The 72,089-nt window shown below is 43.6% G+C and overlaps 2 protein-coding genes across 4 annotated transcripts; one reads left to right on the top strand and one right to left on the bottom strand.

Annotated features, from left to right (window-relative positions):
* The first annotated feature begins 17,908 nt into the window (after positions 1-17,908).
* Positions 17,909-20,388, top strand: LOC147627845 (uncharacterized). The gene is made up of 3 exons (XM_086814271.1): positions 17,909-19,356; positions 19,478-19,796; positions 19,882-20,388. Exons 1-3 carry the CDS (start codon positions 17,909-17,911, stop codon positions 20,029-20,031), a joined length of 1,917 nt encoding a protein of 638 aa, XP_086670397.1. The 3' UTR covers positions 20,032-20,388.
* A 12,872-nt stretch (positions 20,389-33,260) lies between these two features.
* LOC147627844 (RNA-binding motif protein 25-like) lies at positions 33,261-66,282 on the bottom strand. 3 transcript variants are annotated; one of them, XM_086814821.1, is made up of 7 exons: positions 65,253-66,282; positions 37,014-37,276; positions 36,775-36,927; positions 35,408-35,667; positions 34,682-35,289; positions 34,039-34,547; positions 33,261-33,957 (listed from the first exon to the last, which is right to left on the bottom strand). In XM_086814821.1, the coding sequence occupies exons 1-7, from the start codon at positions 66,001-66,003 to the stop codon at positions 33,715-33,717; spliced, it is 2,787 nt and encodes a 928-aa protein (XP_086670947.1). In that variant the 5' UTR covers positions 66,004-66,282; the 3' UTR covers positions 33,261-33,714. The 3 variants fall into 3 exon arrangements, with proteins under 3 accessions (XP_086670947.1, XP_086670946.1, XP_086670948.1); XM_086814820.1 differs by having other exon boundaries at positions 37,014-37,297; positions 65,253-66,281; XM_086814822.1 differs by having other exon boundaries at positions 34,682-35,229; positions 37,014-37,297; positions 65,253-66,280.
* Positions 66,283-72,089: the final 5,807 nt, after the last annotated feature.

Below are 72,089 nucleotides of genomic sequence, written 5' to 3'. Positions count from 1 at the left end.
GTCTATGATACAGATATCTATCATATACATGGAAAGGATACCTCCTATAAAGCCTAGAACACTCTAGACACGTTAATTGGGGCTCAGTCAAAGAACTCAAAGATTAATCTTCTCATAAAGTTCTTTGAACTGAAAATGAATCCATGTGATTCTCTTCCAACTCACCTTATGAAGAGTATTCTTACTCAGCTTGCATGTATCAAGAAGAAGATTGAGGAGGATGTTGTCATAGCAATACCCTTGAAGAGTCTACCTTTTAGGAGGAGTTTAATAACAATGTTACTACACTCACTAATTTGCATTCTCCAAAGTTAATGGATGTGGAAGCATCCTTACTTGATGCAAGCAAGAAGGAGAGGCAAGGTGTTACCTAGGGAGCCTTCTTCAAGAAGGGCAGTTTCAAGAAGTTAAAGGCACCCTTCAAAGGTTCACAACAGAAGAAAGAGTTTGCAAACAAGTCTTGCAACTTCTGTGGGAAACTAAATCATAAAAGAGAAGGATTACTTCTATCAAAACAAAGCACCAAAGCAGTATCTTGTAGGTGGAGTATATTCTAGTGAAGAAGAAGAAGTGATGAATGAAGTAAAGGCCTCCACTGAGGCTAGTAGAAGGCCACTGGGCTTTCTAGACCATCTTGAACCAAGCCCTACCTGTTGGTAACCCCTCTATCCTAATTTTTGTTGTAAGCATATCTAGAGCTTAGTATCTGGTATCATAACTGGCATTGTAAACCAACTAGAGTACGAGTTCCTAGAGTAAGACCTATGGACACCAAATTGGTCATCAAACAGCAATATAGCCATCTTGAACCAAGCCCTACCTATCGGTAACCCCTCTATCCTAATTTTTGTTGTAAGCATAACTAGAGCTTAGTATCTGGTATCATAACTGGCATTGTAAACCAACTAGAGTACTCCTAGAGTAAGACCTATGGACACCAAATTGGTCATCAAACAGTAATATAGCCAGTAACTATAGGACTAGCATTGCCATCTTCCAAGCCATGGATATTATTTTGAGGAAGGATATTGAAATTATACACCAAAATATCGTGAACCAAGCCCTACCTACTATCGGCCGGTCACCCCTCTATCCTAATTTCTTGTTGTAAGCATAACTAGAGCTTAGTATCTGGTATCAAAAACTAGCATTGTAAACCAACTAGAGTACTCCTAGAGTAAGACCTATGATCAGTTACAACTATAGGACTAGGATTGCCATCTTCTAAGCCATGGATATTTTTTTAAGGAAGGATATTGAAATTATACACTAAAATACCTTGTATGTGACCTTGGGTACATTGGGAAATACAGTTCTAAGGTCTCTAGCCATGTCAAGCATAGAGTTTTTGGCATGTTCACACCAATAGGATAGACATTAATGGAGGAACTTAGGTTGCACTCAATTTTAGACAATTGGTGCTCTTTTTTATGCTACTTTATTAGGGTGTTAATGAAGTGTGATTACTACCTAATCACATTCTTAATCACTTGTGCTCATACCTATTTATAGGCTGCCATTTAATGCAATATTATGTCTTTTTGTAAGATACATGTGTATCTCAAGAGCCATGGGTGGTAATGGCTAAGGCCCTCATAGAGGAGGTCACAATTGTGCATGGTAATACTAGGATTGATGGTACATGGTGGGATGTAGTGAATGGTTCCCACAACGGGTTTGAGTGGTGGATTCACCTCTCCTCTATCATTTGATGATCTCATGGAAGGAGGTATTGGCACACACTAAATGGAAGCCTTCAGATCAGCGGTTGAATTCTATGATAGGTGAGGTGTTTGCTACTTCACGACTTCTGGAGTGGCATGGCAAACTTGTTGAGTAGCCAAAATTCAATAGAATGGCTCGATTGGGATTAGTGAGAATTTTGGATGCTTTGTTGCCACATAGAGGCCGCTTATTATCTTTTTGTTGCCACATAGAGGCCGCTTATTATCTCTCTCTCTCTCTCTCTCTCTCTCTCTCTCTCTCTCTCTCTCTCTCTCTACATGCACATACACATATGTAGAGTGTGTATGTGCCTCTTTTCCTCCCTCTATCTTCCTCTAACTCACACACACACACACACACACATTCTCTTAACCCCTCTCTCTCTCTCTCTCTCTCTCTCTCTCTCTATATATATATATATATATATATATATATATATATATATATATATATATATATATCTTCCTCTAACTCTCTCTCTCTCACACACACACACACATTCTCTTAGCCTCTCTCTCTCTCTCTCTCTCTCTCTCTCTCTCTCTCTCTCTATATATATATATATATATATATATATATATATATGCATCTACACCACTGGCATGGTTGGTGAGATTATGGGTGATATGCGGCCAGTGGGATGACAAGCTATGTGACAATATATATATATATATATATATATATATATATATATATCCCAATCCTTTCTCTTCCTCCTTTCTCTTTCTTTCTCTCTCTAACTATATCTCCCTTTCTCTCTATCTCTACCTTTATGTTTCCTTTCATCCTCCCTCTATTTCTCAATATCTCTCATTTCATGTCTCATAGATGTACGCATGTACACACCCTCACATGCATGCGTCCCCCTCCCCCCTTCCCTCCACATGCTCTCTCTCTCTCTCTCTAGGAAGCATCCTTACTTGATGCAAGCAAGAAGGAGAGGCAAGGTGTTACCTAGGGAGCCTTCTTCAAGAAGGGCAGTTTCAAGAAGTTAAAGGCACCCTTCAAAGGTTCACAACAGAAGAAAGAGTTTGCAAAGAAGGAGAAGCAAGGTGTTACCTAGGGAGCCTTCTTCAAGAAGGGCAGTTTCAAGAAGTTAAAGGCACCCTTCAAAGGTTCACAACAGAAGAAAGAGTTTGCAAAGAAGTCTTGCAACTTCTGTGGGAAACCAAATCATAAAAGAGAAGGATTACTTCTATCAAAACAAAGCACCAAAGCACTATCTTGTAGGTGGAGTATATTCTAGTGAAGAAGAAGAAGTGATGAATAAAGTAAAGGCCTCCCCACTGAGGCTAATTTAGTAGAAGGCCACTGGGCTTTCATAACTGGCATTGTAAACCAACTAGAGTACTCCTAGAGTAAGACCTATATGGACACCAAATTGGTCATCAAATAGCAATATAGCCAGTAACTATAGGACTAGCATCGCCATCTTCTAAGCCATGGATATTCTTTTGAGGAAGGATATTGAAATTATACACCAAAATACCTTGTATGTGAACCAAGCCCTACCTATCGGTCAAAATACCTTGTATGTGAACCAAGCCCTAACTATCGGTCACCCCTCTATCCTAATTTTTTGTTGTAAGCATAACTAGAGCTTAGTATCTGGTATCATAACTGGCATTGTAAACCAACTAGAGTACTCCTAGAGTAAGACCTATGGACACCAAATTGGTCATCAAATACCATTATAACTAGTAAACTATAGGACTGGCATTGCCATCTTCTAAGCCATGGATATTTTTTTGAGGAAGGATATTGAAATTATACACTAAAATACCTTGTATGTGACCTTGGGTGGTACATTGGGAAATACAGTTCTAAGGTCTCTAGCCATGTCAAGCATAGAGTTTCTGGCATATTCACACCAATAGGATAGACATTAATGGAGGAACTTAGGTTGCACTCAATTTTAGACAATTGGTGCTCTTTTTTATGCTACTTTATTAGGGTGTTAATGAAGTGTGATTACTACCTAATCACATTCTTAATCACTTGTGCTCATACCTATTTATAGGCTGCCATTTAATGCAATATTATAAGTCTTTTCCCACTCTCCACATGTTTATTATGCTGAGTTCTTGCTAAATCATGTGTGCTTAACCCTAATTACCTTTCTTTTCCCACTCTCGATATGTTCATTATGTTGAGTTCTTGCTTAATCATGACATGTGCTAAACCCTAGTCACCTTTCTTTATCAATCATCACCATGCTTAAGCCTCATGTTTAATCTCTTATTTGAGCTACCATGATTGCTAATAATTTTATCATATGAGTTCACCACCATGAGGAGTATTTTGTTTCACAATTTTGGGATAATGTTACAAAAAAAAGTACTTACATAAGGGGTTTTCTTAATGCATTTTACAAAAAAAAAACATGTAAGTTTGTATAGAAAAATGCATTTTAAGAAAAAACATGTAAGTTTGTATAGAAAATGGGGGTTATTAATGACAATGCCACATGGTTGAAGATGTGCCCCACCTTCAAAACTTTTTACATAATGTGTTTTAATAATTTTCTACTAAAGTAAAAGGCCTTGTTTTATGGCTATTAGAGTTTTTTATACAAAAGTCATTTCTCTTAAATGTAATGTTTCAAATAAATTATTTTTGCGAAAATGTGATGATTACAAGCTAGAAGTTGAAATAAAATCTTGAGTAACAAACAAAAATAATATATATTATCCCATGGAATAATAGTTTTATAGTTTTTTTTATTTGCTTTCAAAACATCTTTTTAAGGCACACTGTAGTTATAATACAAACAAAAAACCATTGGAATGTTACCTTCCATCAAACTAAAAACCATTGGATTCATGTTACCTTCCATCAAACAAAAAACCATTAGATTCATGTTACCTTCCATTAAAAAAAATAATTAAAGTGCACCTTCCATCATATAAGATCTATATTTTTACTTACTTTTCCATAAAAGAAGGGTGATTATAAAATTTTAAAGCCGCTTTTAATTATGCATTTTTTGAATTTCTTAATATTGCTAAGAACATGATTTTTATAGACACGTGCTAACTGAGCATGATAACTTAGCACACTCAAGTAAGCTCATGTCTCTTAGAGTAAACTCCCCCTTTGTTTTTATTAAAAAATGTAAATAAGCCTTGAGGCACTTATTTAGCTAAAGTCATGTTTGATCTACATGTAGATTAAATGTCCACCTCCTAACTAGGTCGGGATGGGTCATATGACCTTTAGGTCTTTACATATTTGTCATTGAACCAAATTGTTTGTTAAAATCTAATAGAAATATGAAAGAATCACTAAATTGTTGAGAGATCTCCAGACTCCCATGCCTATTCTCATGGATGAAGTTTCCCCCGTCCATCTCTCCCCCACACTAGATTTATATTCAGAGCACATGTTCTTTTTTTATAAAGACCCTAAAAGTCTATGCAATCAAAAGTATACTAAAACATATCAAATTTTATGTCAGATTATATTGTTAGGTACCCACCATCATGTGTGAACTTTATGTGTGATGTTTCATTAGAAGGCCTCCTTCAATTGAAATTTCTACCCTAAGTAGGGGATATTGGCCCTTAAAGTTGGAAAAATACATGTTTTTAGACTACACAAAGTGGGCCACCCTTATCTTGCAGCCACCCCTAATGTAAATGGCTCTATAATGAAACATAGAAGCCCTGCTTCAATTTACATATTTGTCATGGAACCAAATTTTTTGTTGAAAACTTTTAAGCTAAAATCTCTTTGCCCCCGATCTCCCCTGCCTATTCTCTTGGATGAAGTCTCCCTCATCCATCTCCAATCAGCCATCTCATGGAAACCCTGGATTTATATTGAGAGCCCTTTAAATATGTGCCTTATTTGTAAAGACCCTAATGCAAATGGCTCTATATTGAAACATAGAAGTCCTATTTCAATTATTTATCTAGACTTTCTTCACACAAACCTCAAATTAACCCAAATTTTCATTGTGTAGCTCACATGACTCTCTCTTACTAACATCTTCTCTCTCTCTCTCTCTCTCTCTCTCTCTCTCTCTATGTGTGTGTGTGTGACACACACACACACACAATCCTCTCTTTATCTCTCTCACACTCAAATAATATATCATCTCTCTCTGTCTTTCTTACTTTCTCTCACACTATCATTGGTAGGATATGATACACACATATATTCACTATGTAGTCAAATGATCTAAAATTGACTCTCACCAAAGTCTAGCTTGGCGAACATGTGGGTAGTCATGTTTGCATCATCAAAGTTCCCTCCACCTATACCATGGTGAATGCACTTTCTCATGATACTGTTTTGACTCTTCTTGGTAAAGCATGCCCACTATCAATTCCATGAAGGGGGTGCCTTCCTAATGAGGTATCTAGCTCTATCCTTCTTGATGGGGGGACGGTCAATGGGAAATCCATTGGCCAAGAATGGGTGATTTCTTCACTTTGCTATGGTACATGATCTATGAGGAATAATGAAGCATCAGGAAAATCATCTTCCTACACTGAGGCATCTGGCTCTATCCTTCTTGACATTGGAATGATCAATGGGAAATCCATTGGCCAAGAATTGGGTGATGTCTTCACTCCACTATGGTATGTGACCGATGAGGAACTATGGAGCATCAAGAAGATCATCTTCCACTCCTAGAGGTGGTTCTCTATTTGGAATTTTAGAAAGGTTGTTGGCTAAGCATGCACAGACCCCTTTTGCACTGTGATGGTAAACTCAATGGGGGCTAAAGGCCCACACTTCAACTAGATATAGACACAAGAGCTGCTACATTGCACGGATAGCAACTCAACCACTAGTAGTAGTAGCAAACGTGCTTGACAAGGCTCTTAGCTAGACACAAAAGCTCTTCAAGCCGCGTTGTGAGTACCTTGATGTGTGATACAGGCGGAATCACCTCTTATAGGAATTAACCTCGTTTCAATATATAGACGCCAATTTCCTAATTTCCCCTAATCTAAAATAGAAAAATATCTTTTCATTTAGCGCATGATCCAAATCAGGTTGCCCTAATGAGGCCCTAATTCCACACAGCTGCAATGTTGCCATGGGTATGAAATGAGCTCACAAAGCTTGAGAAGGAATGGTGGATCACACAAGAAATGCTGAGCACAATGAGGGTCGGTGGTCTTGAGTGAGGTGGAAAAAAATGTGGATAAGGTTGAGATTAATGTATGATTAGCACTAATGAGGGTGATTAGTAAGTCAATGGGGTAGTGTGGAAGCCTAGTGGGTACATTGGCTTTGATACCATGTTAAGAAACATGGGCATCATGTGTGTGTGTGTGTGTGTGAAGGTTAAGTTTGATCAACTCATGATTATTAAGAGTGATTAATACTAATGATATGTGATTACGAGGATGATAACAAGAGACTACTAGGCGAGTGTATTCATCAAGAGCGTACTAGACGAGTGTATTCATCAACAACAAGCAAATTCTTCATTATCATCATGCTTATAATATAGACCTTGTGTTACGTTTTAAGTGGCTGATTCATATGCCACATCATCATCCTCGTCTTCCACATAACCATTATCCTTATCTCCTCCATCATAGCACCCATTCACATTGTGCTTTTACATTGGTACATGGGGGCACCACATATTCCAATAACCATTGTATACAAGGCAACCAACCAAATGCATTTGCACAACTGTGTCTTCTGTAAGGTCCTTCAGGCAGCCTAGAAAAGTGAGGCAACCAACCAAATGCATTTGCACAACTGTGTCTTCTGTAAGGTCCTTCAGGCAGCAGCCTAGAAAAGTGAGGCAAGCATGTTTTTTTTGTGGTCCATTCCATCAATTACTAGACCAAGACACTTTTCTAGAGATGATGCAAAGCACTTCCCCCTATGGTCCATTACCTTCCTTCGGTTCATTTTCTTACTCTTCCCTATGAATTCTCAAAGCATATTAGCTTTACACACATAGTGCACACACCCATTCTAACTTTTTGTGGGATAATCACGTTGGCAAAGAAGATTTTCCATAGCCTAGTAAAATAAAAGTAGCTCTTGTATATTGCTCTTCTTTAGTTGTCATAGCATCCCTAGACAATGAGAATACCTCTGACCTCGTAAAATTGTCAGATAAGTAAAACCTTCATGTTGTTGGCATGCATTGTTCATGATACTTACAATAATGATAAATCCATGTTAAATCATTTAGCCCTAATCAACCTATGAATAGTAAAGGATCCAAACGGCCTTGTTCTGCCCCATTTTTTGTTCCTACCCTTCACTCTGTCAAGCTGTACATTTCCAAGACAAATCAACCTTAAAAGTTATCCTAAAAACCAAATCAAAGACAAGTCTATATTCAAATTATCCATGGAAACAATGTACTAAGTAGCCTACTAAGTCTTGCTCATGTCAAAATAGCGTGTCCCATAACACCTTTAACTTCTATTAAACTTTGCTAGATATTTTTGCTTGCAACATTCAGTTTTACCTACATCCTTGTCTATACACAAGAATGCTTCTTGGTTCAACCCATGGTAGGACCTCCATACATTGGAGATGATGTCAATTTCTCAATGGTGGTTTCCAAGACATCATGTCCATCTACCATCATTTATGTTTGTTGTGTGATATGGAGGCTTTACTGGAGAAGCAAAGGAAGGACTCCTTATGCTCATAGATTCATATGTTGTAAAAGATAGGCCCAATGATTGCCCATGGCTTGGAGGGTCTAATTATCCATCTCTATTTCTAGTTTATTTAACCCCAAGAAACAAGAAATAGGATGAGAATGAGAGACCCTTTGAATGTGATATAGTGGTAGGGGGTGAGCTCCCACCCACTTGTGTAGGGGAAATGACCAACGGAATGTATCTCCGCTGCATGGCTTCCTCCTTGGCTTGCAAATGAGACATGAGGACCTAGAAGCCCTTGTGGTCATCATATAGAAAGTGATTCAATTTAATTCACATTAAGGTGGCACTTGCTTAAGAAACCCTAGAATTAAAACACTAAACAATTACTGTTTTTGGAACTATGATGCTACATAAAAAGTTGAGAGGCTCATTTGGTCACCTCATATTATTATGTGTGAGAGAGAGATAAAGAAAGAGAGCAAGGGAGATTTTGGCACATAAGAAGCAAAGCAACAAGGAGAGAAATTCACACTTTCAAGTCGTCGAGGGATTCACTTTAAGAATATGTGAAATAGCACAAGAGTTCAACAGGAGGAGTTTTTTTATTTATTTTTTTAAGATAGATTTATATAAATATATTTACATAAAGAAATTTTTCAAGTATTTTTTAAAAAAAGGTATAAGTTTATTAAAAATGGCTCATTTTATTTGTACTAAATTCACGTATAAGGGATTTTGTTAAGATTCTAGAAATGGGATTGATCATGGTGAAGAACATAAGATTAAGCATAAGATTAAGGTGGATTAAACCACACTAAAAACTCCATGACTAGAGAGAGAGAGATTGCACACTCAACACTATTCCCTTGTATTGCATATCACAATGAACCATACAATGATATAGGCTCTCTAGCCTTATCCCACTTTACACATCATCATCCATGTGGCAACTCCTTTTCCACTTCTTTTGCTCTGATACCATGAAAAGATGCAGGGGGGAAGAGAGCTTGAGCTCTTGCAAGCACACACACACACTCACACACCATACAATATTACATGTGGCATTCCATCTCACCACAATATCTTGCACTTCTAGAGTGCTTTCCCACATACACACAATATCTTGCACCTCTAGGGTGCTTTCCCACATACACAACACCGCGATTATATCTCTCAACACCCCCTCTTAATCGAGGTGTTCCACAACTCACCCATCATCCATCATCCATACAATGTAGCATTGCACAAACGCAATCGCTATCTCTCAACACTCCCCCTCAATGATACATTGGAGTGTCCATCAACCAAACATGTGTGCCCGTGTCTACCATCTTAGACACCTAGTCCATTTTGAGCCGACTCATCGCTCACAGCGGAACCACTGAGTCCGATTTGAACATGGAAGTTCGCTTGGGAACCAACCCATGCGCATGCATGCTGAAATCTCCATTTTCAGCTTCCTTGATGATGATCAAGCTCTCTATGTTGCAAAACTCCATTTGTAACTTTCTTGGGCAGCTTCTATGCAACCTCCTTGTTGCAAATCTCCTCTCTAACTTGAGAATGGTAGCTCCAAATCTCTCTCAAATCCTCACAAATGCAAATCCAAATGATAATATGAGTGTGCATAATTTTTTTTCATAATAAACTGAAAATATAATGCTTAATCAAAGAAACACACAACCAAACTAATATACATAATAATCACCCATGACCAAGAGCCCATTTGGCTCTGATACCATGTTAAGATTCTAGAAATGGGATTGATCATGGTGAAGAACATAAGATTAAGCATAAGATTAAGGTGGATTAAACCACACTAAAAACTCCATGACTAGAGAGAGAGAGATTGCACACTCAACACTATTCCCTTGTATTGCATATCACAATGAACCATACAATGATATAGGCTCTCTAGCCTTATCCCACTTTACACATCATCATCCATGTGGCAACTCCTTTTCCACTTCTTTTGGTCAACACTCACACACCATACAATATTACATGTGGCATTCCATCTCACCTGTGCAATATCTTGTACTTCTAGAGTGCTTTCCCACATACACACAATATCTTGCACCTCTAGGGTGCTTTCCCACATACACAACACCGTGATTATATCTCTCAACAGATTTTATATATAGGCCTTGAACACATGCGTTATGTACAATTTTTATATAGTGATCTCCCCAAGTTCAAGTTTAACCATAGCCATGTACACAAGATCGTTATCCTTAGAAAGATTCCATAAAGATTCATTTCTCTTCCTGTTGCTTAATATCTTTATTTGTGGCAAAATAAAATTCTTAATATTTGTTTAAACCTATAAAAAGTTTTAACTTAGATGGTAGAAAAACTATTATAGAATGTACTTATGTCTATCATGATGAATAAAATTTTAATAACAACAATAAGCTTGAAATAAATCTTAAATGATGACAAATAAAGTTTCTAAAGTATTTTTCTTTAAAGAAGGTTCACAAAAAAATGGAGACAGTTCTAGTTTTGTTTTTAAAATAGGAGAGCCCCTATTTTACTATAGTATTACATGCTTTTAAAAAAATTATTTGTGTATGCATTGCATCAACTTTTTCACATGAACTTGATGTTGTGAATTGATTTGATGCACAATAAAAAAATATCAACTTTACATACAAACAAAGTTTTAAAATTTGATGCAATGTATCAACTTTACATACACAAACAAAGTTGATGCATTGCATTAACTTTGCTACCACACAAACTTAATGTTGTGCATCAAATCGATATACAACATGAACTTATGTGGCCAAGATGATGCAATGCATTGACTTTAAGATAATTTATTTATGTATGGAAATTTTATGTGCATTGCATCAATTTTTCCACATAAACTTAATGTTGTGCATCGAGTTAATGCACAACATCAAGTTTGTGTAGCAAACTTGATACAATGTATCAACTTTAAGAAGATTTATTTTTATATGCAAAGTTGATGCATTACATCAACTTTTAAAAAGTTAATGCATTGCATTAAGTTTGCTACACAAACTTAATGTTGTTTTGCATCGAGTTGATGTGCACAACATCAAGTTTGTGTGGCAAAGTTGATGTAATGCAACAACTTTAAGAAAATTTATTTGTGTATGCAAAGTTGAATAAAGTTTATACACCGCATCAACTTTGCCACACAAACTTGATGTCAAGTTGATGCATAACATCAGGTTTGTGTGGCAAAGTTGATGTAGTGCATCAAATTTAAGAAATTTGTTTGTGTATGCAAAGTTAATACATTACATCAACTTTTCCACATCAACTTGATGTTGTGCATTGAGTTGATGCATAATATCAAGTTTGTGTTGTAAAGTTAATGTAGTGCATCAACTTTAAGAAGATTTGTTTTTATATGCAGAGTTGATGTATTGTATTAACTTTTGAAAAAAGATATTTTTGTAAACAAAGTTAATGTATTGCATCAACTTTGCCACACAAACGTGACGTTGTGCATTGAGTTGATGTGCACAACATTAAGTTTGTATAGTAAAGTTGATGCAGTGTACCAACTTTTTTCCCATCAACTTGTGCTACACCAACTTTGCCGCAAAAACTTGATGTTATGCATCGAGTTGATACACAACATCAAGTTTGTATAGCAAAGTTAATGCAGTGCATCAACTTTTTTTCCCACAAACTTCATGTTCATCAAGTTGATGCACAACATCAAGTTTGTATAGCAAAGTTAATGCAGTGCATCAACTTTTTTTCCCATAAGTTTGTATAGCAAAGTTGATGCACTATTGTGCATCAACTCAATGCACAACATCAAGTTTGTGTGGCAAAACTGATGTATTGCATCAACTTTCCTAAACAAACTTAATGTTGTTCCATAAACTCAATGCATAACATCAATTTTGTGTGGCAAAAGTTAATGCAAAGTTGATGGGAAAAAAAGTTGATGCACTACATCAACTTTGCAATACAAACTTGATGTTGTGCATCAACTCACATCAAGATTGTGTAGCAAAGTTGATGCAATGTATCAACTTTAAGAAGAACAATTTTGTATAAAAAATCGATGCAATGCATCACCTTTTCCACACAAACTTGATGCCTTACTCAATTTGATGCACAATATCTAATGCATTAACTTTTAGATGCATTGCATCAACATTTTTTATATTTACAAATTTTTGTATGCAAAGTTGATGCATTGCATCAACTTGGCCACATAAACTTGATGTTGTACATTGAGTTGATGCTCAACATCCAGTTTGTAGTATGGGAAAGTTATACAATGTATCAACTTTAAGAAAATTTATTTATGTATGCAATGTTGATGCATTACATCAACTTTGTTGCTTTCTTCAAGAAAGCTTCAAGTGGCACTTGTAGCACTCAGTCTAGTTCTGTTTGAAGCCCATAAACATGCGATTAACCATAATATGCATACCTTGATCTCCCTTTGACCAAAAGGAGTCTTTGTAAAGCACACAAGGCTATTCCGATTGCTGCAAGCATTTTTTGCAAATCTAGCCATGCACCCATTTTTTGCAAATCTAGCCATGCACCCATGTTTGCAATCCTTGAAAACCCCTAGAGTCAAGTGGGATTAAACCAATTTGACTGCATTGAAGCGTTAGCTCAATTTTTTCCAAAATTGGAGGGTTTTTCTTTTATTCTTCAATTTATCTCCTCCCTTCATTTGGATTAATCTTATTGGACCATAGGAACCTTAATTGGACCATAATCTAAATTTTTTTAAAAATCTGGACCCTTAGGCTAAGGTCCTTTATACCTATTTTTAATTAATTCTAATTGCACATTAAAAAGTTCTTTTTGAATTTCTGTTTCAGGGAAAACCATTTTAGACACTAGGAAGATTTTTATATCCAAAAATATCTCAATTTTAAATTACCTCCCTCTAGACATTTTCTCTCTCCAGGCCAAAACAAGATCTTTCTTTTATTTCATAGAGGGAAATAATTATAAAATTAGAAGGAAAGGTTCTTACACGTGCACACCTCAAAAGTTGGAGGGAGGAATCTTACATCCTACCCCACTTAAAAATCTCCATAGGTACACTGATGAAGGAAAAATTAGAAATTAGGATTCAACCAGATATTTTGGAGGATTATGATCAGTGATACTATAGTTTCATTAAATGATTGTTTTAAAGACAACTGAATCTATGAAAAAAGGTAATTTCATATTGGCTGTGTAAGTGGTGTGACTAATTTTAATTTGCATGAATATCCAGCTAGGGGGCATGGGAAATCTTTTCCCTGGTACTCGGGACAAAACCTAACCAAATTCTTAAATGGATCCCATCACTACAATGGTTGGGCGGTTGGCAAACCCACGGGACTGGATGGGGTTAGGCTGGACTGATGGATCCCTAAAATGAGACTCAATTATGTTATGGTACGATAGATAAAGTGAATCCCGAAAAAAATTATTCTATGGAAAAGAATCAACGGCTGTGCCTCTCAATGAGGAAAAAAGCGTCGGTCTCTATGATCCAAGTGCAAGTCTTTTCCTTGATCTAACTATAAGCTTCATGAGGTGTGGATTAGAGTGGAACAATTAATTTCTATTTATTAAATTTACATTTTTTCGTGTATTATTTGAATTGGTAACTTGCAAAACCAATAAAAAACAATCAAAAAACACTTGAACATTTACATAATCACTATTAACTAAGATTAGAAACCTTAATCATCTCTCATTAAGTCCAAAAAAAATTCAAGTACATTGAAGACTTATAAGGACATCATACCTAGTATTATAAACAGTTAATTATTATTGCCTTAAAAGCTTGTAAGGACATCATACCTACTCGTGTCCTTTAAGGATTTTCTTTTCATACACTCTATAATATACCAACTACAATTTCCAAGGTGAATTCTTGTTCTTTGTAATTATTGAGACATTAAAGTATAACTATTGCCCAATAATTGCACAACCAAACCATGTAAACGTTCGTGCCACAGGTAGACCTATTTCATAAAAAATAAAATATGTAAACCTATAGACGTGAACTTGCATGTGATCCTATAGACATGAACCTACATACGTGAGCCTAGACATGTGAGCTTGTACAGGTGAGTCTAAAGGTGAGAAGACTATAGACGTGAACTTGCATGTGATCCTATAGGCATGAACCTACATACGTGAGCCTAGACATGTGAGCTTGTACAAGTGAGTCTACAGGTGTGAGCCTAGACATGTGAGCTTGTACAGGTGAGTCTAAAGGTGTGAGCCAAGAAAAAATAAACAATAAAAAAACCTTATTTTTTGTAGCTTGAACAAAACAAGACATTTCTGAAACAATTTTCAGACCTGCTTCAGAGACACTAAAGACGATTGATGAAACCCAATATGGACTAATTGTGGAAAATGAATAGTACAGTCAATCGTGGTCCTCAAACTAGTTAAGAATTCACTATGGGATTGATCATGGGATTAGCAACATAGATTAACCATAACTAAGGTGGATTAAACCACACCAGGAACTCTATGAGAGAGAGAGAGAGAGAGAGAGAGAGAGAGAGAGAGAGAGTGCACACTCAACAATCAACTCTATTGCATATCTTAATGAACCATACAATGAGGCTTCTAATATAGATAGCCCTCATCTCACTTTACATGTGTGCATCCATGTGGCACACTCTTTTATGTGCCTCTCACCATTCACATAATATCTTAAGTAGCATTCTTATCTTACACCTCTAGGGTGCGTTCACATACTCAAGCCCAAGATTCACTCACACATTTTACATTGCACATTTCAACACCCCTCCTCAATGTAAACTTGGGTGTGTGTGTGCATACAATCTCTCCAATCAATTTGATCAACTCATGTCTCACCCCCAACAATTTAGCATTGCCAATTTCAAAACTCTCCCTCAATGCAAATTGGAGTGTTCAACAAGTGTGTGCATGTGCCTAGCCAACCTAGACACCTCAAGTCTGTTTTGAGCACCATTTTGCTTTGGCAAAACCACCGACTGCTTTTTGGAAACCCATGTGCCCGGGAGAAGAAACCAACCCATAAAGGACGACGCCTATACATGCACAGCTCAACGAACATCCCATTACATCGATTTTGAGCACCCACGGACTTGGGCAAGAGACCCTTATAATTTCGGATGAGAAAAAAAATTTACAATCCTTTTTATGGGTGCAAGCAAGGGCAAGGCACCCATCTCAAAAAAGAATGATCAACATCCATGGCTTCTTTTGCCATCAAAGCTGATATTTGCCTGTTATTTCAAGACTAGATGAGAGTATGTGTGTGATACAAATGATTCTAAGTTTTTTTAAAAACCTTATCAAGAAGTGAGTTTCTTTTTTTAATTTAATATTTGAAATTTGTCAGTGTACTACTGTGCAACGCTAGGCTATTTCTGCAACCCGTCCAGTTTCAACTACATGCCAAGACCGTTCGAACTACCATCTTGTTGGCTCAGTTATTCCGCTGCAATAATGGGACCACTTACGTCCTTCACCACAGCTTTGTGTTTCTCGTTTCCTGCAGCTTCATCATGGCTCTGTGTTTCTCGTTCCTGCTGCTGCTGCTACTGCTACAGCTTCCAAAACTGCCATATGTTCACCATTTCTAGTTGTTTTTGTGAGCTTCTCTAAATAGCTCTCTTTGTCTACTGGGAACACCAGCCTCTTTGACGAGCTCTACCTTCACGCATAGATTCCTTGAGACGTCACCAAGCTGCTCTTCTACATTACCAAGCCTCCCCGTGTACAGGCGCAACTTCTTTTGCTTTTTTTTTACTATGTTGATGAGGTCCGATGCTTGCTTGGCTTGCGATGGCTATGTTTCAGTTGGCCTTCTTCTGACCGTTCTGTGCATCATTGCCTATCCGCTCGAGGAGTTGCTACCCCTCTCTCTCTCTCTCTCTCTCTCTCTGGCGTGAAGCTGCGTAGGCCCACCCCTCCTTTGTTCGTGCTGCGTGCTGGTGACCCTGGTTGCTGCTTTTTACCGCGTTGTGCCTTTCTTGCCCTGCTTCCGTCTCCCAATTTCCAACGCATAGGCGCCCTTTGCTTCCGTACTGTACACAGGCGCGCTTCCCCTCTGCCTCCGCTGCTCTGTGATCGTGAGGCTACGCCTGTTCATACACTGCGTTTCCACCTTTCGTTTTCCCACCCACTCTCCCTTGCTCATCCCATCCGCCCTCCCTTGCTTAGGCCCCCAAGGCAACAACTAGGGAGAAATAGCACAATGAACCTACAAGAGCTCAAGGCATACATCAAGACAGTGGAGGACAACACCAAGAAATTACTAGGCAAACAAAAGAAGGTGCTGGGATAGGGTTCTGAACCAATTCCGAGTAGTCGTAGATTGGTCAGAGCCCAAGAAACTGAAAGAAGTCAGAGGATTCTTAGGATTAACCGGGTGGTATCGAATCTTTATACCCAGGTATGCTCAAATAGCATCCCCTTTGACTAACCTACTCAAGAAGAGTACCCTATTTCATTGGACCGCTATGTGTCAGAGTGCTTTTTATAAGTTGAAGACAGCCTTAGTAACCAACCCTTAGGTACTTTAGACAGCAATGCCTATTCCTTCTAGATGTATTTATTAAATGCAGAGTTCATGTGTGCCGTGCATGGACATTGGACTAATTGTGTGTCCATGTAGAAGCTCCTTCCAGTGAAAAGTAATATTGTGGCATCTCCTAACTTAAGGTTCTTGGTCTCGGTCCCGCTCTTTCACTGGAGCCTTGAGGGCAGTTTGATTCCCTTTTCATGATGCTTATGGTGCTGTCTAACATATCGATTTGATGAATTTGGAGCTCGGAGGACCGTGGTGGCTCTTGTTAGGTGTTCTGATGTTTCTCCGCTCATGTTCGTGTTTAGTTGGCTCATTTCTCCCCAAAGCTCCTCACTTGAGGTGGATCCAAAGGAGTTTAGCCTTCTTAGTGTAGGAGGAGAACTTTGCTGAGTATTGGTCATTTGCTGGACCAAAGTCTGGATGGATTTTGTTGAAATGTACAATGTAAAACGTGAGTGAATCTTGGGCTTGAGTATGTGAATATTGTGGCATCTCCTAACTTGAGGTTCTTGGTCTCGGTCCCGCTCCTTAACTGGAGCCTTGAGGGCAGTTTGATTCCCTTTTCATGATGCTTATGGTGCTGTCTAACATATCCATTTGATGAATTTGGAGCTCGGAGGACCGCATAGTAACAAGAAACGGCATTTTCGCCCCCTGGAAACGGTTCGGGCGTTTCTGAAAATGGCAGGCCGACGGAAACGCCGTTTTCGTACATTATTTTTTTTCAGGTTTAACGGGGGGAGCCGCGTGCGTTTTTTCCATTTCGCTCTTCTTTCCTGCGCTTCTTCGAACCTTGCGCCTATCACCACAAAGGGCCAAGGCTCAAGGCCAAGGCCCTAAGGCTCAAGCCTTTGCCCCCAGTGCCCCCCACAAGGCCCCAAGGCCTGTACTCTGCAGCAGCCTGCTCTCCAGTCTCACAGGTGGCTGGCGGGCAGCCCATTCTTCAAGGCTTCAAGGGCCAAGGCTCAAGCCCAACTTCCAAGCCTCCAAGGGCAAGTGTTCTCGAGGGTAAGTGCTTTCAACTTCAAGTCTCACTATGCCTACAGATCCCTATTGGCAGTATGCAACAAAAGGGGATGGATATGTCGGAGGTGGGGGTTCCCGCAAGTGGAAATGTAATTTTTGTGGATATGAAAAAACAGGTTCAGTGACCCAGGTAAAAGACCATTTGGGGCATGTCCTGGGCAGAGATGTCGCTTTATGTCAAAATGTGCCGCCCGATGTATTGGCATCACTTGAGGGTTGGAGAAAGCAACGCCTTGGTTTGGATGTTGGTGAGCAACATATGGCAGCACATGCAACAGGTGAAGCATCCTCGAGCCAAGTGGCCTCTTCAAAGAGGACTAGAGTTGAGAGCCAGACAGATGTTGACAGTGCACATGTATCTTCGAGTGTGGGTGAGGGCCCTAGTGCAAAGAGGACGCCTTTACCTAGTGTGGAAGTGCCTGCAAAGGGTTCATTGCAAAGAGCAAGCATTACAGCAGGCTTGCAAAAGCAAGCCATGAAGGAGGCAACAAGGGAGGTCACGCGCTTGTTTATACGGTGTGCTATCTCTTTCAATGTGGCTCGCACCATACAATGGAAGAAGACCATGCAGGCCGTTAGCCGCATTGGCTGTGAGTGGGAGGGTCCCTCGGCTGAGACAATCCGCACACGAGAATTAAAGAAGGAGAAACTCAACGTAGAAGGCCAGCTTGAGTTTTTGAAAGAAACATGGAAGAAATATGGCTGCACTATCTTATGTGATGGATGGTCAGATGTACGCAAGAGGAATGTGTATAATGTGCTTATCTCCTCTTGCAAAGGCACCATGTTTTACAAGGCCATTGATGCGTCAGCTGCGGGTCTCACCATTACAGGTCTCTTTATTTGGACACACATCAAGAAGGTGATTGAGGAGATTGGCCCACAAAATGTTGTGCAGGTTATTACGGACAATGGAAGCAATTGTGTCTCCATGGGGAGTATGTTGGAGGATGCATTCCCAACAATTGTGTGGACCCCTTGTGCCTCCCATAGTCTTGATTTATTGATTGAGGATTTGGGGAGAATTTTTTGGGTCAGCGAAATCTTTGCCACCGCGAGGAGCATTGTCAAATTTATGACACAAAGACCAAAGGTTTTGAGCATGTACAGGGCTAATAGTACCTTGGAGCTTCTCAAGCCATCCACTACGAGGTTTGCATACATGTTCATAGTGCTTGAGCGGCTTCTTCGTGTGCGGCCAAATTTGATTCGCACTATTAGTTGTGATGCATGGATCCAGTCGGGTAAGCGTATGACCCCAAAGTTTGTGGATTTTAGACGCAAGATCCTCAATGAAGCATGGTGGGAAGAGGTAGAGGCATTAGTGAAGACCTTAAATCTCATCTACACGGTCTTGCGCATTATGGACATGGAGGGGGGTACACTAGGCCTCATTTATGAGTACATGGATAGGATCGGGAAGGCACTAGACAACAATGCCTACCTATCTGTAGAGAGGTACGTACTTCTTCGCTCATGACTCATGGCTCATGAGCCTTTGCCAAATTGCCTTTTTGTCTTGGCTCTTTTCTAAGTTCTAACTTTAAAGTCTTTCTTTGGTTTTGTTTGTTACTTGTAGAATCGCGGAGATCAAGCAGATTTGGCAAAACCGTTGGGTTTGGTTTCATAGACCAATCCATGATGTGGCTCATGTGTTGCATCCTCTATGGCATAGCGAGGATCAGCTTGAGTGTGAGGAGCTAAACGATGACTTTCAAACCTATGTGGAGAAATGGTGTGGTGGCAATTTGCAGATGTTGCGATGCTTAGAGGATGATCTCCTTGCTTTCCGCAACAACACTGGTGGCTACTTCACAAGACCTACTGCAAAACTTCGAGAAACGCAGCTTCAGCCGGTCTCATGGTGGGAGAAATATGGACATGGTGTGCCTACGTTGGTGAGTAAGAAGCCCCTCCGCTTAAGCTTTAACGGCGACACCTTATTTGTATAATGTACTAATCCTAAATCTGCTCTTTGAACAGAGACGTCTTGCCATTCGAGTCCTCTCACAAGATTGCAGCTTTGGAACTTATGAGAGGAATTGGAGCACATGGGCGCTCTACCATACGAAGAGGAGGAACAAGTTGACTACAGCCCACTTGAGCGTCTTGTTTTCTGCAATTGTAACTTGAAGCTTCTTGAGCGGGCAGCTATGGGTCCTGAGCCAATGCAAGTGAATGTCGACAAGATTGACATTGAGAAGGTGCGGGATATTCCAACAATTCTACAAGAGGACCGAGATCTTTACACTTTGCTTTACGAGACGAGGAGGCCACAACACCAGTTCACGACACACGTGGTGGTCGTCGTAGGAGAGGGAGGCCGGCTGCAGCTAGTACTAGTGCTGCTAGAGAGGAGGCTATTGGAGAGGACTCATCTTCTTGCAGTGAGGACACACGCGAGAGCCATGAGGACTCTCAGTGAGGACACACGCGAGAGCCACTCTCAGGAGGATTCAGACTCCTCGGGTGCTTCAGATGAGGCTCAACAGTGATCACTGATTCACTGATGTTCCATGTTTTTTGTTTAGTTTTTCTTATCCTTAGGGATTATGGACAGCCGACATGTCGGTTATTTTGTAGTTTTTGAACCTCTGACTCCCAAGTTTGATGATCATTGCTGATATGTATGATGTATTATGATCACAATTTGCAACTCGCTATGTATGCTTCGGCCTTCAGCCTTTAGTTTTTTATGGTTCACATGAATTTGCCGCGACATCATACATGTCCATTATCTACATTCTGTTAAGTGTTATGATTCTAATGTCCACTTGAGTCTTTGATGTGTCTTGTTTGAGGTCTCTATGCATGTTTTTTGCATCTCTTGACATAAGTTTATTTAATAAGATGTCTCTATGCATGTTTTTTACATGTCTAAAATAAATTCAAAAGAAACTCCGTTTCTTGCCGTTTCCGACCTCGCGGAAACTCGGAAACACCGTTTCCAACCCGGTCCGAATCGACCGTTTTTGCCGGTCCAGGTTACTATGGAGGACCGTGGTGGCTCTTGTTAGGTGTTCTGATGTTCCTCCGCTCATGTTCGTGTTTAGTTGGCTCATTTCTCCCCAAAGCTCCTCGCTTGAGGTGGATCCAAAGGAGTTTAGCCTTCTTAGTGTAGGAGGAAAACTTTATTGAGTACTGATCATTTACTGGACCAAAGTCTGGATGGATTTTGTTGAAATGTGCAATGTAAAACGTGTGAGTGAATCTTGGGCTTGAGTATGTGAACACACCCTAGAGGTGTAAGATATTGTGATAAGATAAAAATGTCATATAAGATATTGTGTGAATGGTGAGAGTCACATAAAAGAGTGTGCCACATGGATGTACACATGTAAAGTGAGATGAGGGCTATCTATATTAGAAGCCTCATTGTATAGTTCATTAAGATATGCAACATAGTTGATTGTTGAGTGTGCACTCTCTCTCTCTCTCTCTCTCTCTCTCTCTCTCTCTCTCTCTCTCTCTCATGGAGTTCTTGGTGTGGTTTAATTCACCTTAGTTATGCTTAATCTATGTTACTAATCACCATGATCAATACCATAGTAAATTCCTAACATGGTATCAGAGCTAGGATGGACTCTGGCATGTGCTGTGGGAAGCATGGTAAAGCGTGGACCACTGAACCAAGGTAGACATAGGATGAGACAATCTCCACAGGATCCCCTCTATATGTGAAGCTCAATCTGGATGTGATGGGGTAAGAGGTATTGAAGACCATTACCTTGGTTTTACCAAGGTTAACAGAGAGGTCCCGCTGAGTACAAAAGTCATGTAAGGCATCCAACTATCTCTGAAGCCCTTCGGCTGAGTCTAAGGCATCCAACTATCTCTGAAGCCCTTCGGCTGAGTCTGAGAGGAGGACGATGTCATCTGCATAAAGTAGTATGGGGATCAATATGCCTGCCAGTGTGGGACCACCCTGCCTAGTCCATCAATGAAGCTCGAGTTCTCATCAATGTAGAGGCCGAAAAGAGTGGGTGATAGAGGGCAGCCCTGTTTCACCCCAATGGTGCTGGAAATCTCCTGTGATGTACCTCCTGGGGCTCTCACTCGTCCGGTGGCAAACTCATAGAGGACGATGATGCTCCAAACCATGTCAGATGGGACTCCGATCTCCTGTAGACGGTGTAAGAGGCGGACTCGAGGTACAGTATCAAAAGCTTTGTGGAAATCCACAAAGCAACAGTAAATCCTCTTGGTGTCATGCTCTACCCTCCTTGATGATGGCATGGAGGGTGAAGATGTGGTCAAGGGTAGAGTAGCTCCACCAAAAGCCAGCCTGTCCTGAGGCTCTGCATCCTTGGCTCTCTGCAAATGAACTGAGCTCCGCCTCTAGCACTGATCCATAGAGTTTGGCCAATGTGTGACAATCATGATCGTCCTGTAGTTATTAGGATCAAGTGGATCTCCGGCTTTGAGGATGGGGGTGATGGTGTTGGTGGACCAAGAGGGTGGAAATCGTTCACAAAGGGCTCTATTGAACATGTAGGCTAGTAGGGGCGCTAGGGTGTCATGGGCATGCGAGATGTACTCGACAGTGAGTCCCTCATGATCTTGGGCTCGCCCATTGCATAGTCTACAAATGGCCTTGAGGACCATGCCATTTGTGAAGAAGGTGGAGGTGGTGGGGCAGGGGTCTGGTAGTGGGGGTAGGGGTGGCTGATGGGGGATATGATAGAGGGAGCGTGCATAGTAGTGCCATGTGTCTGGGCAGGTGATAGCGATGTTCTCGGAGTTTCCTCCATGCCTCTTTGCAGTTCGGCCCTAGGAAAAGTCGATATAACTCATCCTCTTTCCGAGCATAGAACTCCTGTTTCTTGCGTTGGGTGAGCCGTTGAGAAATCCGTTGCGCTTGGCGCTTCATGATTTGCCCAATCCGTACCTCATGCTTTAAGACGGGAGCGTGGCCCGACATTCGTCATCATACCAACAGTTCTGGGGCATGGAACCACAAGGTGGCTTAGCAATAGGCCGCCGCGTGTAAATGAAAGAAGCTGTGGTGGATGTGTGGAGTATGGTGGTGAGTTGTGTTGTGAGGGTGGATAGGGGGACAGTAGGTTCCACATCGTGGAGTTGGCAGTAGATGTGGTTAGAGTAGACAAGGTCAAGCTCGTGATCAAAGAGGACCTGATTGTAATGTGAGATGGGGGGGGGGGTGGAGGGGCGGGTGGTGTGCAGGTAAGAGTGAAAGAGAGGTAGGCATGGTCAGCTTCAAAAGGTGGTGGCGACATGGAGAAGTCGGTGATAAGGTGTGCCAAAGCCGGAGATCCCATAAGGTAGTCCACAGTGCTAGTACCTCCCGAGCGAGGGAAGGAGGTGAGGGCGCCGAAGGAGGGCCATCAGGACATCCCGTTATAGATAACAAGACCATGTGCAGCTCCCAGCTCTAAGAAATATCTCCCGGACACTGTGACCTCCTCACGGTTCTGTGATGATCGTTGCAGTCTTGTGTCAGTGATGTCCAGCTCCTGTAGTCTGATAGGGTCGTCTAGATCGAGTAGTGGGACTTGCTGACTTCCCGTCCTGATGTTGAAATCCCCGAGCAGGAGGACCTCCCCCAACTGTGAGAACTCCATGATATCCTCATATAATGGTAAGTACAGTGACTGGCCATGTTGTGCAGCGTAAGGGGAGTGGCGTGGTGCAAAATAACGCACAACAATGTGGATGACTCTGTCACTGCTAAGCTGTAGCCGCACCCAAAGATATCATGCATCCTCGTCCTTCCAAACGATGTTGAGAATCTGTCGGAGATGGGATCTAAAAAGGACAGCTACCCCCCATGAGCCACGTACTCCTCCTGATGTGCGGGTCTCGCCTCGAAAAGCTGACTCCCACTCATACCCGGCTATGTATGGTAAGCCCCTCTCAAGGCTCTGATAAGTCTCTGTATAAAAAATGACATCCCTGCCTGTGAGAATCTCGCTCAAGCCTCCTGGATTCGACCACAGCATGCCATTGCAGTTCCATACTGCCAACCCCAGGTGTTTGGTCTCATAGACCCCGCGTCCCTATTTGGGACGGCGCTCAGTGATAATGACTCTACTATCTCTGTAGATAGCCCACTTGCCTGCTCTGCTGGCCTCATGAACAGTCACCATCGCCTCACGTCGGTGTGCCACCTGTGCTGGAGTGAGATCATCTCCCATGTACACCTGTGCCCTTGAGGGCAGCCCACCTATCTAAGAAGGCCCGTCTGCTGGTGGCATCAGGCGATCTAATGATGAGGGGTCGCTCTCGTGTCATATCTTTTCCTACCCTCCATGTATCTGCAAAGGGGGGGGCGATCCCGTCCACTCCTAGCATCTGGCAAAGAGTCATGGCATCTTCCTTTGGGGAAGCACCCGTACTCGCACATGGAGGGCCCTATCCTTCCTGCATTTCTCCTCCTCAACAGTCTCATGTATGATGCTCTGCGGAGGTTTGTGCTTCTTCACCACCTCCACCCAATCTTTCTTAGTGGTCAGCAGTTCTTCCCGCAACTTATCACTCGCAGCTTTCAACTGCTCCAAGTCAGTCCTTAAACCCTCCTGAATATTCAGTTCCCCTTCCTCCACTGTATGGTCCTTAGCCTTTAGGGCTTCCATTTCTTCCCAGAGTTCCCCTTTCATTGGGGCAGCTTCTGGCATTCCTCTTTGTTGCAACTGGGTCTCTTTCAACATTTGAATCACCTCTTCCTGGAGGTTCACTTGGGCTGCCAGTTCTTCAATCATGTTCCTCTTTCCTTGTATCTCCTTGAGGAGGCCTTCCAATTGTTTTTCGAAACTCATCTTTTCAAGAGTCGTCCATATACATCTCTGGATGGGAGGATCATGGCAAGCACAAGCCTCACCCACGAACAACCCAATGCCTGGAAACCCTAGACCTTGCAAGTATCTCTACAAAACGCTTCCATATCATGTTGTCGTGCCAAGAAGATCCACACCACCATCTACCCATGCAAATCATTCCATGTTGGTCTTGTGGCAATCATTCTACCCATCATAAGAGTGAAGACCACTTCTACCAACTAGCTAATTTTGAAGGATCCATGCCATGTGCATAAGAGAAGGAAGCCTTGCATAAAGAACGTCTACATCACCTATACCTTTCATGCCGCCTTACCAAGATGCCTATCACCACGGCCACCCAAAGCTTATCTATGTCTTGCATTCTGCTCTACGAATTAGTCCCAAACCATACCACTTAACCTTGCATGCCAACTTCATGGCGTATCCTAAACCATCCACACCTTGCTACCCCGAACAATAGCTTCACCCACTGACTTAAGGTGATACAAGAACATGGTCACTGTCGAGAAGAGGGCTATGCTAGCCACTTCATAGGTTAACGTGGTTTCACTTGCTCGACCTACCATAAGGCGCCTTGTCATCTTACATGCTCAAACGTGCACTTATATTTTGTAAGGCGACGCTTATAAAGAGGCCTTACCCTAAGCTTAATATCAAATAGGAAAAGTTTAAGGAGTTCATGTACATACTTGCTTAAGACTAGTAATAGTGGCTGGACCACTTTTAAGTTTGACCAACCTAGTGTGAAATCTAATTGCTTGTATATGTCATTAAGGAGAAAACAATCATTCCCTTGCAATAGAATACTTGTGAGCTCCCCTTCTCCTCTATTCTTGCTTGCATATATACTATTTGATCTTGCTTGCTTTTGACGATACGTACATTTGTAGGTTTCCCTCTTAGATTAGCTTTTCTTCTTCCCCCACCTTTTGTGAGAGAGAATATTTCAATCCATCTAGGCAAAGAGACTGCTTCTTTCACCTATTGGCAAAGGAGGAATTTGGTGTGACAACGGAGTGAGGACGCGATGGATGCGAGCTAGCACACCCACATCAAGGAGTTGCGTTGCAGCTCAAGGGCAAGACCCAATTAACACATGATTCGATAAAGGCTAAGGTAAGATCTTGACTACACGTCCTACCCACCACGATGATGAGGCTGAATAATAACCCTCCAAGTCCACCTTGGCCCTCACAAGATGGCCGTCTATCCTTACCGATAGAAAGTTTCAGATCAGCCTCTACACCTATCCAAGGCATGCCAAAGAGAACCCCTACAAGAGGTAATGTACCACATGGTGGCCATGAGCATTTGGTTGGCCCCACAACCACTCAACCACAGCGGCACAGCGGAGAGATGTGTGGTGCTCCAATAAAGAAGCTTCTTCCAAATGCTCAGAAGAAGAGGGGCAAGCTGTTGTTCTGGTGAGACCTCGATCCCCACCACTTGACATCCCAACTAGTGTCCCATGGGAAATCCACTAAAAAGACTCAATGGACCTCCAAGCCAAGGTGTGAGGATCTAACACAAAAACCATCTGATATGTGCCAGTTGATATGAGCTCCTAACGCCATTAAGAAGACCTCGATGGCCTACATGAATCTATTATGATTCCCCTCCTTAGGTAGCAGTATTGTCAACAAACTCAAGTCTAGAAGCTCTTCCTGAGAGCAGATGGGTAGGTGGGACCCTGTAGCCCAACCCCCTGAGCAGCCAAGAAACTGCTCATCATCACCTCGACAACAAAGTGGAAGAGATTGATCCAACATGTCCCATTTGGCCCCATGAATGAGGACCCGACTATGGATAGCGAAATAAAGCATTCAGACTCGTCGGATCCATCCAGTCAGGAATCCCATCCTAAGCATGGTGCCCTTGAGGAAAGCCCTTTCTCAAAGTCCAAGAGCAATACAGCCAAATCCTCCTGGTGGCAAAAGAGGGTCATGGTGGCGGTTGCCTCCCAAAAAGTGAAGATGTTATCCATGGTGCTGGAGGAAAGCCCTTTCTCAAAGTCCAAGAGAAATACAACCAAATCTTCCTGGTGGCAAAAGATGGTCATGGTGGTTGCCTCCCAAAAAGTGCAGATGTTATCCATTATGCTCCTATTGTGACCGCTCCCTACAAGAGACCTACAAATCGGAAGACAATATACACATATTTAGAACACTTAATTTAACTGTTATTAAACAATGGAAACAACTTCAGCAACACAAATACTGGAAATACTGAAAATACAAATGACGCCAGCACTGGGGCCGGAAAGGGCCCCCCCTCCCTCAATACTTTTGGTATTTCTTGGAGTATTTATATTTGTACAAGTGTCACGGGCCTGACAGGCCAGATTTCTCCACAAGGGAGTGAAAACAACCAAATAAAACTAGTTCAAGTCGATGAAGAGATGTTGGTCGAAGTAGCCCCAAATCACAGGCTCACCACCTTCACTGGATGGACACCTGCCTTTCACTGGTCTTCCGGGACCGTGCACCAACAAGCACGCCCATACTAACGCAAGCCAAGGGATACACCGCGGAGGGAACGTGGCTTGGTTCTCCCCAATGAACTTTGCTCCCAAATTTCCTGGTGAGTCTAACCTTCACTGGCTCTCAGAAGCTCTGAGAGCGCGGTTAACAACACCACACAGGGGGAAAATACTAGCCACACCAGGAAGAATTTCTTGAACATGGTCAGCATATACATGCCATGCTCCTGCACTACACAACATAAAGCATTCTCTGAATTTAAATTTGCAAATTTCAGATTTATACAAATGAGAAAAATATGAGAGCACCTGGTACAATGAGTACAATTCCGGTACAACAAGTACAATTTGTAGCAAGTACAATCCAGCACATCAAGAACTTCACATGTGTGCAGGTACAACAGGTACTGTTTGTACAATTGGTACAATGAATTCAATAGCAGACAGGTACAGTCAGATACAACGGATACATATGGACAGTCAGCAAGTACACATGGACAACCAACAATTGCAAGTACAACAAGTACTGGTCAGATACACGTGGATAGCCAGTAGGTACACAAGGCAATAAATGAGCATGAGAGTGCTATACAGCAACAAGTACAAGCCTGGTATAGCAGGCGGATACTGAGTAACAGGTACAAGCTTGGTACAACAGGCAGGTACTGTACAGCAACAAGTACAGGAGGCCTGGGCAGCAGGCGGATACAGCAGCAGCACGGAGGTGGGTACAACAGCCGTAAGGAGGCGATGGAAAAAGAGGCGATACAGAGAGAAAAACCCACCAACCCACCACACGTGGAAAAATTTTCCAAAAATGTTCCATGCAAAAGCCTTTATCAAAGGTTATAAAACCTTAATACCCATTTAATACTATGGACACCCTCACTAGAAAATGTCCAATCCTTCTTTTAAATGTGTGAACACATTGCCTTATAAAAAAATTAAGGTTTACTCTAGTTTATGGATTTTACCTTTTAAAAAGGAAAAAATGAAAATACTTACCACCTGTTCACATGCCACACCACCAAGTCAGCAAGCAGCATTCCACAGTACACTGGGGGCGTCCCTGTCCAGTGTACTGGCACGACATAACAGGCAGACACACAAACAAGTCATGCAAAAATAAATTTATGCATGCAGGCATAAATGCATGTGCACAAATAATGGACGAAATCTCCCTTTCATGAAACTTGTACAAGAGGTTCTTGTCGGGCACAAAACTGGCGCGACAAATATAAATAAATGTCTTGGTCTTCCTATGGAGTGACAGCCCCATAGGTAAGACACCATCCTGGCCATACACGAGTGGCACCAACAGGCTCCCATCCATACAGCACAAAGCAAATCACACACGGGTGACACGAAACTTGTTCCCGTCCATGTGACGCAGCACTGGTCGCACGGACACCTATCCTAGAGAAAGCCTATCTGAGTGCCACGAATCAAATCTGGAAGGCGAGGATACACGAGACGACTAATGGCTTTGGGGAGGATTTCGTAGGCACTGCCAAAGGAGGGTGATGGGTGTCACTCTCCAAACAGTCACCACCCTCCTTGGGGATCAAGTGAATAAGCCACTCCGAGAGCCCCCAAGCATAAGGCCAGTGGCCATGATCTCATTGAAGGGGGCCGTAAGCCGAGTGATGAAGGAAAAGGGAAACTAGGAGTCCATCCGCACTAGGGCATTTGTCATGAGGTAGGGCCTGCAGGGCATCACTCAACTCCTCTCTCGAGAAGGGAGAGCTCAAAAATCTCTAGAGTTTGGGCCACATTCTCTCTTGCAGCCTCGATCTGGGGGGCGAGGGGACTGGCTGAGAGCAGCTCTCTATAGAAATTTGTGGCAATGGCCTGCACTTGACTAAGTCATGCCACCTAGACTCAGCCCTGTGGACCTTGTCACGGCAATGGCTAGTGCTTGTAAGCTCGAAGAAATCCCATGTCGCGGGGCACAGGCAGGTTACCTGAATTCCACTCTCCTCTCCTCTATCGAGCGTATCTCCATGCGGGCTGTCCCCATCTGCGACTCCAGCCACATGTGCTATCTATCTGGGGCCTGCTCCTGCAATCTCTGGAGTGAAGCAAGGCACTTGTGCGGGGTCCTCTCTTGCTCTCAAAAAGCGACAAGTTCATCATGGGAAACTCTCTGTAAGAGCGATTTAACCTCTGTAAGCCCCACATTAGGTCTCTCGCAAGAACTCTCTTTGCCCCAAATCCCCTCTATCTATGTGGAATTCCTAGAGTCTTGAACCAAACTCTCAAGAATGCAGGCACTCTACTAATGCTCCAGTTTCCAAGGGTCCTCAACGTGAAGAAGGACAAGGGCCTGGTGTGGTGCCTGCAATGATGCCTGACATACCTCCCCTGCTACATGCCCACTCACATCCACGTAAAACATGTCAATGCAGGAGAGGTTCGGTCCATGCATCCTCCTGTTTGACTAAGAAAAAAAGAGGCCACATTGGTTGGATCCAAACTCTGGTAGGTGCCATGGATCATGTCCTCTCATCATGAGAATCAGCTCCTCCCAAGCGGAGTACTCAAGCCCCCGAGCGAGTGTCCATGATGGTTATCTAACATGTTGAAATCCCCTCCCATGCACCAAAAACCTACCTCAGAGAGCTTCGGCCCCACCTGAATTCCATAAATTTGTTTGCCTCGACGCCTTGTTGGGGCATAAATATTGAGGCGGCCCTCTCCAATTCCATAGTGGTTGAGCACTTTAGGTACGGTGCAGTATGGTACGTGTACGGTACGAGTACGTAAGTACGCATCAAGATAAGTACTTTAAGTACGTTCACGTTTTTTAGTATGTATGTATGTAAAATAAGAAATATCTACCATCCATACAAAAATAGCATGAAAGACAATGGTGATACTGAAATGAATCTATTAACTACTAAGCAATGACCACTGACTAAAATAGTTAAAAAACGGGCCAAATAAGTGTTGTACATTGAACCTCATATTTAGTACGAAGACCTTATCCGTACGAGGTACGGTACGTATGGAGTGGTACGGAAAGTATTGAAGGTACTCATCGGATGAGTACGGGTACGGAATGCAACTATGTCCAATCCTGACGATAACCCACTGAGCTCTCCCTGAACCATGGTGCCCGAGTCCAAAACTGAAGGGAGCAACTGCTGGCATGGAAGCGGAGGCACTGCCCATCCCCACATGAATGTTCTGAGAGATAATCCGCATAACTGTACACTAGGAGGAGTGAGACCTGCTCGATGTACCCTCTTGACAGAGGGTTTTGGAAGTAGGTTTGGAAGGGAAGTAGTCACAAATTGTGAGCAAAGTGCTCACTCATCCTACCCTCAATGAAGGCCCACTCTGCTCTAGCCCTGTTGTGGGCATACTCGTTGGGGCTCCCATCCCTCGCAATGAAGATAACAAGATGCCACCGTTGCTGCCACATGTAAGAATACGAACAAGACCACCTCCATGCTCGAAGAGTCCAGAGAGCTGTCTTGCTTCCGAAGGCATGAGCTCCCTAGCTCCATCTGGGCCAAAGGCCAAAAATGCGCGACAATATCCACAAGATCAAAGAATTGGTGAATCAAACAGCGAGCAAAGCCAACCTGGGAGGGATGAGGAGCAGGGGGGAAGGAGCTTGCAGGGGGGGGGGGGGGGGGGTGTAGAAGGCAAAGAAGCAAGGACTTACACCAGAACCACGGGAATGAACTGAGAACTGGGAATCTGCAACTGGCACCTCACTCACCTCCTCATCCAAGGATAACTGCTCATAACGTTACCAATAGGCACCGCTATGTCGAAGGGCCCCGCCTGCCAAATGCTCTGGTTGACATGGTGTCCCGTGGGGCCGACACGCTGGCTGCCATCAGCCAGTAATCTCCTCATGCGTGTTGAGTCTTGACGTTGGGCTAGCCGACCGCCATCTTTCCAAGAGGGGGAGGCGGGAATGTTGGTGAGCTCCTGTGTTCTCCACCCTCATCGGGAGAGCCGACACACGAAACACTCGCCGAGAGTCCTGAGCCCGCTGCAGGCAACAGACCCTCCTGTAGGGTGGGGAGTGCCATAACCTGCAGGAGAGCCTCTAAAGAGGCTACGCAAGCTCTGCACAGAATACCTGCAACCCTGGCTACCACTAAGGTGGCAGTCTGGGGAGGACTGGTCACTGTATAACCTGCCCAAGTATCTGTCCAATCGAGCAGAGGAGACTGATATACTCCTTCCCCGACGAAAGCAGAACGTAACTGGGAAGCCAGTAACACCTGCAAGGGGGTCGGATGCTAGGTCGAAAACATGGTGCCATCTAATAAAAAAACGCATGAGTGTTGCGTATCGCAACGGGGCTTTGTTGCATCACCCGATGATCTACGCACCGCTACGTCGGTGAGTCGAACTCCACCTGAGAGTATCCAAGCCCAAGATAATGAATATCTGTGATTTTGCATGGCTCGCCAATGAGGGCTGCCTAGAGCAAATCCCAGATATGTCCGGGTGAAATGGCTCCCAACAATCTTGCAAACTGAGAAAGAGGCCTCGAGGGAGACAACTGTCCAAGCCAAAAGGTAGAGGTCCGCTTCGAAAAACAGGCGAGAGGCAGCGATCTCCATCAAGAACAACGGAGCGATTGCCATGGAGTCCTAAAGTGGTAAGAACCAAAGTAGCCAACTCCTGCAAAAAGGAGAACAAACCCCACATGCAATACCTGAACAGACAAGAGGGGGAAGGGGAAGCAAAGGAGGGGCACTAGAAGCAACGAGGGGTGCAGAGAAGAGGAGCGGTGACGAAGGAGAGAAAGGGAGGCGAAGAGGGTAGGGGGATGGGCAAGGTCAAGGGCAAGGGCGGCTAGCACAGAAGGCACGGGCAGCAGCTAGGGAGATAGCAGGCGCAACTGGTCAAAGGTTGAGGCGACATGCAGGGTGACAAGGGAGTAACAAGCAGAGGCGAAGCCTATGCAGAAGAGAGGCAAGCATAGGCGACACTAGGGCAAGAGCAACGGGAGAGGATGGCAATGGGAGGTGCGGAAGATGCTAGGCGAAAGAGGTGGAGGGGAGGCACGGGTAGCAAGGGCAAGGGCGGCCACAGCTAGGCAAGGGGAGGAGGGAGGGGCGGAGGGGCGGAGGGGGAGGGGCGCACAGCAAGCGCGCAAAGGGGGAGCCTCAAAAAGAAAAAGCTTGCAATATATCATGCTTGCATGATTTGTATTGGTATTTGATTAGGTGTCTAAGGGCCAAAGGTCATTTCTTAATGTCATGATATATAGTTGATGTATAGTCTATGGCCACAGCTAGGCAAGGGGAGGAGGGAGGGGCGAGAGGGCGAGAGGGAGGGGTGCACAGCAAGCGCGCAAAGGGGGAGCCTCAAAAAGAAAAAGCTTGCAATATATCATGCTTGCATGATTTGTATGGGTATTTGATTAGGTGTCTAAGGGCCAAAGGTCATTTCTTAATGTCATGATATATAGTTGATGTATAGTCTATGGTCTCTGCAAGGTTCTTTGTGATATTTGATTAGGTGTCTAAGGGCCAAAAGTCATTTCTTAATGTAGTGATATAGTTGATGTATAATCTATGCCAAGATAGTGACGGAGCCAAGTTTCTTTAAAGAAAAGAGATTTTGCACAAAAGTCATTATGAAACTTCTGATGGTCATTAATGACAGATTGTATTTGTTAGATAGGTCATAAATAGGGAAGTTGCACTGTCTGGCTTGTCTTCTTTTTTTCCAGAGATACCACATATCTTGCTCTACATCAGCAAGCAAGTGCTCCTTGTGACGATCAAAGCATTCCCTGGCTTGAGGCCTAACAGACCTTGATAGTATCGCACCAACCAAGATACATCGTATAATCACTAAACACGTCAAAACAAAGATGGTCAAAACCTTAGCAATCCTTGCAGCTTCCGCGGTCCAGATGGAATACTCCTTGAATCCTCTACAATCTTGATATTTATAATCTTTAGTCCTCATTGCTCAACAATCTTGATATTGTTCAAACAAGCATCAAGGCACTCCACTCTTTACAGAATTTAGAACTCTCGGAGCTTAAGGTACCACTGCTGGACTTTAAAAATCACTTGGTCAGAGAAGAAATGTCAAGACAAGAATTTTAAATAATTTAAATCTTCATTTTTCTAGGTAATAACAAAAGCTCAAGGCTCAACAAAACATTGGGTGATAGATGGTTGGAAAACAACTATCTGGATCCACTCCTGGACCTGACACTAGTTTAGCTCAGGCTTGAACAATGAGCTTCCTTTGATACAGTTTACCTTGTTGCTTTCAATCACCTTCATTATAAGCTTTTCTCAAAGGCTCTTATACGAGCAGTCGGCCTCTTGACTATGTCGATCAAAGGCTTCTACATTAGGAGACTAAGCTGTATAAGGACCTGTAGCCTCTACTTACAGTCAGTTCAGATTAATACAAACTGGCGTATAGGCCTACATCCGTGTTTCAAATTTTGGTCACATCAACAGGAGATTAAAAAGCCCAGCAGCCAACTGGAAGAGGGATGTGGGTCTTTAATTGGCGCATACCAGCAGATACCAAGTCTTTTTATTAACTTCTAGACAAGCCGCTTTCCACTTTCCTAATCTCATAAATAACCACTCTCCACAGCTTCATGACAAACGGTTCAGCCTCCTCCACAAAAATATTCTCCAAAAGCTCAAGCAAATGGGTAGGAGTCATGTGCTTTCTGGCACTTGAGACAATAAAATCAACCAATGTAGCCTCCTCTTCTCCTATAAACTCTGTAATCTTCTTGGATACCCAAGGTCTTATCTGTTCATGCAGGCCATACTGTTGACAGCAATAAGGGCAACATAAGCAACAAAACTACCGGTGGCACAAAAACATGGCTACATAAAAAGACAGTTTTACCTGATCGAATGTTGCCCAATCCACACAGAAGGCAAATAGCTCGTCTTTCATTCTTGGAATCATGTCGATTATCTGCTTTGTATCTCGTATCCTTTTCTTCTCAGGGGTGAGTGATTGCTGCTCAGGAGTACACTCTCTTTCCCAAGTAAAAGTTGGACATCTGTAATCCATTGTGTTCACTACTCGTCCTTGGTGTTTGTGGCTATCACCAGTGTTCTTGTTTCGTCCCCAAAAACCTTCATCTTCACCCACAGACCTGTCCCTCTGTTCCAATATTTGATCTTGTGCAGACTCCAAAACTCTACTGGGCAGACTGTTTCCCGGATTTGATAGATTATTATTGACAGATTCAGTAGTTTCCATAGCTTCAGTGTCTTCTTCTTTGAGTGCTTCTTCATCCTCTTGATGGAAAACCAAAGGAACGGGCCTTTGTTTCCAAGTGCTCCTAAAACAAAAAGACATCTTTGCTCGAGCAGACTGATCGAGAAACCCATTTCTTGAAAATTCACCTTGGGGCACATGAATCATCCTCAAACCTCTCAGTTTTGAGAAATAAAAACCTTAATTTATTAGCAAATACCAACACAAAATCAAGCTAAAAACACAATGAGGAGAGACTGAACAGCCTGGTTGCAGTTCTTACCATCAGGTAAATGATCCCCCTCCTTGCTTACGGAGCTAGAAAATGCTGTGTTTTCTGCCGCTTCTAGTCCAGTCTTGCCGTTTCCAGTGTAATCATTTTGTTTTGTTGGTTTTTCCCACATGGCCTCAATGATCTCTTGCTGCTCCAGGAGACGATCTTGCTCATCTTCTTCTTTCTCTGCCTGCCGTTTCTTAAGCTTCTCATCGTACCTGTCGTCTTTGTGCCATCTCTTCCTCTGCCCTCCTCCATCATTTTCTTCTTCTTGTTTCTTGAGTAACCTTTGCCTCTTCTTTTTCCTCTCTCGGTCTCTATCCATCTCCTCAGTTCGTTGATGTGCTCTTGCTCTTTCACGCTCCTCCCACAATCTCTTGTACTCCATATAGTAGAGCTCAGAACCTCGAAATCTTTCATGCCATCCCTGGACCCTTTCTTTGTTCCTTTCAAGCTCAGACTCATACTGTTCCCTTTCAATCATCTTGACCCTCTTCCAGTTACTCCTTGTGTCTTCAGTAAGGCCTGCTTGCACACTTTCTCTGTCAGCCTCCACCCTGTCAAATCCCAAGTTAGCTACACATGAAGGTGAAGAGTCAAGTAGATTCATCCAAGCCCTGAAAAAAAAAACACTTCTTTGTTCCAAAATCAAATTTAGTCCATGATTAGCTTGATATGCTCCAAAACAAATCACTTTCATGTCACAAGCTCATGAGCTTTACTACCTTCACCTACCTCTCTTCTAACAAGCTCATAAGCTTTTCACGAACCTCCTTGTCAGATTCCTTGTCTTTATCACACACCAATCCAAACTCTTCAGCAAAAACTTCTTTTTGGGCCTCAAATGTGAGCTGTTTCACAGCATCTGTAGCTTCTACACCTGGTGCAGTTTCAGCCTCTGTGTCCACCCCCCGACTGTTTTCATATTTCAGCCTTTCGATTTTCTTCTCAACATAGTGCTCCAGGTATTTTCGGGTGGCTTGATCAACCTTAAGCTACAAAAACAAGAGTTAAACCAAGCTTTAGTTACAAGACCCAAACGTTTGCATAGAATAGACTGATTCTAACCTTCTGTGAACAAGCATGCATGCATGTGTGCCGAATTTGTCTGTCCATTCCCCCTCTTAATCCTAAGCTTGGGGGCTTTACAGACAAATCCAACATGTGAAAAGGAGAGATCTCACCTGCCCATTTTTCATGGGCAAAGCATCTCGCCTAAATTCCCATACCGGTACCGTTTTTTCGTACCTTCGTTTCGTACCTAACAACTATGCGCCCATCCAATGGGCAAGAGAGACACCCTCAACTAGTGTCACGTGCACCCACTCCACTTCAATGACATGTGGACATATCTGTACCATAAGTGCAACTTCTGGGTTAGTGATGCACACTGTGCGTTTTTGTGAGCTGTAATCCGAGGACGACTCGTGCTCACAAACATACTTCTCAATCCTTGGGTCAAGCCTCAACAAGGGTTGAAGATGAAGTGAATGTAGGAAGTGCTCATAAGCATACTCCTCAATGCTCACTAGCCATATCCAATGACACTCTCCTATTGAAAGATGGAGAGGTTGGATACTATTAACCATACCTTGAACTCAAGGTTTGAATCCACGACTACAAGGATGGGAGCTATGGAGGATAAATTGGCTCAACCCATGTGTCAACACCATGGAGATTCTATTGAAAGAAAGAATTGGTGGTGTTCATGATGGCAAACAAGCTATGCTCGAAGCTTCTTATGATGGTCATAGAGAAGGCAAGCAAACTATGCAAGAGACTAGGGTAGGTGAGGGTAAGTTCGGGCAGTCACTCGGCCTAGTAAGTGTCCTAGATAGCTTTTTAAATCATAACCCACTAGACGTTGAAGGGTTGTACAAATTTCTAGGACAAGGTGGGGGCCCTTTAGTGGGTTGATGGGACCTGATCAAGTGACTGGAGCGATTTCTCTCTCCTCTTGTCTACAGTTGACGAACCCATGCGCCTTAATCACCCATCTTCCACTAGCCCATGTAATCTTGATGTGTGTTCTAGGTCCTGTATTTTGTATATGTTCTACAAATAAAGTGGGTAAATGTAAATAGCCCAAAAAAACAACATACCACAAGCTCCTGTCCTTCTAAGCTGAGTCTGTTCAAAAGCCGTAATGCCCGTAACAGTCCTTCTGGAGATTCAAACTCACAGAAGCCAAAGCCTTTTGGACTCCCTGTGACCGGATCCTGAGCACGCTTCCAGCTCCGTATAGATCCACAAAGCTGCAGTATTAAGAGAACTTGCTCAATATCCTTCACTTTCAACAGTATATTTGCCAATAAAGACCACTACAAGTCCATCCAAGTACCTCTAGAAGTGATTTCAGAAAGTCATCCTTTACAGTCACCACAATCTTCCCAATGTATAGCGTGGTTTTTGGTTTCTCAGGCATAAAGAATTCCCTCATCACATTGTTACCTAGATTTTCCCCACACAACCCTAAAACATGATTCTGAATAAGAGGTCCGGAATGCATCACGCGTCCCTGCGGCAGTGTCATGTGTAGAGGAGATTGAGAAGAAAATCCATGCATTGGTTTATACAGAGATGTTGAAAGCCACGGTACCATGCCTGCAGGTGTAGAGCCAATGACTGGGCAATAAACCAGTTAGAATCCTAAGGGAAACAGAAAGGCAATTCCAACTAAGTTCTGGAAAATCACAGTAAAAAGCAAAGAAAATCACAATTATTGCAATCAAATACCTAATTGCATGCTGGGCCCAAGATTAAGGTTGATAACCAATGCTCAATTATGTTGCAGCACAGTCAGTGAATCTTCTTGCACTTCACATAGTCGTAAGCAGTGACATAGATAAAGGACAATCAAACTACACTTTAGTAAGTCCAACTTGTGCTAGTAGTTGCTGTCTAGGTCCTCAAGAAATGAGCTGCAGTAATAGGCACTCCTGGATATTTTGACATCAGGTGTAGTGGTTGTATATGACAGCCCAACCAGGTATTGTGGGCCCCAACAAGGGCCCTGTATCAGGGCCACCGCCACAGAGGCTGGCATACATGCACAAGAATTTTAAAGGAATTGAATGTTTATTTATAAACGTAACTGTTAAGTCCCTAATACTAATCCTCTGGATTAGGGCCTAACCTGGCAAGGTTAGGGGAGCCCAAGCAAATAAGACCTTGCATTCAAACTGTCGATCTGCTCCCGCGAGCTCCTCCTCATCCCCCTCCCGTATACCTTCCCCCTGCTGCTTCTCGCCGTCGCGCGCCCCCCTCTCCCTCCCTGCCTGTCCCCTGCCATCTCCTCCGCCTCTCTCCCCCGCCTCCTTCCTCGCTTCCTCCCCCGTCATCTCTCCCCCCCGCCTTCTCCTCCGCTTCGCGGCTCCCCCCCCCCGCCTTCTCCCTCACCTCCCCCTCCGTCTCGCCCCTCCTCCCACCGCTAGCTCCCCCGCCTCAGGCCCCCCCCCCCCCCCCCCCCCCCCCCCCGGCCGCTCCGCCCCCGCTATCCTCTCTCCCTCTGCCTCGCCGTTTCCTCGTAGGGCTGTGTCCCTCCCGTTGGTGACCCCGGTCTCTGGCCTTTTCCCCCTGGAGGACTCCATGGAAGCCGCTCCGACTACCCCTGCCGATTCCGGTCTCCGTCTGGAGTTCACAGATGCAGATCATCAGTTGTTTGTTTCCACAGTATCCGCTCTTGAGGCCTCCTCCTTGGTCTGCAAGATAGTGGGTAGCCATCCGATGCGGAGAGAGCTTCGCAACCTTCTGCAAGGCAGCCTCGTTGGCGTGCCTGCCAAGATCGTCAGCGTCGATTTTTTGGGACGTGGCTACTACCAGGTGGATTTCGAGTCCCCCCAGGCAGCTCAGACGGTGCTGGCTCGGAGCCCCATTGCCCTCCGCTCATCCCGGGCGTTCCTGGCGCGATGGACTCACGGTTTCGACCCCGCTTCTGACCCGCTATAGCAGGCACGACAGGTTTCCCCATCACTATCTGCTTTCCTGGACTCCGCAGGGAGTACTTGCCCCTCTTGTCATCCATTGGCAAGGCGTTCGGGCAGGTGGTGGAGACGTCTCAGACAACGGCTTCAGTGATAGCTCGGGCAACAGGACTCCCGGCCATTCGTGTTGTGGTTCCGTCACCGGAGTCTCTCCCGAAGACATCAAGAGGAGGAGATTTTAGTGGATGCTCCACAGCAAGCTACATCTTAGGAGCAGAGTTCGACTTCTAAGGGGGGATCTCGTATTCCCAATTGGTTGTACTAGACATTGTGGGATGCAAGGGTAACACGGTTGCCTTCACCTCCAGTAGGGGGTCCCCGTCGATCTGAACGGTTGCGTACTATGACATCATCTCAGGAGAACCTGTGCGTTAATTATGCATTGCTGTCATGCATCTAGGAGGACTCGGAACCTACTCATATTGGGGAGGCGCTTTCCAAACCGACTTGGAAGCGGGGCTTGACTATTGAACGTAATCAGACTTGGGAGCTGCTTCCTAGACCGGCAAAGCGGAAGGTGATTGGTGTCAAGTGGGTCTATGGGACTCTCGATAAGCACAAGGCCAAGCTTGTGGCCAAAGGCTATTCTCAAAACGTTGGCGTTGATTTTGATGATACCTTTGCACTAACTGCTCGGATGGTGACCATACAGACAGTTCTTGCTCTTGTTGCACACTCTCATTGGCCCATCATTTAGATGGATGTGAAGTTGGCATTCCTCAACGGGGAGCTAAAGGAGGAAGTTTATGTGGAACAGTCCTCAAGATTTCAGGTTCCTTGCTCCAAAGGTATGGTCTACAAGCTGAATAAGGCCTTATATGGTTTAAAACAGGCCACCAGGGCTTGGTATGAGAAGATTGATGCTTTCTTTCAACAAAAAGGTTTCAACCGGTCGGCGGTTGATCCAAATCTCTACATTTATCTCGAGAAAGGGTTGTATACTCTTATCATGCCTATGTGGACGACTTGATCATTACAGACAGCCATGCAACACACATTGCTCAGACAAAGGTTGCCCTCAGTCAAGAATTTGAGATGACAGATCTTGGGTTGCTTCACTTCTTTCTTGGATTGGAGATTTTTCAGCGCTGAGATGACATATTCATTTCTCAGTAGCGGTATGTTACAGAGTTGCTAGAGGCTTTCTGGATAACAGATTTTAAGCTCATCACTTCCCCCATGGATCCTTGCACCAAACTTTCCTCTTCTGGATACAACCTAATGGCAGATACACTTTTGTACAGGAAACTGGTTGGTTCCTTGATTTGGTTGCTCAATAGAGCTTGATTGTGAATTTGTGGTCGGAACTCTCAGGTCTTTCATTGGCAGGCAGAAGTGCTTGAAAGGCACCAAGGATTTTGGCATTTTCTATGGAGAGGGAGCCAGTTTACATGGATAGAGCGACTCTGACTAGGTTGGAGATACGGATTCCCGATGATCTACTACATGGTATTGCTTTACTCTTGGATTTGGTGCATTTCATGGGCGAGTAAAAAGCAGCCTACGATGGCACTTTCATTGACTGAGGCGGAGTATCGAGCGGCTTGTTCGGCTGCTTGTGAGGTGATTTGGTTGCGGCGACTACTTGAGGAGATTAGTTTTCGACAGTAGACAGCCTACCCTTGTCTCATGCGATAACTAGAGTTGCTTGGCTATTGCTAAGAATCCGGTATTTCATGCACGGACCAAGCATATAAAGATCCAGTATCACTTTGTGTAGGAGCGGATCTTGGAGAGAGACGTTATCCTTGAAGATTGTCCTACCTTGGACAACGTTGCAGACTTATTCACGAAAGGATTATCTGAGTCATCTATCGGTGTCCATGTCCGGTGTTCATGGCAGTTCCTTGGATCTTGGGCCACCCTCAAGACCTAAGAGGGGGTGTTTATATATATCATCTCCTGTTGGTGGCTTTTCTGGTGTTTACGGGGGACATTTCTATGCTCATGCATTCCTCATATTTTCCCCCATATTTTCCTTATTTTTTTCCTATTTTATGGGCCTTTGATGTGGGTTGCCCACCCTTTTATGGAGTTTTTTCACCTATTTTCAGGTCGCGTGAGGGTGTCCTATCCTTATGGAGGGTAGTTACCCTAAGGTAGACAGAGTTATGCAAGACTTGACAAGGAAATCGGAAGGGTAACTTGGATGGGGTTGCTAGGATTGGGTGGTGAATCTTTTACCCACTTTTGTGTTGACTAATATGATTCCTTGAGAGGGCTATGTTGGCTTGATGGGCATTTCATTTGGTATTGGCAATAGGTCCAAGCAGAGAGCTCCATTGGTTTAGACCAAGAATTAGGGGGTCATTCCACGTGTTAGAGTGAAAGGTAGTCAGTACCATATTCAGAACCGGTTGTTGTTCCATGGTGATAGAGTCTGTGTGCTCAGATTAGGGGAGAAATTTCTTATGTCGCGATGCTTCAACAACAGGTCATCCGGAGACGTGACGGACTTGTGTTTTTCTGATCATCCTCAATCCGATGGGTAGACAGAGAAGGTGGGATCCAGATTTGGAGGTTATGCTTTGTGCATACGGCTCCAGGCGACCATTGCATTGGGAGAGGTACATCCTTATAGTACTATACTGAGTGTATGGTTCTGGCAGTAGCTAGAATATGTTTGGTAGGAGTTTGGTCAAAACCTAGATTCCCTCTGACTTTGATAGCGTGAAGGAGACACAATTGTGATGCCTGATAGCTAGGAGTCCTGAAGAGGGAGGTATGATATCCCCTAGGTATGAGGATTTACTAGATCCTGGAAAGGATGGGTATTATGTTAGAGCTAGCAGATATTTGTCTCGACGATCTCATGTTTCCAATTCCATGAGGATTTGGGAGGATTGAAGGATGGTTTATATTCTTTAGGGACCTAGAAAGGTTCTGTTTTTGTCTGGTTTCCACGGTCATACATTGGTGGAACAATAGCTTCAGTTGAGCTGGTTCCTGGATACATGGCTGTGTGGATTGGATAGACATGTCTAAACGGGATTTCGGAGACATTTTATGTAGGTAGCTGGTTTCTTCTTCATTTATTTCCAAGAGAGGACATGTCATAAGTGGGGAGGGATGTTATGTACCTAGTACTAACCCTTTCCACACTTGCAGGATGAATAAGATGATTTATGCTTATTGCTACTCATCGCTTATATATGTCCTATAGCTGCTGGCCAGTTTGTGCATAGGTTGTCAGTTTGCTCACGACTAAGTAAAACAGCATTTAATGAAGCGCTTTTCACACGTGTGAGCATCTGTTGCTGCTGTTGCTAGCTAATAGGTGCTAGGCTCACTGATAGGGCTTCAAAGTTGTAATAGGGCTGTCCCATGTGCTTAAGGGCTGGCCTAAGGGCCTTGGTGGCTCTTGGATAGCCTTCCATGGCTGTCCATGAGGCAAACTCCTACATATTCCATCTCCTGACGTAACCTGTGTTGGAGAACAAGCCTTATCCAAGTACAAAAGCATACATGCATGTGTACAAACTCTTGTAAAAGAGAGTGGATAAAATCGAAAAAGTAACCACAAGGCAAAAATCAAAGGGGCATCTACCTTTGCTAGAATCAAGGAGTTGATTTAGAGAAAAAGGTGGATAGAATCATGGACCACCCACTCACACCTAATCACAAATGTTAATCTTTATTAGCAGCATGTATGGAGCCTATTTAAAGGCACTCTTCCCAATGATAATCAAGAAAGCATTTGAATCATATTGCCACTATCATTTTGAGTTGTGTTTTATTCCTCTCTCTCTACACCTCTCACCGGATGATTTTATCACCCGCCCGACATACATGGATGTACACCTATCACATGGGATTCGTTGGGCCATTGGACAGATCCAGACCTCATCACACCAGCTGCGGATTGAGACAGGGCGATATGTGCATCAGATCGTGGATGACCGCATTTGTCAGCTATGCTACTAGGAGGTAGAGACAAAGAACACTACATTTGCCGATGTACAGTCCGAGGGAGATATCACTGTCTCTTCCGAGTTCTCCAGCCCCTTGAGATCCATAGCTTCAGCCCAGCCCTAGGTGCCTGCCTTCAGCCTCTTTCAGCCCTGAATTTAGCATCAGTTCAGGCCCACAGTTCAGCCCACATTTCAGCATAGATCAACGCCAGCAATCAGCATTCATCTCTGCGTTTTTGCACAGCCGTACAGCAGTTCTTCAGCGTTTCTGTTCCAGCCGTACAGCAGCCCTGCAGTCCTCTGTTTGCTCATGCGTTTCAGTCCTCAGCCCTCTCTTCACCTCAGCGTTTCTGTCCACAGCAGATTCCAGCCCTGAAGGTTCAGTCTACAGCAGTTTCCAGCCCTGAAACAGTTGTTTGCATCAGTGTCCAGCCTTCTGTGCATCATCCACACATTCAGCAGTCATCTGGTGAAGGTAACACAGCATTCATATGTGTTTTCAGCATTCTATCAGTGTGTAGAACAGTCCACCTTCTTCTTCTTTGAGCCTCAGGTATGCAGCCCTTCCTCATGCCCTTGGGAAGAGTACATAGGCTCGAGATCAAGTCATTGAGGTGTTTCTACAGCAGTGTACAGATCAGCCGCTCTCCGATCCTCCGAGATCTCGCGTTTGGCTTATCTACAGTCCAAAGTCATTCTCTCTAAAGTAATAAAGCAAATACTATCTCGTTATCAGGATAGGGGGCCCTTCAGTGGGTAATTCGGGACCCAATCTGGTGTACAGTTCTCATATCTCTCTCTCTCATCTCTTTAAAGTTTGAAGTAAATGAAATGGATTGCTAAACTCACGAAACTCAGGATACAGAAGACGGTGTGAGCATATTGTGTGACAGGATCTTCCAATACAAAGTCTTCCGCTGCATATCACATCATCATTCTTGTACTTGAAAATATTCCGCCTACCATCATAACACACCATGTGTGCATGGCCGGAATCCACACAGGCACCGCCCGAAAGTCCACAAATGTCCTGCCATGTCCTTGGACTCATATGCATCCACTCATATGATCCATACACATGCCCAGGTATAATACATACATGCATCCGCATGTTTCTAGGCCTGACACATATCCGCATGTCCCTAGAATATAGGGGTTTGTGACATCCATCGCGAAGAAATACTGAAGGCAAGGATATTTAATCATTTATTATGATTTCTAGCCATTGTACTTGTTGTACCAACCCTTGTACTGGCTGTACCAACTTTTGTACTTGTTGTACCACCCATTGTACCGGCTATACCAACTTTTGTACTTGTACCAGCCACTGTACTTGTACTAGTCACTGTACATGTTGTACCAACATTTGTACTTGTTATACTTGCTGTACCAATCATCGTACCGACTATACCAACCATCGTACCTGCTGTACCAGCCATTGTACCAACTGTACCAACCATTGTACCTACTGTACCGGCTGAATGGAGAGTTGTACTTGCTATACCAGCTTTATTGCATGAAGACCAGTGGTTTTTGGGGAAGAATCAGTACCCACACGGAGGTATATGGATTATGTTGTTGGCTCGGCATTTCTATAGCCTATGTTCCGGCTTGGTAGCCTCGTGTTGGGCTGTGTTATGACATTTGTATATGGATAATCTGGCATCTCCCGTGGGGAGAGCAAGGCCCTCAAAGCTTGTACATGGAATTGTTCTCCTTGGGTAATAAAATACTCCAAGGGAGGGATCGGTCCATTCTGGCCTCTATGTGGTGTCACTTGTGCAAGATCCATTTTCAACATTTGTGGATGTTTTGTCCAGCTTTATGTTTTATGCAAAGTGATGATGGATATGTGTTAAGGCTGTGGCCATGTTTAAATGTTTTAATATGCATTGATGGTATCAACAAGTGTGTCAAAGGCCCTAGTCCCCCGGGCACCCGCCGCGAGTTTCATTGGTATCAGAGCATAGGCTTTCTTGGAAGCGGAGGCTTCTTTCTATCTGTAACGCGCGGAAGCTCTGGGTAGTCATCTTTCAGCCCTAAACACTCTTGAAGACCTCCTGATGCAAAAACGCACCATGATGCAAAAACGCAGGTAGAGAGAGAGTAGAGAGAGAGAGTGAGAAGTGCTGGAATTTCAGTATATACTATGTACAAAAAAGGTACAAATCTGTACAGCACTTGGCTGCCCTCTTGAAAAGGTGATAAACCCTAATTCTGGCCCCCTAGGGACCCTCCTACTGACTCACACCCCTAGTGGGTGGAATGAGTAAAACCAAAGAGCAAAGGTGCCCTTTTATATGCCTTGGAGCTTGTGGAAGACTGGCCGACTGCTGGTCGGCCAGCTCTTGACTCATAAAATCATTAAAATGCATTAAATGCTCTATTAAATTCAGCCGACTGGTCCTTCTTGATGCGCCTTGTTTCCTGGTTCAGCCGACAGCTTCTGTAGGTTCTTCTCCAAGCCTTGCTCCATGTCCACCTCAGATGAGACCCCTGAGGCTCTGATCATCCTGGTTCTATCTGGTTCTTAGTCCTTTTTCTGCTTGCCTCTTCTGGATCTAGCCCTGGAAATGTCCATGGCATCTGTGATGCACATGACATCCCCCTCTGCTAAACTTGATGACGGGAATCCAATCTGCTCTTGGATGACTGTCATCATCCCAATCCTATTCCGAAGTCCCTCTGTCATCTTCCATCCCTGGCAAACCTTTTTCTCTGAAAATCCAATCTGTTCTCCAAACCACTCTGTCTCTGATGAAGATCTATGCATCTGGTCTTCCTCTAGTCCACAATCCATTCCTGCCCCTGGCTCTGAACACGGTCTTGGTCTTCGTTCCTGGAACTGAGTCTGGCACTCTCACATCACCCTTGGAGGATCAACCTCCCTTGGGACCGTTCCCTTAGAACCCATCTGGCTCACGGAACTGCCATCCCCATCTGGCACTGTGGAACACCACCAACAAACCTCCTGGGAGTTCTTCCCGATCTGTGTTCTTGTCTTGGGCTTCGAATCCGTGTACTTTCCTGTACCTTGGACCTGTACACCATCATATGGGACTGAATCAGCGTTTAGCGTAGCTGAGCCTGATGCTCTGATACCAATGTAACGCGCGGAAGCTCTGGGTAGTCATCTTTCAGCCCTAAACACTCTTGAAGACCTCCTGATGCAAAAACGCACCATGATGCAAAAACGCAGGTAGAGAGAGAGTAGAGAGAGAGAGTGAGAAGTGCTGGAATTTCAGTATATACTATGTACAAAAAAGGTACAAATCTGTACAGCACTTGGCTGCCCTCTTGAAAAGGTGATAAACCCTAATTCTGGCCCCCTAGGGACCCTCCTACTGACTCACACCCCTAGTGGGTGGAATGAGTAAAACCAAAGAGCAAAGGTGCCCTTTTATATGCCTTGGAGCTTGTGGAAGACTGGCCGACTGCTGGTCGGCCAGCTCTTGACTCATAAAATCATTAAAATGCATTAAATGCTCTATTAAATTCAGCCGACTGGTCCTTCTTGATGCGCCTTGTTTCCTGGTTCAGCCGACAGCTTCTGTAGGTTCTTCTCCAAGCCTTGCTCCATGTCCACCTCAGATGAGACCCCTGAGGCTCTGATCATCCTGGTTCTATCTGGTTCTTAGTCCTTTTTCTGCTTGCCTCTTCTGGATCTAGCCCTGGAAATGTCCATGGCATCTGTGATGCACATGACACTATCAATAAGGAAGAGAAAAGATCTCAAGTGGGGACCACACTTACCATCATTGCTGTTAAGCATGGCCAGCCGCTTCATAGCTTATGAAGCAAGAGCACGAGCAGTAGACAGCTTGTTGATCTAAGGATTTATGAATTCACAAAATTTATCTTGGAAGTATGGAGTTGGCTTTATGTGCACACGTTTAGTACTCTTTCCATATGGATATTGTGGATTATATTATCAAGCTTATAGGCAAGCTATATGGAGATATATCTCGGGATATCTTAAGGATATGGTGAGGAGATATTTCTTTTGGCTTCACGATCAACCTGGCAAAGAAAAGCTAAGTATACTTTGAGTTTGCAAAGTTGGTGCTTTGGCTATTTACTATGAAGTGTTTTTGATGTTCACTAACCCTTGTATAGCTATGCAAGGAGAAAGGTGTTGTTGTTTACCTTGAGATGGTTACAGGGAAACATTGTTTATGGCTCCCTTTAATGGGATGAATTCTTTTCATGGCTCCCTTTATTGGGATGGATTATATCTATGGAGATTTCTTTCTTGGACGAGATTTATATAGATATTGGGCTTCACAAGCAATTTCTATGGACGAATCTGTCCGAGTTTATAGAGAAGAATCTTTGGATATCTCATGGATATGATGCTTTAATGGATAAATCATAAAATCCACCTCTACTCCAAGGTGTGTGGTTAGCACGGAGTATGTGGTAAGAGGTATGGTATACAGGTCTATGGATTCCTGGACTTCTTTTCTAGGGATTTGGATCCATCCTCAGGTTTATGGATTATTCTTTATGGCTTCCTTTATTTGGGATGCATTGGACTTTTCTCTTGTCCTACGTGCTCTCCTGAAGATTGTTTCTACCAGGTGAGGGTGGAACAATAGAGAGCAGATGGAAGGGAACATGGGCACTTCAGAGGGTAGTGTCAAGCACAACATACCCTGTGTAGTGGTCTCTTGTCCTACGTGCTCTCTTGAAGATTGTTTCTACCTTGTATGGGTGGAACAATAGAGAGCAGATGGAAGGAAACATGGGCACTTAAGAGGGTAGAGTGAGTTGGTGGCCGAAATGCCTATAAACTATGTGTTGCAGAAACGCTTATGAAACACCAGGCTATGCCTGCGAGTGATTGTTTTATCTTGTTACTTGAGCCCCCCTCTCATCCAAGGTGTGTGGTCAGAGTACCAACACGGAGTGCAAGTGGTAAAGTGGACATGATACCTGGTTGGGAAGGGACTTATGTGTACGCCAAGGGTCATGTGGATTGGCACATGTTTGTGTGCTTTGAGCTTGGATTATGATATCTGGACTTATGGGACTGATTTGTCTCGCCCATTTACTTGGGACATGATTATGATGTCTGGACTTATTGGAATCACTATCTCCCCATACAGAGACCATTCGTGTTGCGATTGTGGAGTGAGTGTTTCATTGTTTCCACACCATGCTTGTTGATCAGAGTTGGGATTGTATGGGAGAACATGGGAACTGTTGGGATTGGGAGAAAGGATTGCCAGAACTATGAAGAACCAGCTTTTCTGTCATCATGGTTGTGCTCTTAAATAGCACCAGTTTGTATGCATAGCACATGTTTCTGTGCGAGGCACTAGTTTCTTGTGCATGGCACTTATTTAAGTGTCTTAGCACCTGGTTGGTGATTTTCATTGGCATATGATTATCTCATTGATATTGTTGATTGAGACACAATTGGCTCTTGTGCCTGTGTCTAGCATATCTTCCATGGAATTCTCGCCGATTTATTTTGGGACATGATTTTGATATTGGTATTATGGAGACTTATTTAGTCTCACCCATTTCTTTGGGACATGGATTCTTCAGATATATTGGATTTTTGAGACTGTCTCGTCTCGCCCACTTCATGGGACATGATTATATCTTGAATATATGGCTTGAAGCTTAAAGTTGTGGACAACTTTTAAGAAGCTGGGGAGGATGTCACCAGCCTGGACATTTCCCAGTATGAAAGGGGTCTGGTGGACTCCAAGATGTCTAAATATTTGGAAAGTACAAGCTTTGGGAATGGGGGATTATCCTAGAATACAAAGGACCACACTCCTAAAATTTAGGAGAGTTGCTATTTTTGGCCCGACTCCGATGGAAATTCTGTTTACGTCACTACATCTGGAATTGAGCAGATACCAAGAGTTGGCAAAGTGCCTATGACAGAATGTCTACTCGTTGGGATATTTTTAGAGGTAAAGATTATGGAATGACTCATCTTTTAGATTGGGACATGTGGCAAGAAAGTGGACCAAAGTGAGACAAGTGGCCTGACACTTGTTAGAAAGTGGATCAAAGTGAGACAAGTGGCCTCACACTTGTCACTTTAGCTATTGTGTGGCTCTCCACTTGTCATTGTAGCCTTCTCTTGCCATTTTAGCTCATGGGAGGCCCAAATCTATAAATTGGAGCCCTCTCTCTTCGTTAATGGAGGCTCTCTTACTGCACACTAGCCTCTACCACCATTACAGGCTGCCCTAATGAAGGCTACTCTCTTTCTCTCTCTCTTGAAGGCTTCCCATGAAGAATACCGTCTGTTGGGGACTGTTTTGGAGGCTTCCATCGCGAAGAAATACTGAAGGCAAGGCTATTTAATCATTTATTATGATTTCTAGCCATTGTACTTGTTGTACCAGCCCTTGTACCGACTGTACCAGTTTCTATATATGGGCACTAGGGCTGGATTAGTCTTGGGCTGAAAGCAAGAGAGAGGAGAGCTCTTAGCACAATGAAGACTGAATAAGGAAAAGAGGCTCTAGGCAAGCCTATTTATACTAACTGGAGGTTGGTCATTTAATAAAGTTAATATTTATAAATACCCAATAATGCAAATAATGATAAATAAATACTAATAAATATGGAAAAAATACCAGGTAAATCCCAGTAAATTCCCTAAGGCTTTGGGGATGTTCTAAATGATGCACAGGCATATGAATGCATATTATGCAAGATGCAGAGTGCTTTCTGATGCAAACCCTAAGGCTTCTACTGACTCTACATGCATGAATGATTCTCTCCAAGTGGGTTAAGGGACTTGACTGACTGACTGACCCGCTAAGGCTGAGGAATGACCTACGTAGCTCGTGCCTGACTTATCCTGGACTGAGGATGTACAATGGGATCACGGCGTACGACAAATATCATCCTATTGGGTTCTAAAACTGTATAACTGCTGCACTTCTGATGATGAGCCATCTTGTCACCATGCACTGAGTGCAGAGTGCATGTGACATTCCCTCCTGGTGATTAGCTTGGCAGCAGGTTCATGGCTTCCAAGTAGTCCGCCAATAACTGGGGGTACTCCTGGAAGAACTCCTCGTCGAGCCATACGGCTTCGTGGGTGCCTCGATCTCGGAACTTCGTATAGAACTGACGAATCCGTCGACCGGAACCATGCTTCCATCGATGAAGAAGGCTCTGCTCAGGCTCAATAACTTCTGCCTCGTCTACCACGTCTGGCTGCTGTTCATCTGAAACATCAAACACTTCTGGACCAACATATGGTTTTAGCCAAGAAACATGGAATACATCATGCATTGTCCAACTGGCAGGCAACTGTAACTTCATTGAGATATCACTTATCTTCTTAACTATTGGAAAAGGGCCAAAACTACGGAATGAAAGCTTGGGACAACGTTTGCCCACTTGTTTCAATCTCTGCTTCATGATACGCAAATAGACCCAATCCCCTTCCTTGAAGTGAACATCTCGTCTAGACTTATTTGCATGTTTGCTATATGCTTCCTGAGCTTTGGTCAAGCAGTCCTTAACTGACTCAATGATCTCGGAAAATGCTTCCGTGGTTTTATTAGCCTCTAAAGATGGAGACACCATTCTCGTCAAAAGAGAAGAAAAACGGCGACCAAAGGCTGCTTCATATGGAGTCCATCCGACACTGGATGAATGCGTGTCGTTCAAGATAGCTTGGACCAACAGAAGATAGTGCTCCCATTTGGACTGCTGGTCATGACAGTATGACTTGAGGACATCGAAGGCCAACTGATTATAAATTTCTGTCTGGCCATCTGTCTGGGGATGGAATGCACTAGACAATTGCAACTTAGTTCCAAAGTTTTCAAATAATGCCCTCCAAAAATGCGAGGTAAACTTGGAATCTCTGTCTGATGTTATGGTGCTAGGCAAACCACAAATTGGATACCAATGCTTGAGAAACAGACGGGCTACGTCCTCGGCTGTGGCCATATGCTTGCATGGGATGAGCATGCAGAACTTACTAAAGCGACCCACAATGGTAAAACACTGAGTGTTACGGGATCCAGTGGATGCTGGTAGAGGCCCTACAAAGTCCATAGATATGTCGATGAAAGGTCCGTCGGGGATAGGCAAAGGTTGAAGTAAACCTGCCTTCTTTGTATGGGGAACCTTGACTTTTTGACAAATCTTACAAGCTTGTACATGTGCATAGACATCACGCCTCATCTTTGGCCAGTAAAAGGACCGTTCTAATTTCTCGAGGGTACTGTTGATACCCCTATGTCCTCCAACTAAGGAGTCATGGGCATCGTGGAGAAGAGCGGAACGCTTTTCCCGACTAACACAGAGACGGTTCTTGTAGAACAACCAACCGTTCTGTACTGAATAGTGGCTCAGAAGTGAGGGCCAAACTATACTGAGTACCAAACTCAGGGGAGTCGACATATTGGTCTTTCATACTATCCAAGTCCTTCCCCGTGATTTCGAGAATGGTAGCTTCTTGGACTGCCTGGATGCTGGACTTTCGACCGAGAGCATCTGCTACTCGGTTATGCTTACCAGGGATGTATTCAATCATACCTCCAAACTGTTGGAAGATTTGACTCCACCTGGCCTGTCGATCACTCCACTGGGCACTTGGCATAGTCTGAAGCCACTTAAGTGCTTGGTGGTCTGTTTTCACTGTGAAAGCCTATCCATAAAGAAAAGGCTTCCAATGTTTGAGCGTTGTGATCACACCCAAAAGCTCTTTGTCATATACCGAATAATTCTTTTCGGCGACATCCAACTTTCTGCTGTAATATGCCACGGGTCTATTGTCTTGCTGGAGGACTGCACCTATGGCTACATTGCTGGCATCGGTGATGACCTCGAAAGGTTCGTCCCATGATGCTAACTTTAATACAGGTGCTTCTGAGGCAGCTTTCTGGAGTGCACGGAATGCATCAAGTGCCTTACCTGTAACTGAGACTTTCTGCTTGCGAGTCTTCACCCCCTTGAGCAAGTCGGTAAGAGGTGCTGCAAGGTTGGAAAACTGATGGACATGTGTGCTATAGGCCTGACAAGGACCTACGAATGAACGGATTTCTTGGGCGGTCTTAGGAATGTCCCAATCTAAGATCTCCTGAACCTTTGATGGGTCCAGTCTAATCCCATCGGAACCGATGATGTAGCCCAAATACTGAACTTCCTTAACACCAAAGATAGACTTTTTTGCGTTTATGTAGAGCTGATTATCTCACAAAAGTTGCAAGACTTTCTCCACATCTTTCTCATGCTGCTCCGCAGTGGCTGAGAAGACGAGTATGTCATCAAGGAATATGAAAACACACTTCCCAATGTGGACTCCGAAAATCCTAGACATCATCTTATTGAACGTTGCGGGTGCATTTGTAAGCCCAAAAGGCATGACCACGAACTCGTAGTGACCACGCTCTGTCCTGAAAGCTGTTTTTGGAATGTCAGCTTCAAAAATGCGGACCTGATGGTAACCACTCTTGAGGTCAATCTTAGTGAAAAACTTAGCACCGTCTAAACGCTCCAAAATGTACTCTATCCTGGGCATAGGAAACTTATTCTTGATAGTGAGTTTGTTTAATGCCCTGTAGTTTACACAAAGGCGTGCAGACTTGTCCTTCTTTTGGACAAATAGGATAGGTGCAGCAAAAGGGGAGGAAGAAGGCCGAATGAATCCGGCGCGGAGAAGCTCAGATAACTGCTTTTCCAACTCGCCCTCTAAAGTCTTGGAAAGACGATAGGAAAACCTGCTAGGAGGATCTGATCCAGGGACCAAATCAATGTGATGGTCCTCAAGGCGAGAGGGAGGGAGACTGGGTGGGAGATCGTCCCTAAGCATAATGTCCTAGTGTCTGGATAGGAGGTCTGCTAACTGAGGGACTGAAGATGTAATGGATGCTACTAATGAGGGAGGGGCTGTTTGAGCACGAACATAAAGGAGTGCTCCTTCTGCTCCCTTGCGGATAGCTCGTCGGGCCTGGAGATGTGAAATCAATGGGATGCCAAGAATGCTTCTATCCCCCCGAATCATGACAGGCTCAGGAAAACCTTTACAAATAGTAAAAGTGTCCTGCCCCCAATTGGGAATAGGCTCATACTGACGGAACCACTGAATTCCTAAGATCATGTCACACCCCAACAAAGGTGAGACGATGAAATCTCGTTGAAATGAGGCCTTCTGAACTTCAAAGGCAAACTGCTGTGCCTTCAGAAAAATGTGGGTGCGAAGACCAGGTGTAAACCCGTCCACATCCAGATGATATGGGACTAAAGTGCAGTTCAATTTATTAGCCAACTGGGGAGAGATGGCGTCTTCAGAACTGCCCATATCGAAAAGGACTACAAACTGTCGGCCCTGGGCAGAGCCATAAGCTCGGATAAGGCTCTTCTGAGCAGCATCGCTCTCACCCTCCTGCTTAGCATCAAATACCACGGATGGCATAGGATGCATGGAAGGTAAAAGTTGAACTGCATTTGAGGTAGTAGGCGGGGCTGGAGGAGCTGGGGAGGCTGTGGCAACTGTGGCAGAAGGGGCTTTGGCACCTTGTGCCGCTTGCCATTTGTGGCAATCCTTCTTACCATGCCCTATAATGTGACAGAAAAAACATCTATTTTCTGACTGGTACTTCCTTTGCTCCTCTAGAGGAAGATAACCTCCAGTAATGCCTGCTTTAGCCTTTTCATCAGGGGTTTTCTTAGGTTCTTTATCCTTCTTACCCCCTGAACTGGAGCTATTACTGCTGTCCTTCTTAGCATCTTTAGAAGATGCATTACCTTTCCCTGTCTGTGCAGCTGATTGCTGCTGCTGGGGTTTGGTACTGGACTAAGATGCCTGCTTGGGCTTGCCCCCATTTGAGTCCATAGAACTCGTCTTTCAGACCAGTCATGTACTGGGGCGGGAGAAATCTGGTCTTCAGGTCATGGACAAAGATGTCCCAGTCAAAGGCTGTGACACCTGTGGCCTGGTCTGTATGAATACTAGACCAATGCTGCCACCAAGTGACTGCCTCACCAGTGAGATGGGGAGCCGCTAAGTGGACTTTGTCTTGTGGGTCTGTGATCCTAGCTAATGGAAAATGAGCATTAAACTGATGAACAAATTGATTAACTGAAGAATGATCACACTTACCATCATACTTGCTGAAATTCGGTTGGCTGCGAATGATGGTGGTTGCTGCTGCGGGATGCTGGCTGGTAACACCTATGACTGGGGAGACTGAGGAGAGCTGCTAATACCTCAAGTGTATGGCCTCCTTTTCCCGTTGGTGTTCGAGTAACATACGTTCTCGATCAAGCTCACGTTGGTGTTCCCGAGCGGCGAGTTCAGCCTGACGCCGGTCTTCGTCGATCCTGCGTTGGGCTTCCTCATAGTCCCGTCTTTCTTCTTTTTCTTTTCTCCTTCGGGCCTCGTCCTCTCTCCTTTGTTGTTCCATCTGAAAGAAGAGGGAGATGTAGTCGGGTGCTGCTGGAGGTGTAGAAGGACGTGCTGTTGCTGCCTCCAAGAGTTGGAGACGCTCCATGAGTAGCTGGTTCTGAGCTCTAAGAAGAGCTATGGTGTCTGCTGTAGGCAGAAGAACGAGGTTTCCTTCGGGGGAGACGTCTTCCGGCTGATGAGTACTCTCTCCTGTAGACATGATGCTGAAGTCGGTGGTCGTGCCGGAACGCAATCTAACCATCCAAGGATGCCCCCACGCTAGGATACGGTGTGTGTGGACAATCTGAATCTGATACCAATGTGATATGCAGCGGAAGACTTTGTATTGGAAGATCCTGTCACACAATATGCTCACACCGTCTTCTGTATCCTGAGTTTCGTGAGTTTAGCAATCCATTTCATTTACTTCAAACTTTAAAGAGATGAGAGAGAGAGATATGAGAACTATACACCAGATTGGGTCCCGAATTACCCACTAAAGGGCCCCCTATCCCGATAACGAGATAGTATTTGCATTATTACTTTAGAGAGAATGACTTTGGACTGTAGATAAGCCAAACGCAAGATCTCGGAGGATCGGAGAGCGGCTGATCTGTACACTGCTGTAGAAACACCTCAATGACTTGATCTCGAGCCTATGCACTCTTCCCAAGGGCATGAGGAAGGGCTGCACACCTAAGGCTCAAAGAAGAAGAAGGTGGACTGTTCTACACACTGTTAGAATGCTGAAAACACATATGAATGCTGTGTTACCTTCACCAGATGACTGCTGAATGTGTGGATGATGCACAGAAGGCTGGACACTGATGCAAACAACTGTTTCAGGGCTGGAAACTGCTGTAGACTGAACCTTCAGGGCTGGAATCTGCTGTGGACAGAAACGCTGAGGTGACGAGAGGGCTGAGGACTGAAACGCATGAGCAAACAGAGGACTGCAGGGCTGCTGTACGACTGGAACAGAAACGCTGAAGAACTCCTGTACGGCTGTGCAAAAACGCAGAGATGAATGCTGATTGCTGGCGTTGATCTATGCTGAAATGTGGGCTGAACTGTGGGCCTGAACTGATGCTGAATTCAGGGCTGAAAGAGGCTGAAGGCAGGCACCTAGGGCTGGGCTGAAGCTATGGATCTCAAGGGGCTGGAGAAGAAAGCTTATGGGCACTAGGGCTGGATTAGTCTTGGGCTGAAAACAAGAGAGAGGAGAGCTCTTAGCACAATGAAGACTGAATGAGGAAAAGAGGCTCTAGGCAAGCCTATTTATACTAACTGGAGGTTGGTCATTTAATAAAGTTAATATTTATAAATGCCCAATAATGCAAATGATGATAAATAAATACTAATAAATATGGAAAAAATACCAGATAAATCCCAGTAAATTCCCTAAGGCTTTGGGGATGTTCTAAATGATGCACAGGCATATGAATGCATATTATGCAAGATGCAGAGTGCTTTCTGATGCAAACCCTAAGGCTTCTACTGACTCTACATGCATGAATGATTCTCTCCAAGTGGGTTCAGGGACTTGACTGACTGACTGACCCGCTAAGGCTGAGGAATGACCTACGTAGCTCGTGCCTGACTTATCCTGGACTGAGGATGTACAATGGGGTCACGGCGCACGACAAATATCATCCTATTGGGTTCTAAAACTGTACAACTGCTGCACTTCTGATGATGAGCCATCTTGTCACCATGCACTGAGTGCAGAGTGCATGTGACAGATGATAGGTGGTTCTCCAAGTTTACATGTGCATAATGCATAAATGATGCATGCCATAACTTTATTTTACTTTGTGTGACATTGTCTTGCTGCCTGGACAATGCTTGTTATTTTGGCTTGTGAAGTCCGAAGGACCGGGGATGCCCGGGCACCTTGTGGACACGTGTGTGCACTCCTGTTTGGGCCTAAAACTGTGGACTTATGGGTTTTGCAGGTGGTAAGTGCGTCCACACTCAATTTATAGCTTACTTCATTTACTACTAAGGTTTATTGGTTTGCAGGTCCACACTCATTAATAAGTGGCCGGACAACTTATAATGCGTTCGCATTTGGTTGGACCAAAATTAATGAAGTCCGAACAGCTTATGGCCATTTCCCATTTGGTTGGACCTAAACTTATAGAAACAAGACAAATGGAGCACTATGGGCTGGACACCTACCTGGACACCTTATGGGAACACATGTCAGCCAGCATGTGTACCCACCAGGCCCCTGAGGTGGCACCTGAAAAAGGCGCCTCCCTCAAGAGGCCCTTTTGGGATGTTTTACTCATTATTCAACATATTGGAGAGCTGGTTGGAGCTTTGGGAGTTGCTACAGGGCTGGTTGCTTGCTTCCCGAACTCACACAAGCTTGGACAACGATCCCCACACTCTTCTAAAGGGCTGGTTGGTAAATTTCAGACCTGCAATTTCTGATTATTGCGAGTTTTGGGCTGGTTACAGGTGTCCAAAGTCAACTTGGATAGTACAGGACAGCTCTAGGGACCTCCACAGGGCTGTAGGACCCTTTACAAGTGGATTTCTCGCGACAGAAAGTTGCTGTTTTGGACTGGTTATTGCACAAAACAGGCCGGACAGCAACGGAATATGTGAGCATGGATGTGTCTCAAGGATTCCTAGTATAGCAGGTGCTTAGGGCAAGCATTGGGGACACTTGCTCGCGGAGAACACAGGTTTCTGGATCAGTTTCTCGCGTGGAAACAGGGCCTAAAGGTCCATTTACATCTTGTGCAGGGCGGAGTACCTGTGAGGATTGTGATACTCTTGTGCAGGGCGGATGTACCTGTGAAGAGGCTTGTGCAGGGCGGATGCACCTGTGTGTAGGGCGGATGTACCTACAGATTCTCTTGTTTGAAATGTATTCATTCATAATGTATTTGGAAGAATCAGGTGCAGGCTGGTGGTGAATCCCCAGGCACCCGTAATCTTGTACTTTGCAGACTCTTTTGGTAATATAACCTAAAGAGGGGGGGGGGGTGTCAGCCTATCATCGGCCCCTTTATGTGGTGTACTATCATTTTCAGCTTTGTGGTTGTAATGCTGAAGTGTTAAGTGCTCAGAATCTTGTTCACATTTATACGATTCCAATACACGCGTTCCGCCTCCCGTTACATTGGTATCAGAGCTCAATTTTTCCCCTCATTGGAAAACGGTCTGAGGCTTGGAATCATAACTGGTGACCTGATTTGAGTGTCATGGACAGCCACAGTTCTGACAGTGTGGAGAACACACAGGACCGTGAATTTCATGGTACAAGGAATGCAAGAGATGCTGCAGGCAATGATGTCTATGGAGATGCAGGTACTCATGACACTATGCATTCTGATTTGGAATCTGAGGCGTCAAGTGCGACGCTATAGGGCTGAAACCGAAGAGCAACCATTTATATGCATACCTATGCCTGCATATCCAAGCAACATATGCGCCATGCTCTTTACATGACATCATTATTGGAAATTGGGTGGGGACCAAGTCTTGGGAGGTCACCTATCCCAGTTGTGTTCACGTCAATGCGTGCTTAATTTGAGGTTTCCACAAATTGGTCTAGCCATCCAGAACCCAAAACCTTGTGATGGAGGACCTTCGGTCTATCCATTTTGTGGAAATTTCTTAGTGCTACGCTTGGCACCACTTTTCTCAACACTCCCCCATGTTGGTGCAACTTGTCCACTTTTTCTTAGCTCAAAGGTTGAACTTGTCCATGTTTTCTTAGCTCAGAGAATCAACTTGGCTTCTCTAATGGCCTAGAGGTTAAACTTCAACCCATGGCTCTAATAGCACTGATAGATTTTGGGCATTGGAGTGCTAAAGCATCTGGTGCTCTATGGTCTTACCCAATTATGATGACCAATGCTTTGCCCATGTAGGATACTAGCTATGCTTACACAAGCTTAGAACGTTGGGCTGGCCTTTGTTGATCTATAAGGTCCGTTTATCCCCAAAGTTGGCCTCATGAAAGGCCTTCTTCTCTTGGTCTTCATCAGCTTCTTCTTCTTCTCGAATCTCGTTCTTCATGTCGATGTAGACCTTGGAGTTATCTATCTTTGATTATGTTAAGTACTAATCCATATAGTGTGTACTCTTATCTTTATGTTATGTTGGTTGAGTAAAGAAGAAGATAGAAGAAAATTCAGCTATCCATCTCTCTCTTGTGTCTTCCTCTCTCTTGTGTGTGTGTGTTTGCTTGCTAGGGTTTGAATCTCTTCCTCTCCCCCACATTCTCTTTATGGTATCAGAGCTTGGTTTGTGTAAGAGCTAAGGAGGCAAGCAAGAGGCAAGAACAAGCAACGAAGGAAGCGCTACTACATGGGTAAGAGCACCATCATCTCTTTTCCCTTCTTGGTTTAGGTACAACACCCCCTCAGTAGCTCTAGGAGCTACACATCTCCGATTGAGGAGCTGTCTTCGCGGGAGCGGAGCTATAGGGCAGGTATAGTATCCTATATTGGAAATCCTACATTGGACAAAGTTTTTTCAGCCAGATTTGCATTTCGGGTGTGTTACGGACCCCGTTTCATCACTACAAGAGATTCTTGGCAGTTTTTTAGAAGTTCTGGTAGAGAACTATTTCTACTCTTATCTGAGGAGAATGCCACTCCTGCACATATAAAGGCATTCAAGGATTGGAATCAAGGTGCAAGAAAAGTCATGTATTGGCTTTCAATTAGGGTCACAGACACTATGATAGGACACATACATGATGCAAACACTCCAGCATGGCAGAATCTGATTCCGATGTTCCAAATTAACACAAAGGCAAGAAATTTGTAGTTAAAGCAAGAGTTACATACTGTGGAAAAGAAAATCATGATGATGCACATGATGCACAACAAGCAGGAAGAGCACAGCAAGTGCCAAATGCTGAAAGGACAAGAGTCCCTGATGCTACGCTTGATGCAGGTCAAGAGAAGAGTAAGGATGAGGGATCCTCTACTCATTCCCGCTTTGCTCCAAGAAGACATATCCATTCTCGTGTTGAGCTTTCCACTCATTAGAAGAGTGTGGCTCAAGAGAGAACGAAGAGGGATCGTGAATCTTCATCGCGGCATCATCACCATGGAGATGAACAGGATGTACATAGGGATGCACATAGAAGGAAGAAGCCTCGAGAGTTCAAGTCCGGTGACAAGGATGTAAAGTTTGAAAACTTCCAGGGACGGATGGACTCTACCAAAGCACTTGCTTTCATTAGACAGTTTGAGATAGCTTTTTGCAATGAAGACTTTTTGGAAAAGTCTATGCTCAGGCATGTGGGAATGCATCTCAAGGATACGGCAAGTGATTGGTGGCTTGCAAAAATACTTGATGGAAGTGCTGCCCCAACTTGGTCTTCTTTCAAAATTCAGTTTTATGATCAATTCTCACCACCAAACTTTGCAAAGGATGTACGCAAGGAGTGGGATTGGCTGTCCCAAGATGAGGGAGAGTCCGTTGCTTCATACATAGCAAAGTTTTGGAAAGTCCTTCTCAAGGTTACTCCCTTCATGAAGATTGGAGAGGACGAGAAGAAGAGAAAGTTTGAATCGGGGCTCCATCACATCATCCAACAAAGCTTGGGAGTGTACCCAAATAAGACCATACAAGAGCTTATACACTCAGCCATGATTGCGAAGAACTTGCACATGAAAGCACCCACAAATAAGCCATTTGCAGGTCAAAACAAGAGCAAATTCAGGGCTGGTTATGACCAGAAAAAGGGTGGACAGCCACCTAAGAATGCTCCCAAAGATGGCCAAGATGCAAAGGATGACTCCGAAAAGAAGCTGGGGAGTAAACGCTGCAATTTTGGGCTCTCAAAACAGCAATTGGAAGAGTACAGGAAGGCTGGAAAATGCTTTAAGTGTGGCAGTAAAGATCATATATATCCTAAATGCCCACAGAATCCTAAGAATGCTGAGCCTAATGTGGAAAAGCCTCTTGTGAATGTTGTACCCGATGTGCAGGGTAATACAGGGCATGAGCCCAAGAGTAGAGTCATATGCAAGGCTTGGGGCAAATTGAAGGATCAGCCCACTTTGTTTCTTTTTGATGATGCTTCCACAAGTAACTTTATATCCGTACAGATGGCTGCTGCCATAGGTCTCAATGTGGAAGACATGGGAATGCAAATGAATGCAGATGCCGCCTTTGAGGGCAAACAGGTTGATGTAACTCCGGTCATTGGTAAGCTCCGTGTACATATACAGTGTACATATACAGGACTACCTCGACCATGAGAGCTTTTTAGTGGCTCCTCTTACAGGTTGTGATGTTTTGTTGGGGATGCCCTAGCATCACCGTTTAGAGCCTATTAAGGCTTACAAAGAGAAGAAAATCAGCTTTGTACATAGAGGCCATGAGCACTCTATAGATGCTAGTACTCCTGGAAGTACCATACCTCTTGTAAGCCATGTACAAATTAATAAGGCAATAAAGAAATCAGCTTGTTCTTAATTGGTTTTTGTACGTGATACCATTGAACATTCTAGTGTTGATGTTAGTACATTAGATCAAGACAAGCGTAACTTTTTGAATGAGTTCAAAGACTGTTTTGCGAATGCTTTGCCAGCAAGGTTGCCACCCGAGAGGCCGGAAGATCATTGCATAGATCTAATTCCCGGTAGCTCTCCACCTAATAGGCCACCATACAGGGTGAGTGCTAGTCAACAAGAAGAGATTATGGCACAGGTGAATGAACTTTTGGAAAAGGGTTTGATTCGGCCTAGTTCCTCGCCATATTGCTCGCCGGTACTTCTTGTTCAAAAGAAGGATGGTACTTACAGGATGTGTGTTGATTACCGTGCCCTCAATAAGATAACCATCAAGAATCGGTTTCCGATTCCGCGCATTGATGACATCTTGGACAAGCTTGAAGGTTCGGCATGTTTCAGCCGAATAGACCTCAAGAGTGGATATCATCAAGTGAGAGTGGCACCTCAAGATGTACACAAGACTGCATTTAGGACAGCCTTTGGTCTTTATGAGTTTTTGGTGGTGCCTTTTGGCCTTACAAATGCACCCGCTACCTTCAACAGGATGATGGACAGGGTGTTCACAAAGCATAGAAAGTTCACGGGTATATTCTTTGATGACATTATTGTATTCTCAAAGAATGAAGCCCAACATCGTGAGTACCTAGCTATTGTGTTTAAAGAGCTTAAGGAAAATCAACTCTACATAAATGCAAAAAAGAGTGAATTCTTCCTCCCAGCGATTCACTATTTTGGTCACATTGTTTCAAAGGATGATGTGCACATGGATCCCGCAAAGATACAAGCCATGCAAGAATGGCCAGAGCTGAAATCAGTCCATGAAGTGAGGAGCTTCCTTGGTTTTATGTGCTTACTACAGGAGGTTCGTCAAGCATTTTGCTTTCATTGCCGCTCCGTTACATGAGTTAACGAAGAAGAAAGCAATCTTTAAATGGACACAAGAAGAGAGAGATGCCTTTCAAAAGTTGAAGAGTGCAATCATCTCGGGACCGGTACTCATTATTCCGGATTTACACAAACCTTTTGTGGTGGAATGTGATGCATGTGGGAACTGCATAGGGGCTGTTTTGAACCAAGAAGGACATGCCATTGCCTATGAGAGCAGACGCTTGCAACATGCAGAGCTTCACTTACAGGTTTATGAGAAGGAGTTGTTGGCTGTAATTCATCCCTTACTATTTGGAAACACTATCTTTTAGGGGCTGATTTTATGGTCAAAACTGATCATCAAAGTTTGAGATACTTTTTGACTCAAAGTAAGCTCTCAGAGAAGCATATGAGATGGGTAAATTTCCTCTCAATGTTTCATTTTCAGATTTTACACACTCCAGGGAAAAAGAATGTGGTGGCAGATGCCTTATCTAGACGACCACAGGTTCATGCTATTACAGTTACATACCATGAGGACTTATCGGATATGCGTAATACTTATCATCTGGATGAGGATTTTGCACATGTATGGGCTGATTTGCAAGAGGGTATTGTTGTCCCATCTTATGTCATCAGAGATGGATATCTCATGATGCAAAATCGTATGTGTGTGGTAAAGAACCTTCGCCATAAGGTTATGGATGAGTGCCATGCTCCTCCATATGCAGGTCATAGAGGCATTTTGGCCCCAGCACAAGCTTTGGAGAGGTATTTCTTTTGGCCAGATATTCGCAAGGATATTGAAGCATATGTACGTGAATGTATGGTATGTCAAAAGGTCAAGTTTGACCGACATAAAGCACCTGGATTGCTTCACCCTTTGCCTATACCAAATGAACCATGGGAAAGCATTGCTATGGATTTCATTATGGATTTGCCAAGGACGCCACAGGGAAATGATGCTATTTGGACCATCATTGACAGGTTCAGCAAGCAGGCACATTTCATTCCCGTGCGCAAGAAAATAAAGCCAGATCATAAGCTAGGATGTTTTTGGCACAGATATTCAAACACCATGGCATGCCTAAATCTATTGTGGGGGATAGAGATCCTAGAACCACAAGCTTATTTTGGCGCGCATTGTTTGACAATATGGGTACAAAGCTGAACTTCTCATCAACTTACCATCCACAGACAGATGAGCAAAGTGAAATAGCAAATTCAGCCGTCCTCGACTTGCCGGGGGAATGTCACAAACCCCTATATTCTAGGGACATGCGGATGCGTGTCAGGCCTAGAAACATGCGGATGCATGTATGTATTATACCTGGGCATGTGTATGGATCATATGAGTGGATGCATATGAGTCCAAGGACATGGCAGGACATTTGTGGACTTTCGGGCGGTGCCCATGTGGATTCCGGCCATGCACGCATGGTGTGTTATGATGGCAGGCCGAATATTTTCAAGTACAAGAATGATGATAGGTGGTTCTCCAAGTTTACATGTGCACAATGCATAAATGATGCATGCCATAACTTTATTTTACTTTGTGTGACATTGTCTTGCTGCCGGGACAATGCTTGTTATTTTGGCTTGTGAAGTCCGAGGGACCGGGGACGCCCGGGCACCTTGTGGACACATGTGCGCACTCCTGTTTGGGCCTAAAACTGTGGGCTTATGGGTTTTGCAGGTGGTAAGTGCGTCGACACTCAATTTACAGCTTACTTCATTTACTACTAAGGTTTATTGGTTTGCAGGTCCACACTCATTAATAAGTGGCCGGACAACTTATAATGCGTTCGCATTTGGTTGAACCTAAACTTATAGAAACAGGACAAATGGAGCACTATGGGCTGGACACCTACCTGGACACCTTATGGGGACACACGTCAGCCAGCATGTGTACCCACCAGGCCCCTGAGGTGGCAACTGAAAAAGGGGCCTCCCTCAAGAGGCCCTTTTGGGTTGTTTTACTCATTATTCAACATATTGGAGAGCTGGTTGGAGCTTTGGGAGTTGCTACAAGGCTGGTTGCTTGCTTCCCGGACTCACACAAGCTTGGACAACGATCCCCACACTCTTCTAAAGGGCTGGTTGGTAAATTTCAGACCTACAATTTCTGATTATTGCCAGTTTTGGGCTGGTTACAGGTGTCCAAAGTCAACTTGGACAGTACAGGACAGCTCTAGGGACCTCCACAGGGCTGTAGGACCCTTTACACGTGGATTTCTCGCGACAGAAAGTTGCTGTTTTGGACTGGTTATTGCACAAAACAGGCCGGACAGCAATGGAATATGTGAGCATGGATGTGTCTCAAGGATTCCTGGTATAGTAGGTGCTTAGGGCAAGCATTGGGGACACTTGCTCGCGGAGAACACAGGTTTCTGGATCAGTTTCTCGCGTGGAAACAGGGCCTAAAGATCCATTTACATCTTGTGCAAGGCGGAGTACCTATGAGGATTGTGACTCTTGTGCAGGGCGGATGTACCTGTGAAAAGGCTTGTGCAGGGCGGATGTACCTGTGTGTACGGCGGATGTACCTACAGATTCTCTTGTTTGAAATGTATTCATTCATAATGTATTTGGAAGAATCAGGTGCAGGCTGGTGGTGAATCCCCAGGCACCCGTAATCTTGTACTTTGCAAACTCTTTTGGTAATATAACCTAAAGGGGGGGGAGGGGTCAGCCTATCATCGGCCCCTTTATGTGGTGTACTGTCATTTTCAGCTTTGTGGTTGTAATGCTCAAGTGTTAAGTGCTCAGAATCTTGTTCACATTTATACGATTCCAATGCACCTATTTCTGTGCAGCACTAATTTCGTACAGCAATGCGCAGCTTGTGGACAAGCTCAAGCAAGCCACGCAAGCTTAGGGATTTTGAAGCCCTAAGCCTCAAGGACCTATAGCTCAAATCTCAGCCCTGATGGTAGCCTGACGAGCACGCAACAAGCAAAAGACCAGGTCTGGGTCTTTGCATTCCATGGCAGCTTGTATAAAGTCTTTATAAAAGTGTTTTTAAACACTAATTAGCTTTCATGCTTATCATTAAAGGAGTACTAATCTGCTAAGTGCTCTTGTGAGGGTCTTTTTCCATATCCTTGAAGTGGTAAGCATACACCATGAGGTATTCATAAGCCTCATTGTCATCAAGCTTCATCAACATCTTCAAGTGCACAAAGATTCTCAAAGTGTGCTTATAAATGTATGAGCTGGCCGACTGCATCCTAGTCCCTCACACAACCTGAAAATAGGTGAAAAACTCCATAAAAGGGTGGGCAACCCACATCAAAAGCCCATAAAATAGGGGAAAAATATAAGATGAATGGGGGAAAATATGGGGAATGCCTGAGCATAGAAATGATGCAAGTGAAGGATGAGTGGATTAGAATTCCACAAATAGAGATAATGTAATATAATTCCCTTGTCGTGTTCACATATTATGGATGCAAGCAAATCAGAAAAGTTGAGTCTACCCTGAAGCTCAAGGGTGCTCCAAACGGAGCTCTAATTGGGTAATGAGCTAGGTATCTATCTGTGGGTGTGGATTGCACGGAGTGCCTTGTGGCTGTTGTATGCAAACACAACTAGCAGAGGCAAGTGCTTAGACTCGGGGGATGTGGAAATACTATTTATTCCAAGTGCTTATGCACCAGCAAACTTCTCTTTAGTTTATAACATTAATTTCCGAAGTCACCTATCTGCCGGGCTTAAAACACAAAGAACATGGAATATGTGAAACACTACCCTATGCTACCATGGTTATAATAATGATTAATGTGGCACATGAAAATCTATATTTTTTTTAAAAACCTCTGCAAAATTAGCTCAGTTATAAACTGATGATTTCAGATAATCCAATTTTCTAAAACCATGCAGCAAGTGATCTGTGATTGTTTCTTTGAATAGAAGACAATAGGATAATAACGTAGTAGTACCAACCTCCGGGAGGAATCAAAGGCAATGCTGGTGTGGGAACACTGGACCATTGCTGAGAGGAAAGTGGCACGGCAGGTAAGTATGCAGATGATAATAAAGCAGCAGAATCTGAAATCGGCAAGGCTGCTGCAACCGAAGATGGTGTCTCCCCTTGGACACCACGGGCATCTGGCTCTAGCACAAAGGATGCTGTTGAGGGAGGTACATAGACAAGTGAGGACCTGGATACGTATGCAGGTGATGCCATGGCAGCTTGCTTCGTCATAGATGGTGCTGCTGCTGATGAATCTGGTGTCTGTCCCAGGACACCAGACCAATCTACCGCTGGTAGTGATGATGCCATTGACATGGGTGTGTGTGCAGGTGATGCCATGGCAGCTGGGTTTGGCATCGATAGGGCCCAAGCCAGCGTCCCTCCCGGGATGCCATGCAAATCTTGTTCTGGCATTGAAGATGCAGAATACACCATCCTATATGAACCCTGCTCGTCGATACTCATCCATGGCATTACGTCAGGCATGCTTGGACATGGATCCAAGCCATGCCAAAGTTCAACTGAAGGCCCAGTATAAGACGCTGCCCCGGTTGAAGTCTGTTGTTGCGATTTCACTGCAGGCTCATTGGAAGGCCGGGGTTCACCACAAAACCCTAACTCGGGGGATGCAAACTCAGTGCCTGGAGGGTAAACTGGAGATGAAGGCTGGGCAGCTGTTATACAAACAGGCCCTGATGATGAAAAAGTGGTGAAGAACATTGTCGATGGCGCTGATGTCTGCAGAGATTGCTATGTAGCAGGCTCTGTCTATGTGTCGAAAAGTGATATGCAGGCTCGTTAGGGTGGGGGGGGGGGTATCTGGTGAGCATGCAGTCCTGTGTATTAAGATGAGTCCTGTGCAGGCTGTGGAGAAACAAGAAATCCGTATCCATCTGCAGATGCAGGGTCTGCTTCTGGTGGCTGCTGCTTACCATGCATGTCTCGCAAGGCGCGTTCACAAACTCCCGCCCACTATCAACTAAAATGTACGTGTGTCTTAAATCAATACTAGTATTGCACCAGCGCATTGCTGCTGCGGCCTACCAAGGTTCCAGAAAAGAACTATTCCCTCTCTACAACCATCTCTCTCTCTCTCTCTCTCACACACACACACATGCACATGCACATGACCCTCTCCCTCTCTCTATTACGTACACACTCTAAAATGTTGAAACTCTCTCTCTCTCTCTCTCTCTCACATGCACACACATATACACACTTGCTCTCTCTCTCTCTCTCTCTCTCTCTCTCACACACACACACACACACACACATGCACACACTCCCTCTCTCTTCTTACACTCTCCCACACATAGAAGCGCTCTCTCTCTCTCTCTCTCTCTCTCTCTCTCTCTTTCAATCTATCTCTCTCTCTCTCTCTCTCACTTACACACACACACACTCTCTCTCTCTCTCTCTCTCTCTCACGCACACATACACATATGTAAATATATAGTATATACAATATTATGTTTTAGATACATAAACCTATACATAGACACATATACTTATACATATATACATGTGTTATACAAACATCGACATAATTTAATTAATTTTGATTAAATTTTAATGTGCGAAGATGGGTGATAAGTTGTGGTCACTTTTAAATATATAGATAGATATATCATACACACATCTAAACACACACACACACACACACACACAAACATATATATATATATATACATACATACACACATATGTATGTATGTATATATAAATGTAAATAAAAACACACACACACACATATATACACACATATACATATATGTTTTCTATTTAATTTATATTTTATTAAAAACTACTTTTTATTCTCTATCTCTCACTCTCTTTCTCTCTCTTTTCACCCTCCTTCATTACATCTCTCTCTCTCTCTCTCTCTCTCTCTCTCTCTCTCTCTCTCTCTCTCCAGGTCTGCCCCATCTCACTCTCTCTCAAGCACATTCTACACATAGATGCAGATGTACGCACATGCATGCATATGCTCTCTCTCTCTCTCTCTCTCTCTCTCTCTCTCTCTCTCAGACACACACACACACACATACACATGTACACATTGCACATACACTAATCTAAATGCACACTCTCTCCTCCCACACAAACTATCTCCTACGTAGAAATTATCTGCCTCTCTCTCTCTCTCACACACACACACACACACACATGTACACACTGCACATACACTAATGAAAACACACACTATCTCCTACATAGAAATTCTCAGCCTCTCTCTCTCTCTCATGCACACACACACACACTCTCTCTCTCTCTTTCTCTTCACGCACACTCACATAGAAACTCTCTCTCTCTCTCTCTCTCTCTCTCTCTCTCACACACACACACACACACTTAAATAGATTTACACACATATATATAATTTTAATTAATTAAATTTTAGATTAGGGATGAGTGGTGAGGTGTGCTCACTCTCAAATAAATGTATCTTACATGTAATCTCTCTCTCTCTCTCTCTCTCTCTCTCTCTCTCTCTCACACACACACACACACGCACACCCTCTTTCTCTCACATACACATACACACACTCTTAAATGTCGAAACTTTTTCCCTACACACTCTCACACATAGACTTCCATGTCTCTGTCTCTCTGTGTGTTTCTCTCTCTCTCTCTCTCTCTCTCTCCCCCCTCCACTCACACACACACACACACATACATGTACACACATGCATATGTACTAATGCAAACACACACTCTTTCTCCCTACACACTCTCACACACATACACTAATGAAAACACACACTATCTCGCTCTCTCTCTGTCTCTCTCTCATGCACACACACACACTCTCTCACATAGAAACTCTCTCTCTCACACACACACACACACACTTAAATAGATTTACACACATATATATAATTTTAATTAATTAAATTTTAGATTAAATTTTAATAGTAAGGATGAGTGGTGAGGTGTGCTCACTTTCAAATAAATGCATCTTACATGTAATCTCTCTCTCTCTCTCTCTCTCTCTCTCTCTCTCTCTCTCTCTCTCACACACACACACACACACATGCACATGCACACGCACATGCACACTATTTATATATATATGCTTACATATCTATAGATACACATACATACATAATATATATAAGTATGTGTATCTATAGGTATGTAAGCATGTATACAAAGATTTCATTGAAAGATGTGAGATGAGATCTTCTTAGATTCAAATTCAAAATTGCATTGGAAGATGTGAGATTTGGCTCCTCCTCAGGCTTGCAAGAGGAGTGGTTATTTTGAATTAGCCCTACTTCCTTTGCCCACGTGGAGGGAGGTGGGGTTGTGGTTAATCTTGTATAGATAGTATATATATATATTCGGGCGGCATAGACCTTCAATAAATTAATTAGTGCCCGCTGGGCACTAATTAACTAATTGAATTTTAAGGTTTAAACCTTAGCGTCTCTCATGGCTCTCTCTTAGCCCACCATCTTCGCTTCAGCGTAGCTAGTCTCTTAGAACTCTGCATCCTCTCTCTTAACTAGTCTCTTAGAACTCTCTCTCTCTCTCACCGTGTCCCCTCTCTTTCGCGGCGTTTGGCCCAAGATGAGTTTCTCCTCATTTGTTACCGCATCCTCTCTCACTGTATCCCCTCTCTCTCTCACGGCCTTTTGCCCAAGATGAGTTGTGATATCTTATACTTACGCTAAGGTGGTTCTCGGACGAGTTGAGAACATTCTAGATTTTTCTCTTTTTTAATCTCCCACTTAAGGTTAATAAAACTAAAGAAAATTAAACCTAAGCCTAAGGTCCTTTTACCTCAACTAATTAATTAATAGCAAAAAGGAATTTGGGATCCATATTCAATAGGTTAACCGTTAATCCAATTAAATAAAGCGAATATATATTAAGGTCTCAACTTTAACAATATTATTTTTAACATGGACCTGATGGCTAGTGGGTACCATGAAATAAATAGGTTAACCTGACCCAATTAAATAAAGAGAATATTCCCTCATGTTTAAGGTTTTAACTTTACAAATATTATTTTTTAAACCCCACAATACCCCCAAAAAAATTATTTACAAATATTCTAAAAATAGGCAAATATAGCCCACAACAAAAATAGCAAACTTTTATTCAAAGCAGGGAATGCCCCCCCTCCTCCTCTGTCTCTTCAATTGAGCAGCACATCTCTCTCTCTCTCTCTCTCTCTCTCTCTCTCTCTCTCTCTCTCTCTCTCTCTCTCTCTCATGTTTGCAACATGCAGAAAGTTATCTAGTAGTTGTGAGCTTGTGACCTTCCTTCTTAGAGGGGATGGAGGGGGTCACTTCACCGTGTTATTTTCATGCCCTTGTTTTCAAAAGAATTGGAGATGCTCAGCATTGCTTTCAACAATCTCGAGTAAAGAAAATGACCATAAATCTTTGACCTTGTGAGATTTTCAAGGCAAATGGACGAGTTTCAATGTCTATCCATAGGAATTTTCTACATAATCACATATGTTTTTGACTACTCATATTTTACTTAACAGATTGACAGCTAGGATTTTCATTAAGAAAAGGAGACACTAGGTGATCAAGTATGATTAAAACCAAATGGTGGGTTGTACTGATTTATTCCATTAAAACCCAACCTTTATACTAAGTTTACATCTCTTGTAAAAGCGATTTTGATATTTTTAAGCCATTAAGTTAAAAATAGCTAAGCTCCACTATCTCTTAAGCATAGATTCAACTAGAAGCCCTCTCTCTCTCTCTCTCTCTCTCTCTCTCTCTCTCTCTCTCTCTCTCTCTCTCTCTCTCACGAAAATGGCTCATTACAAGAGCCATTTTCTACACCTCTCACCAAATGATTTTATCACCCGCCCGGCGTACATGGATGTACACCTATCACATGGAATACATTGTGCCATTGGACAAATCCGGACCTCATCACACCAGCTGCGGATTGAGACAGGGCGATATGTGCATCAGATCTTGGATGACCGCATTTGTCAGCTATGCTACCAGGAGGCAGAGACAAAGGAGCACTACATTTGCCGATGTACAGTCTATTATGAGATCTGAGGGAGATATCACTGCCTCTTCTGAGGGGATTTTGGGCCGTTAAGCAGGGTCATGGATTTTGAGAATCAGAGATGCCTGGGATTATTCCTACTTGAGCTCAGGAGACACAGAGAGATCCTCTTGGCAGACAGGAGACCGAGCCATGATGTACCGAGGATGTACCTAGACAGAGGACCCTAACAGATTTCTTCAGCACCGGCACCAGCAACCCACTCCACACACCTCCAAATACCTCCTCCATTGGGCCATCAGGGCACCAACCATGCTCTCAGGGAATCACCACTGATAGAGCAGTCATCTTATGTCGTGCTCGTCGGCCACGCCCACCAAGATCCCAACCATGACATCCTCACCATCGCCAAATCATAGCCATTATTGCTTAGCATCGGAGGCGCCTACCTCGCTTCTACGACCTCTCCATTCTAGACAGCCCCATGGTAGAGATATTTGATCTAAGGAGAGGGCAACACTTCAACTGATCAACATACATGGATCTACCTGATATACATTTTCTAGTATTTTCTATTCAATATCATCTTGGAGTCTTACAATTTTGTTCTTATAACTATAAGACAATCAGTTTATTGTACTTTTTAGTCTCATTTAGTTGTTCTCTTTGATGAGACACCAACTTCAAATGTACTCTCAGTTTTGGTCTCATAGGCCATTATGGCCTCTTAGAGACGTTAATATATCATTTCATTTCATCATCATCATCATCATCATCATCATCATCTCTCTCTCTCTCTCTCTCTCTCTCTCTCTCTCTCTCTCTCTCTCTCTCTCTCTCTCTCTCTCTCTCTCTCTCTCTGTGTGTGTGTGCAATATATGACTTTAAAGCAGCTTGGCTCATGCCTCACCAATGCACAAGAACATATAGGTGTCATACAACAACAATAACACTCATCTCTAAAGAACCCCAAGCCCAAATAAAAATAGGTTTAATTTCCAAGCAAACCTATTTTTAAATTTCAAAACCACGTGATTTTTTTTAGATTATTCTCACCAAAACTTTCATGGTAGCATTTTATTTGGGGTGTTTCTATAGTAATAGGGGAATTACGATTCCCAAGAGATTTATTTTTTAAAAAAAAAGAGGAATGGACAAATTTGATTTGTTGAAATTGGGTCTTATTAGGGCTTCCCTCATGTTACATGATAGATGAAAGTTAAATTAGTTTGTAACATAACTACATAATAATTTTGACCTAGACGAAAGGCTTTCAAAATTTTTGGGAAAGGGTGTTAAAAGGCCATGAGCTCTTTGCTTGAGTTGCAGATGCGTGTAAAATTAGTTTGTAACATAACTACATAATAATTTTGACCTAGACAAAAGGCTTTCAAAATTTTTGGGAAAGGGCGTTAAAAGGCCAGCAAGTGGGTGGAAATCCAAGGATGCAGATCTTATTGAATGTAAGCGAAGGGAAAAAGTAGCGTTGAATGTATTCCCAATGAGCAAATATTACCCTAGGAATGCTCTCTACTCTATGATCAGGGTGTTAGGGTTTCAAGTGGAGTAAGATTATATGCTATCACAGCTATCTAGTCTATATTTTGATGATGGATTACTAGTGCTTTATTTACAAGTGTTGAGTCATCAAAGGGAGTCAAAATCAAAGTCATCACTGTCTACCAGGTTGTAATATGATGTCAGTGAAGTTTGTTTTCAACAATGTGTGTGTGTGTGTGTGTGTGTGTGTGTGTGTATGCACCCTTCTCTCCCATAGGTATTTTGCCGTCAGGTTTTCCTGTTAATCTTGTGGATTGTTT

The sequence above is a fragment of the Cibotium barometz genome, chromosome 20, assembly GCF_041138505.1.
Source record: "Cibotium barometz isolate CiBa-2024 chromosome 20, ASM4113850v1, whole genome shotgun sequence".
Lineage (NCBI taxonomy): Eukaryota > Viridiplantae > Streptophyta > Polypodiopsida > Cyatheales > Cibotiaceae > Cibotium > Cibotium barometz.
The sequence above is the reverse complement of the archived record's forward strand: the minus strand, read 5'-3'. Positions and strand labels throughout refer to the sequence as shown.

What these genes read in the sequence shown, in the direction of transcription:
- LOC147627844 (XM_086814820.1), bottom strand. Translation starts at nt 66,003, where the DNA reads ATGTTCTTCACCACTTTTTCATCATCAGGGCCTGTTTGTATAACAGCT. An exon ending in TTCTGAAATCACTTCTAGAG is followed by an intron (nt 36,928 to 37,013) that starts GTACTTGGATGG and finishes TTAATACTGCAG; the next exon opens with CTTTGTGGATCTATACGGAG. An exon ending in TAGAAGGACAGGAGCTTGTG is followed by an intron (nt 35,668 to 36,774) that starts GTATGTTGTTTT and finishes TTGTTTTTGTAG; the next exon opens with CTTAAGGTTGATCAAGCCAC.
- LOC147627845 (XM_086814271.1), top strand. Translation starts at nt 17,909, where the DNA reads ATGCCTACAGATCCCTATTGGCAGTATGCAACAAAAGGGGATGGATAT. An exon ending in GCCTACCTATCTGTAGAGAG is followed by an intron (nt 19,357 to 19,477) that starts GTACGTACTTCT and finishes TGTTACTTGTAG; the next exon opens with AATCGCGGAGATCAAGCAGA. An exon ending in GACATGGTGTGCCTACGTTG is followed by an intron (nt 19,797 to 19,881) that starts GTGAGTAAGAAG and finishes CTCTTTGAACAG; the next exon opens with AGACGTCTTGCCATTCGAGT.